Consider the following 69,982-nt stretch of genomic DNA (forward strand, 5'->3'; position numbering starts at 1 on the left):
TTGCTGAAGTCCAGTGTGAATATCTAACCAAGGACAACCTCTTAGATTGTAACGCTCTCCCATTGGGGTCTCTGCATCTGGAATCCCACTCCTCATGGAATCCGGCCCCTGACAGTCCACAGAAGGCACTTCCTAAAACGCGGCTCAATTACACAGCTTCCCCACTAGCTGATGATGTGTTTCTCTATGAAGTCAAGGCCAGAGGATCAGGTTTCCCCTCAATCCAGCCATGCCAACTTCCCTCTGGATACCCGCATGCCTCACGCGTTCTGAGCTCCTATGATAAGATCCTGTGGGGAGCCAGCCCCTCCCCAGGCTGTGTCTCGCTTCCAAGCCTTTGATGCTGCTGGTCCACCTTCCAGGGCTGCCCCTATGTCATCTCATCCTGGGTGGGTTCAGCGCCCTCTCTCACCACCACACCCCCACCCCCACCCCACGGGCATCTCCACTTTGGCCCTTACCCTGCTGTTGTCACACCGTCCGCTTCTGGGTTTGTCTCTCACACACTGAGGCCTCCAGGAGGACAGAGCCTGTGTCTGACCGTCACCGACACTGTCCCTGAGCCTAGGACAGTGCATGGCCCGGGGCAGTCACCTGCAGATGTGGGTCAGGCTGACCTGGCGACGCTTTTTGAAACTCGGTGCTCTGAACTGAATTGTGTCTCCTCTCAAGTTCATACGTTAACCCCCTAACCCCCAATGTGATGGAGTTTGGAGGCGGGGCCTTTGGGAGGCAATGAGGGTTAAATGAGGGCATGAGGGTGGGACCCCATAATGGGATTAGTGCCCCTATAAGAGGAAGAGGACGGAACTCCCTCTCCCTCTGCCATGTGAGGACACAGTGAGAAGTTGGTCATCCATAAGCCAAGTAAGAAAGCTCTCACCAGGAACCAACCTGGCCGGCACCTTGATCTTGGACTTCTAGCCTCCAGACCTGTGAGAAGATAAATATCTGTTGTTTAAGCCACTCAGTCTATGGAATTTTGTTACGATAACCAGAGTAGACTAATACCCCTGGCAGAGTCAACCCAAATATATACATTTCTGAGTGAGTACAAAAGCACCTGCACTGGAATCCAGCATTAAGACCGGCTAGAATTTTTTTTTAATGATAGGAGAAAAAATTAAGGCATTTCTGTCCATTAATTTTATCTGCATATGATGACAATGCTACCACCCATTTGTTTTAGGGTATCTTGGTCCAGGCTTGTCTGAAAATCAGTGGACTAGCTCACCAAGCCCAAAACCTGGCCTCCTGAGTGTCCAGAGCAGAGCTCTGGGCCTCCGTGCAGAATTCTGACACTGTGACTGGTGCAGCCTGCAGCTCTGTCTGGCACCACCCGGTCAGGGAACTAAGGCAGGTCTAAGCCCAGACTCTCCAAATGCTCTCACTCCATGATCCCACCTTATCTATTTTACCCCCCTTTCCTGTTCTACTTTTAAATTTTTTGTATTATTTGCATGTGATATACGAGGTCAGCAGGGAGGCAGGTATCCCCAAAGCCAAACAGTGTGGATCCATCAGAGATGAAGGCAGGGAGGCCAGCCTGGAGGAGGACGCATTCTGACCACTCTCAAGGCGCGTGGACATAAGCTTCACCTTCCTAGGCTCAAAGTCACCTTTTTTCCCCAGTTCTCTGAGGGCCGGCCAGAGGGGTGGTGTGCACTTTCTTACTCTGTCTTGAGTCAGGGGATTGGTTGAGAAGGGGTCTCCCAGACCCTGCCTGCTCCATCTGCACCCCTGGCCACCGGGCAGCCCTTGCCTCCTGGCCTGCGGGACTCCAGGGGTTGCCCCCCTCCTGCAGTGCCAGCATGTTGGCCGGGGCTTTGCTGCCAGCAGCAGTCACTGCCCTTGCCAGGAACTCGTAAGGGTGATCCCACAGCCAAGGCTTTGTAGCCCCTCATGGAGGGCGAGGCTGCGTAGCTTTCCCTTCAGCTGATCCAGGGCCCGTGGGCCTCCCCCCAACCCAAGGCCATCAGCCCTTAAGAAACAAAGCAAGTCCTTCTCCGGTGCCCAAGATCCTTGCAGGGGGCTCCACTAGGGCCCACGGGGGCAGAGACCCAGCCCCAGCCGTGTGGAAACATCTTCAGCCTTCCCCGCAGAAAGCTCTGGGGACGGGGGCAGGGGAAGAGTTAAGTTCTGGGCTGAGGCTTCAGTGTTCAATTTCTTTATTTCCTGTTGATGACATTATTGTCTTCCTACAACCATTGACACATGTTGCTTTCATCTGTTTCATTTCAAGACATGAGTACACTCGCTGGAAACTATGCTTAATAGCTAAACTCGAAACATTTGGATTTCCTTTCCTTCTTGACTCTTGCTGGAATGCCGCATTCTCTGCTGGGTTGGTTTTTTGGGTGGTGGTGGCCTGGGTTTTTTTCAGCCACCATTTTTAAACCAGCAAAGAGTGGCTGCCTGGCCCATTGCCTCGGGCCCATCTGTTACTTAGGGGATGCTTCACTTGGACGGGGGTGGGGAGGCCAGGGTGCATCCACCCCCTCGTCATGGTGGTTGCCCAGCATCTCCTGGCCCCTTCTTTGGCCCAGCTCCCTCCCCTGCCTATGCAGCTAGGGGATGGGCAGGTGGGTTCTCCCTGAGGTGGCTGCGTCCTTGAGCTCCTCGACTCATGGCTTAGCCCTTCTGAACAGAGCCGCCGGAACAGAGAGGCGAGCATGTCAGTCTGGACCCAAGGACTCCGGGGAACAAACAGGCCTGGCTGCCTGGGCATGGCAGCTGGACAGGCCTCCCCCTGGCGTGGCCTCGGATGGCAGGCGCCGTTGGAAGCAGGCCAGCCTCATCTGGTTGGAATTGGGTTTGACATGTGTTTCCAAACCTGGTTGCAGCCCCTCAACCTTCCCTGGGCTGGGGCGGCATCGCCTGTTGACACAGTCTGCAAAGGGAACGAGTCAGCTCGTAGAAGAGCCTGGAAGGGGGCCGCCCACCTGGCCTGGGAGACTGCCCTGAGCCCAGCAGGCCCAGCTGCACCAGGCTCACCAGAGCATCTTAGACATTTTCCTATGGGGAGGCCGGGGCGGGGGGCTGCAGCACAGCCTGGTTCTCTAAGACGGAGGTGAACATCTACAGGGCCCCTACTGTATACACGGACTTTCATGTCCACCTTCTTGTTTCACCCTCCCTGTAACAAGGTGGTTTATTCCCACTTCACAGTTGAGAAAATGGAGGCTCAGAAAGGCCAAAGTCTGTGCCCAAGCTCACACGGCTTTTCAGTGGTGCCACTGGGGCGTGAGCCCAGGCTGCAGTCTTCCTCTGACTGCATCACACCCGTCCTCTTCCCAGCAGCCTGGGGTGCGGGTATGAGTGCGATACCATTCAGCCCACCTGGTTGCCCTAGAAGGGCCCATGGACCCCTCCCTCCTCCTCTTCCCCCACTTCGTCCACCCTGGGCCCTTTCTGCCCAGCAGATCTGCATTTCAACTGGGTAGGAAGCAAGTTCACCAAAGCTAACAGGTAGGCGAGCGCGGTTGTGTGCGTTCTGTCCAGGGGGAGAGGACGTTCGCAGCCACCCTGGGGCCCTTTCAAGTCTGCAGACCTGGCCAAGAGTCTGAGATGGCAGGAAGTGTGGAGAACAAAACTTTCAAGGGAGAAGCCTGTGTGGCGAATAGAGATGCTGAAGGGATCATAGGGCCGGGAAACATTGCACTCTTATCTGTTCAGATTCACCAACACAAGTCCCCTCGCTGAGGAAATGGACTTCAAATTCTATAAAACTAATTACGTATTTTCCTCCATTTTCTCATCTGGTATTTCCAAGCCGTTCGTCCTCTGGTTTGTGTGTGTGTGAGTGTGGGCGTCTGCGTCAGGCAGTACAGAGACCCGTATGCAGTCTGAGCATGCGAGCAGCATAGGACAGAGGATGCTGAGCTGTCTTTCACAGATGACATTTCCGAGAGGGCCTGTTGGCCTGTCAGGTTGTCCCCGACAAATGCAGATCCTGGGTTGCTTGGGCCTCCAAATGGCCTTGAACTGCAGCTCTTCTGAAACCCTGGAAAAATGGGGCAAGACCAAGCTTATTTAAAATATTGTCCGGGTAGAAAAAGGCATTTCAAAATGACAGGGTCGGGACTTCCCTGGCGGTCCAGCGGTTAGGGCTCCACGCTTCCACTGCAGGGGGCGTGGGTTTGATCCCTGGTCTGGGAACTAAGATCCCGCAAGCCACGCAGCATGGCCAAAAATATTTAAAAGAATAAAGTTAGGGAGGGTTAGTGGTGGGCGCCAGGGAATTCCCTCACCCTCCCCAATCGTACGTTCAGTGGGTGAGAACACGTAGCCAACTGGACAAGGAATAAAAGTCCTCTCAGTTTGGTGGATCCCATCCTTAAAACGGCAGCGCAGGGTAGATGCCTTCGGATATTTAGGCCCATGAGCCCTGGCTCCTTTCACTCAGAGGACGGGAAGCTGACGCTGGACCAGGGTTTTTACGAAAACGCCCCTCTGCTCAAGGGGGCCGGCCACAGCTGGCAGGCCCCCACACCATCCTGGAGGGAGGTTCACACAGCGGCTGCTTCCAGCCAGGGCGCTGCCACTGCCCCAGAAGGGCACCTAAACGAGTGGGGCTGCATCTTCCCAGACCGCGGGCCCCCCCGAAGTCCCTGCCTCATCAGCAGAGCCCACCTCTCAGGGAGCTGGGTGACCTTGAACTGTTGACCTAGCCCCTCTGAGCTTTCAGCTTTGCTGGGCTGGCGGCAGCCCTGTGCGCCTTGCAGAAGGGCTGGGGGGATGGAGAGACCGACGCAGAGGCTGGTCTTTCCTATACGCTGTGTTCCCACCCAGGCCCTGCCGCTCACCACTGAACGGGTGACCTTCATTAGGAGTCTGGAGCCCTCTGCACAGGACGGCGTCTCAGTCTGTGATCTGGGCAGCCCCGCGGCCCTGTGATGGGAGGGCCCCTGCTGGGTTTAATGTCTACTGTCGCCATCTTGAAATTCCTAATAAGGGCTGGACAGGGACTGAAGTTGTGTTTTTTACTGTGGCAGGTCCTGCTACATCCTCTTCTGTGAAATAGGCTGATAACGGTGGAGGTCAGGTGAGGGGTGAGTGAGGTGAGCCGCTCGCAGGGGGCCTGGCCGCCAGGAGGTGCCGCTTCACCGCTGCCACCTTTTGCTGGTGTCACCTGCCGCTTGCCCTGGGCGGGATGCTTCCTCCCGTTCTTTCCGGTGCCCTCGGAGGGCGTCCCCTCCTTGATCTCTATCTCGTGGACTCCGAACCAAGGGTTCAAATATCTAGGGCACAGGGACCCAGACGTGGCATTCACAGCCGTCTCCTCGGAGCCCTTGAAGCCCTTATCAGAAAGGAAACTGCTAACGACTCTGTCTCTGGTTTATGGCCGCTGGCTCTCTTTATGGCCCTTTTACTGCCCCAGCCCCAAGGGTTCAGATGGTGCCGCTCTTTGTGGGGGAAGATGGCGCCAAGGAGGGAGCTCCCCACCTTCCCTCAGGGGACAGGGACAGAGACAGCCTTGGATTCCCTGGGGCCGGGCAGGGTCTGGCTGTGGCGACGCCTGGCGAGGCCCCGTGGCAGCACTCGCTGGACTGAGGGTGGTCACCCTGCCCACGTCTCCAGGGCCGGCTTCCTGGGCCTCACGTACCCCCGAGCAGGAAAGTAACATCCCAGCACTAGCGTCACTCTGCCGTCTCCGCGCCTGCGACTGTGGCAGGCACTTTGGGCGTATTCTCTCGATCCTCATAACATCCTGGGTCTATCAGGTGCCAGCACGGAAAAGTGGCAAAGAAACCAAAAAGGACAGCTTGAAAATTAGACCCTTACCAAGTAGTTATTTGTCCTTAGCTCCATTTTATGGATGGGAAAATGAAAGCCTCAAAAAGATATATAAATAGGTAGGTAGGTAGATAGATAGATGATAGATAGATAGATAGATGATAGATGATAGATACGTAGATGATAGATGATAGATAGATAGACGTTAGATGATAGATGATAGATAGATAGATAGATGTTAGATGATAGATAGATGATAGATAGATAGGGCTTATTCAAGGTCACACCTCGATGGGGTGGGGTCAGGATTTGAAACTTGATTTATCTTCCTGACTCCTGAGTCCAAAATGTGCTGTTCCTTAATTCCCCTTGTCCTTCCTTCATTCCACTGTGTTGGACTCGGGAGAAATGGAACGCTTGGTCCTGGCAGCTTCGGGAGCTCCGTGTCGGTCAGGCTGTCCTGACGAGCACCCCGGACAGATCTAGCACTTTGTCTATCTGAGACAACAGCCCAGCACAGGCCGCGTGGTGAAGTGTGGGAAAAAATACTTCTGTGATGGGCTGACCGTGGCTTCTTGCCTCCGTGTGTCCCCCTTTGTCCCCATCTCTTCCCAGCCTTGGGTGCCCCTGGGTAAGGCCCACCTCGAAGAGTATATTTATAGGGGAAACACCTTCTAAACTGGGTGTTGGAATTTTAGGGGGGGCTAAGAAATAGCACCCCTTTCCCCTGCCCCAGGGCACAGCAGAGGGAGAGCAGACACAAGGGTCAGGCGGATGGAGGGGAAGCGTCAGCAAGTGCCCAGCAGGGACCAGCAACAGGGCTCCCCAGGGCCAGGTCCCCATCAGTCATGCTCGCCGCTTGACACTGGGATGGAGAGACAACCTCGAACCTTCCCGTCGGGCCTGTTCTAGGGGAAACGGGGTGACGGGGGCACTCTGCAGGTCCACCCCGAAGAGGGAGGGGCAGAGCCGGAGAGCCCCATCATCTTCTGGGACCAGGGCCCCCCATGTGGAAACTAGAGGAGTAAGCAAGGCAAGCATGCCCCCCTGCAGGGCGTACGGCCAGGACGCAGCCCCCCAGCTGACCAGCAGAGGACGGAGCTCGCCTGTGTCCACAAGGGCGGCTGGAAGACGTGGTCAGTGAGGAGACCTCCCAGCGCCTCCGTCCCGAAGTCTTTGAGCTCTGTTCACAGAAGTGGGCAAGGCCATGCACGGAAAACCCAAAACTGTCCCCCTTGCCCTCCCCCGCCCCTGCACGTCCCTCCAGAGTCAGGAAAACAGGGAATCCCCGCGCTGGGCCCACTGCACCCGGTAAGGCCACCCAGCCCCTCTCCCTAGAGAGGGAACTGAAATCTGACAAGTGCTGGCCGGCGGTCACCGCAGGGCAGCCAGACATCCCTTCAGGGCCGCCCTCCCACCTCCCTTCCCTCCAGGGGATGGCAGTAAACGCCCGCCATGCAGGGCACTGGGCTGGCTTCAAAGACGGAGGGAGATGGCAGGTGGGCTTGCGTACCCGTTTTGGTGTCTGTGGACGAGGCTCTGCCCAGAGGCCTCTGGGAAACCAAGGGCCAGGACGCGTAGACCAGGCATCTGTAGCAGGAGGAGAGCACAGAGGGCCGGAGAGGAGCCCCAGAGGCACTGGAGACCTTGGGTGGGTGAGACCCACCCGCATCCCACCGGCTGCATCAGCAGCAGGATGTGCACCCCGGCAGGAAGACGTGACACGTTGGTGGCCACCGAGACACTCACCCGAGGATTCTCGTGAGACAGGCCTTTTTTCCGGTGCAGAAAATGAAGGAGGCTGGAATCTCCACCGAAAAGGTTCCATGACACACAGCATCCCACAGGATTTTAACCTCGATCATTAAAAAAAATTGTTAAAACGAAGAGAACCAGCAGGCTGAGGTGGGTACCTGCTGCCAATTATGCGAAGCTCTGCGGAAGGCGCTGCTTGAAGACAGTCCCCGGGCTCCCCTGACCTCACCCCTTGGGGCCCATCTTCCTGCTCTTGGGAGGAGCAGCAAGAATCATATACCTCGTCAACATACAGCAGAGCCGTGGGCACTGATGCCGTGCAAGGCTGTACAAAGAATGATGCGCCGTTTTCAAGTGCCAGGAAATCACACGGTTGCCGCAGTAAGAAGTCAGCTGGCTGCAGCCCCGAGCCGCATCCTCCGGAAGAGGGATGTGTCCGCCTTGGGAAACCCTCTGCGCCAGGAAGCGGAGCACATACATCTTTCAGAAGCTACACTAACCAGCTAGAATGTGTCTGCGCAAACGCCACCTTAGCTGTGCCAGGATTTTATTCCCATTTTACAGTTAAGGGAAGAGAATCTCAAACAGCCCCAAAGACTTGTAGGCCGTCTTCGTCGGGGAGCGGGCCCAGCCCAGGCTGCCCTCCCCAGGCCCCCACGGGACGATTCTCAGCCAGGGTTCAGTGTCCCCGCCCGGGGTTCTCACCACTTCCCTGTATCACCTCACTTAATCCTCATGACTGGGACTTCTGTTCCTCTCATTCCACGCTTGGGGACACGGAGGCACAGGGAAGCGACAACTCGCCGGTGGGGTGGCCGGAGCTGAGGGCTTTCAGAGCCTCCGTGTTGACCTGTGAGCCACACTCCCCTGGCCCATAGTGACGCTTCAGGATTAAAGAAAAGCCCCCTCCCCGGGGCCCACGAGGCCAGTCTGCCCACCTTGCTCTTGCTTTCTACGGGTTTCCGGAAAAGGGCAGCATCCTCCTGCCTGGGGTCTGTGCGGGTCCCGCTCCAGCTGTCCCAGCTCCAGCCACCCCTGGGCTGCAGTTCACCGACTCCGGGGAAGATTCTGGGGTCCCCGCTCTTCCTCCACCCCCCCGCCCCCCGGCTTCGCCTCCCAGGGCGATCAGAGCCCCATCTTGTGTCCCTGGTTTCTCCTGCCTGGCGCCTGCACAAAAAATATCGACCCAGCTGTCGGGTTATGAAGTCTCCCTCTAACCTAACGCCCCCAGACAGGCAGCTCAGGGCGGGCACCACGGCCACCCTTCCACTCGGGGGCCTCGGTGCCCAGGGGTGGACGCCCGCCTTCCTCTTCCCGTCCTGGATCCAGAGAGCAGGCCCGGCTTCTGGGGCGGCCCAAGGGCACGCAGGACCTCCATTGTTTTGTAGAGTTTAAGATTGACACCTTTTCACAGGGAAATCCAGAGTCCGGACGCCCTGGGGCGGGCTGGAGCGGGGGAGGGGCGAGGCCCAGGTCGGGCCTCAAGGGTCAGAGCTCAGGGTGGGGGGCTGGGGAGGGCCGGGTCGGTCGCAGAAAAGCCAAGTTTGGGTGAAGCAGCTGCCCGACCTACACGAAGCCGCTGGCTGCCTAGGAAAAGCCCAAGTGCACAAAGCCCTCGCGGCCACCCCTCGCGCTGCCCGCCCTGGTGGCAGAGCCCGCCCTCGTCAGTTTCACGGTCTTGACCTCTGGAAGCCTTCCTGAAGCTGGGGGCTCCCCGGGGGCCGAGCATCCACCAGGAAGGCCCTGACACCCCCCTCCCGTCCCCCCCCCCATCTCCACTCAGCAGGCAGCCGTCTCACACCTGCCCGAACACCTGGCCCACTGTTCTCAGGTCTTCTCTGAGCTTGGAATAGAGATGGGGGGAGGGGACGGAGCCCCTCACTCACTCCCTATCGGTGACCATATTTTCTGGCCCCCAAATCAAGCAACCAGGTCTTGATCGTTTTCTTTTTGGTTGTTTTAGATTCTTGAAACGTTTAATTGATATTTTGGTCTCACAAATGATCATTTTAAATGGACTCTTCTGTAAGAGGTCGTGATCATTTTCTGATTTGTGAATTAATGGATACACGTGAAAAGTTTTGATCTTCTTGAAAAAATAAATTCCGTTCTGACCCAACTCTTCAGACAAGGAAGATTGGGTGCAAGATTCCACCAACTTCAACAGAAGCCTGAGGCCCGGAGACCAGTCTTGTAGCTGATAATATCTAGTCCCCTCCCCCTGGACTGAGTATTTCTTTTTTGCAGAATTGAATTTTTTTTTTCAAGAAGATCGAATATTCCACTTAATTTTTCCCTAACATTTTCTAAGTGTTGGGGTGATTCCTCGAGATTATCAAGACGGATTGCCTAGTTTCAGTCATTACTGTATCTGTTCTGTGCTCAAGTTATTGGCGAAAATGGTTATCAAGAGAACGTTAGTAACAGGAGTGAAGTTCAATTCACACATTTTAATTTATGTTTGGGATACTAATGTTTTTGCTAAGAAGCCATACCTAATATGCAGATGATTTCTCCTTGTCTGTTCAGGGGACCTACTCTTCAGGGTACCCCATCACTAAGATGATCATCAAAGAACAAAAAAAGACTTTTCCAAAGTAGTTCTGGGCCACGCCATTCAGGAATTGCCCCTCACCCCCATCTAAGTTCATCGACAGGAATTCTGAGAATTACTCTGTAAGGATCATCATCATTCAAAGAATTAGCCCCAAGTCCCTGCTACTTTTGGCACCGTTTTTTTTGTTGTTGTTGTTTTGTTTTGTTTAATTTTTTTTTTTTTTGCGGTATGCGGGCCTCTCACTGTTGTGGCCTCTCCCTTTGCGGAGCACAGGCTCCGGACGCGCAGGCTCAGTGGCCATGGCTCACGGGCCCAGCCGCTCCGCGGCATGTGGGATCCTCCTGGACCGGGGCACGAACCCGTGTCCCCTGCATCGGCGGGCGGACTCTCAACCACTGCGCCACCAGGGAAGCCCTGGCACCGTTTTTAATCCCAGAGATATTCTCATTAGCATCTCTTTTCGCGGTTCCCATCACTCCAGAGGGAAGATTCATTTCCCTTTTCTAAATTCGAATGTGATAACTAACCAGTAACGTTCCTATTTACCTTCTAGACCAATAAGTTCTGCATCTCCATTTAGGGGAGAACATTCTTGGGGAAATGTGACAGCAAAGTAAATGTTTCTGAGTGTGATCAAATGTCACTATCCCATAACCCACTAGAATCTCAAAATGATTTTGGTGTTCATTTCATAAACTGCTTGGAGCAATTTGATATATTTCTTATAGAAACTTCCAGTGACCTTTGAAGAACTTCAAACATGTTACAATTATGGCCAATCCATGCTGGTCACCGCCCCCCATCAATGTGCTGTTATGTAATGAGGTGCAAAAAAGCTTCCCGTCACCTGTGTGTCTTGCAGCTTGGCTCTTAGCATCAGCAATGTTGACTGACAGGGCAAAAGTCTTATCAGCGGGTCTGTTTTTGCCATTCCCCTTCGCAAAGGACGCATCTCAGTCTGTGGGTCCAGAATCTGGGCATGGCTTGGCTGGCTGCCTCTGGCTCAAGGTGTCCCATGGAGTTACGGGCCAGCTACCAATTGGGCTTCCAGGCATCTCCAGGCTTGACTGGGTAGGAATCCTCTTCCAAGATCACTAGGTTGGTAGGTAGCAGGCCTCGTCTCTCTCCACATGGGCCTCTCCACTCCACAGGGCTGCCTTATAATCCTAAAAAAATACCCGAGACAGAAGTCCTAGTCTTTTCATGCACCCCTGGACGGGGGTGCATGAGGGACAAGGAGTCTGGATGCAGCCCGGGCTGCTCGCTGAGGCAGCGAGGATGCTGGGGCACTGCCTGTCGGAGGACGCCTGGCTTCCACGAGGCGCAAAGGAATTTCCGTTTGTTTCAAGAGCCTTAGATTCGAGAACCTGTGGCCGGCAGTCCACAGTGGGCAGGATGAAGGAGGCTCATGAAAGAGGTGGGGCTAGAGGGCTGGGAGGTCCGGGTCTCAGGAGAGCGGGCCTGGGAGCCGTGGATGGGGACAGAAGACTGGCCCAGAAAACACCGTAGGTGGCAGGACCCAGAGAGGCAGGAGAGGGAGTCGGTCCTTGGTAGAAGGTCCTGCCGAGAAGCGTGAGGGACTTGCGAAGTAGGGGAGCTGCAGGCAAGCCAAGCCACATACACAGATCCAGATGGGCCCACGTGACTTCACGTGGGACACCTTTTACCTGGCTGCCAAGGGTTTTCGTGGGTGGAGGAGACCGTGAGGGGGAGGAAGTGTAGACGCAAGTGTAGACGCCTCTTGAAAGATGTCCGTCAGCCACCTTCTACTCCCAGTGCTTTAATGCCAGGGGGGCAGGGGATGAGGACCTCGCTAGAGCATCAGCGCAGACCTGATGGAGGGAAGATTCCACAGGGAGCAAAGTCCAGACCCTCGCCAGGTGTTCTGGGGCAGCCTGGGACCCTGCCAAGCGTCCTGGGCCACCTTGGCCCATCCTTTGAGCCGGGGAGGCACTCCGTAGCTGGCAGAGATGCTGAGAGCAAGTCAAGAAACACTGATGTGAAAGAATAAAGGAACTGATTTCAAGCCTGGCACAACTTCACTTTCCAGAAGTTGTTTAAAAGGAGCAGGACGAAACCTCAGGAGCAGAAAACAAAAATGTCTGTGGAGAGAGCTTAAGAACACAGACCTATTTATTTGCAAAGTTTCACATGTTGCCAGTTGGAGTGCTGACTTCAGGGATTTTTTTCCTATCTACCTTTTACTTCCTTTTCTGAAAATAACCTTTGTGTGTGTGTGCATGTGCTTGACACTTTGGAGAAGATAATTTCAAAAATCAGAACCTCTTTCTGGATTTGTTTGAATATGGATGGTCTCTTCTTGTTCCACGTGCAGACCAACCCCTGAAAGTCAAACTCCACAATGAATCCTGGTAGGACACCAGCGATGCCAGCAGTTTGTAGCTCCATTTATAATAAATATTAAAGGCACTTGAAGGTAAATCAGATTAGGAAGTTTTAAATGATCGTTTTGCTTAACTGTGTTTTAAATTGAACAGACCGAAGACGATCATTTCTATTAAAAATATGCTTCCCCCCCACCCAATGCTGCTAGGGATGGGATTTCCTAAGGAAACCTCACTTTTTCGATTGTGGCTTCAAAATCTCCACCTTGACATTCCCACTCCTCCCCCACCCCTCTCCAAATGGGAGGAAGTAGGGAGAGCGTGGCAGGAAGCTGAACCCGTCTTTTCCTGTTCTTTTCCTCCTCCCAGACTCTGTAAAAGCCATTTCTCCCTTAGGTGCACCAACCCCACTGAGATGCACGTGGAAACATCTGTCCCCATTAAAGACTTGGTGGAACCCCCCGGAGCGGGCTGAAGGGAGCCCACTTGCGGGGGTCCAGGCTGTTCATTGGTACGAGCTGAATGACATACGCTTCTGTAGAATTTCCAGCTCAGGCCCTGTGATGATGCTTTTAGAAAAGCATCCCAAGTTATTATTATTATTCTTTAAAGTAGCAACCTTCCTTTATTTAACTCACTTGAGAATATTTGATTACCTTCATCACTGTAATAATTAAGATGGCTGATGACTTTTTTCACCTTTTTTTGTGATCATTTAACTTGGTGATTTATTTTTTAAAATTTTATTGGAGTATAGTTGATTTACAATGTTGTGTTAGCTAAATTCTATTTATCAGCCCTGCCATGGAAGCCCAAGACTCAAGATGCTCAGGACCCCCGCTTAGACAGCCCTGCCTTGGGTCTCCTCACCATAGTATGGGGGGAAAGAGGATGGAGCAGGTGTCCGGACCCTCGGAGCTTCTAGCTCAGCTGGGAAATGGGCCAAGAAATCTTGGGAAAATCTCCTCACCTCCTCTGTGCTTAATTTTCCTTATCTCTTAAATGATGGGTTGGGTTAGATGACATTTTAAGGGCTCCCCTGGCTAGAAGATGCTGATATTTTTGGGGAGTACTGGATAGGATGCCCTTGAGAGCCGGCAGACAGCACAGCCCCCTGTGCCACCCAGTTCTGCTCCTCTCCCCTGGGAGGTCAGCGGGGGGCAGGGGGTGTCACCTCTGCAGGACCTCCCTGCTCAGCTTCCAGGCCTCCAGCCCAGAGTGTGACTCCTAACTGGAGGGCATCTTTGCTGCGGAGATGGGAGTTTCTTCCCAGAACAGCTAACAGGCTATTGAGGAAATGGGGTGACTGCACAGAAATCACTGCCATTTTCTGAGCACCTGCGATGTGTTAAGCATGATGCTGGGTGTTTACCTCACAGCAGCCTTTTGAGGGGTGTTCCCTGCACTTCACAGGTAAACACACGGGGCAGGGCCTCAGAGTGGTTAGGTGACTTGCAGTCTCTAGAAAGGTTACCTGAGTGTCTCTCCACCCCCCCTCCCCAAACAAAGCTACATTGTCTAAGGTGCCACTTTTCCAAAGAAATAAAAGACAAAGTCATGGAGTCTTAAAGAGTGATGTCCTGGGTCCGAGCTCCTCTGAAGTCGCAGCCGGTGTGACTTCCCCTCCAGAGGGGTTTTTGTCAGGCTGACTAAAGATTGGAGATCTGGCCAGATGCCTCTCAGGGAGCCCAGAGTTTTCTGGGATTCTAGGATTTCAGCCCAGTACATAATTGCAGAAAAGAATTACTCTCTGCTTTATTAAACTTGTCTGCACTTAGGCCAAGTGGGCTGTTGATCCTCGGTAGGGTTTGTCTTTAAAGGAGGGGCGAGCGAGCATGTGCAGAAATCCATCACCTTGCTTTCCAGTTTCCAGGCAACCGCGCAGGATTACAACAAGTCACATGACCTTGCGGCTGCCAGGAAGAAGGGGAAAATGGAAAACTGTGCTATCTTGAGAAAGGGGCCGGGTATAAGCAAAGGACTTTGGATTCCCCTTCAGAAATGTTATCAACAAGTAGTCGGAGACCTGGAGGCTTGAGAGGGCTCCCGGCTTCTGGGTCCCCAGCCCAGCCCCACTGCTGGGTGGGAAATGTACCACCAGGGGACAGGCGAGGGGTAAACTGGGGGGAGGAGAGTCACTGGCCCAAGGTGACCGAGCACCTGTTCTGGAAACCAAGCTCCCCGAAGGGTTATTACTGAGAGGACCAAACTGAACTCAGCCTTGCTCCTGTGGCGCTATCTCCATCCGCCCTTCTTGTCGCTACAGCCCTGAGCTAACGAGGGAGCAGAAGGCGAGCCCTTGGGTTAAAGCCGAGCCTGTGATGGTTAGCGCTGGCGGGGAGGCAGTGGAGGGGAGGAAAACCACCCATGAAGACCAGCTTTCCACTTCCTTTTTGAAAGCCTCCTCTTTCTGATCATTGTTTATTTTGATTTTGCATGTTTGGATATTTGGAGTTTGCAACCTCCCCTCCCTCACATTGCGTGCGTGCGTGTGTGCGTTTATGTGTGCGCATGTGTGTGTGTGTGCGCGTGCGCACACACACACACATGCTGTTGTTGTTTATATTGCAGACGCTTTTATGGCAATTCATCCCCTTCTGTATACACTTTTGGCCCTAGGATCACACCCTCTGTGGCTGAAAGACTCCTGGGAACCACAGGGACAGCTTTGCTCCTGGCTCTCCGGGTCACCCAACGGGGTGGGTGTGCAGCACTCTGAAAGGCCGGGCTGGTGGAGGGAGCTGACCTCAAGTGGACTGGCTTCCAGTTTCCTTGCACCCAGCAGCTGTCCCAAGGCAGGGCTGAGTCATCTGGCCACACCCGCTCACTGGCCTTCCTGGTGTGCCCCAAGGTGGCCATGTGTTTCATAGCCTGGACCACTGGCTTAATGCCAGCCTGGCCACCTGGGAAGGTGAGCCAAGGAGCAGAGCATGGACACAGAGAGGCAGGTCTTGGGGAGGGAGATGCCCCCCCCCCCCACGGTGCCCAGGAGCTGACAAGTCTGGCAGCGTGGCTTTCCAGAGCTCTGGTCCTGTGTCATAGCCGGGAGAGCATCTTCCCTGCTGCTTGTCATGTTCCAGCAGGTCACGGGGTGGTGCATCCTCTTCCTCTTTTCCTACGGAAACCTAAACAGACAGAGAAACACACTTCTTACATGTTTTAAAGTCCTAAAGGGGTAATGAAGGTTCGAGGCACCTCTGCATTGAAAAGGGTTTGTCGTCCATTCAGTTCACTAAGGAAGTAAATAAAGAAAAAGTGAATAGAGTTGAAGGCCACAGCTCTGAGGATGCCAAGCTCTTCCTCTCACCTCTGGGACAAATTTGGGCTCCACCTTTATGGGTTTTTTTTTTTTTTTTTTTTTTTTTTTTGCAGTACGTGGGCCTCTCACTGTTGTGGCCTCTCCCGTTGCGGAGCACAGGCTCCAGATGCACGGGCTTAGCGGCCATGGCTCACGGGCCCAGCCGCTCCGCAGCATGTGGGATCTTCCCAGACCGGGGCACGAACCCATGTCCCCTGCATCGGCAGGCGGACTCTCAACCACTGCGCCACCAGGGAAGCCCACCTTTATGTTTTTTAAGAGGAGGAAAAATCAATTATTAGCTCATCATATGAGAGATCATTCTATAGCAACAGACAAGCAAATAATGTTCTGGATTTGTGGTATGTTTTCTTATTACTTTAAGTGAGAAGATTGTACCTCCTAAACGTTATTGGATGGATGCTGCGAAGGATTCAAAGGTGACAATGGGGTGAGTTTTCAATACATGAAAACTGAGAGTCGACGGAGAAAAAAGACATCCCATGTCTGTTTAATATGTAACATATGGGAGGATGGGGGGATGCTTCCAAGACAGTGTTGCCTACGCAGTTGATACAGAAAGACGGTCGATGTACATGCTGGGAGAGTCCTGATGGCCAGGTTGGGAATTTGGGGTTAAATCTTCAAGGACATTGAGGCTTGCTTCCCACCGAGGTGACAGGGCCCCTCTCCAGCACTCAGGCCTCTGCTGGCAGAGTCACACCCCCATCTTCACACATCCACAAACTACGCACCTTGACCCTAACTCACACTAACTCACACTGGGAGGCAGGAGCGCACAAGCACGCCCGCGCCTTCTGCGTCCAGGTCCGCGTCCCTCCTGTGACACTTGGCCATCCCATCCCGGGACTCGCCACTCCTCTGACAAGCTCCTCCAAGCCCAAATTCCCAGGGAAACTTGAACAGAGGTAGAAAAGTGTTCGATGATAGAAAAAAACAAACCAAAAAAACAAACAAAAAAACCCGCCTGCTTGCAGTTCTTGCCATGGCCAGGATGCCACAATAAACTGTTGCTTTCCCGAGCTGGGGAGGACGGAGCAGGCCGGGGGAGGAAGCCAGAGCAAAAAGGCCAGAGCACTTGAAAGGCGGAATCAGAACTCAGGCCGGGAGCGCCCGGGTGGCCTCGGGGGCCTGGCGGGGGGCGGGGGCGGGCTGGGCCGGGCCGGGGCGGGCGCGGGGCGCTGTCCCTTTAAGGCGGGAGGCGCGGGCCGGCCGAGCGCGGCGGTGATTGGCGCGGCAGGATCACTGGCGGCCCGGGCCCGGCCCGGGGGAGTCGGCTGGAGCCGGCTACGCTTTGATAAGGTCCTGGCAACTCGGTAACCAGCCGAGCGCCGGGAAATAAAAATAACCCCTCGCAGTCATGGATCGCCGGGCCGCCGGGCGTCCGAGGCGCCCGTCTCCCCCGGCGAAAGCTGTGCTGTAAAAGGTGGGGGCGGAGGCGCGGCCCCGGCCGAGCCGCTTCTGAGCCGGGCCCCCCCAGGGCCGGGGGCGAGGTCGCGCCCAGCCGCGTCGCGGGCGCAGGGCGCGGGAGGGGGTCCGGCCCGGCCGAGAGGGGGCCGGGAGGGCGTCCGTGAGCCGGACGGCCCCGGAGAGGGGCGGCGGGGGCGCGGGGGGAGGCCCGGAGCGCGGCGGGCGCGTACCTCCCTTTCAGGACCGTGCGCCGGCACGCGCCTTTGAAGTACACAGTGAAATCCACGGCGCAGTTTTTGTTGGAAGCGCCCGGAGGACGTTGGGTGCCCGGAGTGGCTGCTGGAAGCGGGGCCCGTGTCGAAAGCCGGACCGGGCGGGGGCCGGAGGGGCCGAGGGCGGCCGCGGCGGGGGCGAGGCCCACTCGGATCTTCCGCAGAAAGAGGGGCGGCGGGGCGCGCCTCTGCCCCCTCCCTTGCCGCCGGGTTCCCCGCACTCCCTCCCCGGCCGCGCGACTCCCCCATGTTCCCCGACGCCGGGACCGGCCCGGGGGGGCCCGGGGCCGCGGCGGCGAGCCGATCCGGGGGCCGGGGCCGAGGCCCTGCCCGGGGCGCCCGCGAGGTCTGGGCGCGGAGCGCGCGCGCGGACCCCTGGTGAGTGCGAGGCCGAGGCGGCGGGCGGCCCGCGCGCTTTGATGTGCCGGGCGGCCCTTTGAAGTGGGCAGGCCGGCTATTTCGGGGCGCGCTCCGGGCGGGCGCGGAGAGGGGCGGCAGGCGCGGCGCCCGGCGCTCCGGGGGGCTTGGCCGGGGTGGCGGGGGCCCGGCGGAGAGACTTGTGCGAGTGGCGGCCGCGGCGGGGGCGGAGCGGGGGCAGATCCCCTCCCCCGGGGGCGCCGCGCCGGGGCGGTGCTGGATGGGAGTCTGGGTGCGAGTGTGCGCCGGAGTGCCTTTGGGAGGTGGGATGAAAGGGTGGCGGCGCCCCCCGCCCCCTCCCCCCGCCCCCTCCCGCCTCTCTCTCCTCCCCTCCCGTCCTCCCCTCCCAGCCCCGGTCCGCGCAGAGGGGCCCCGAGCGCCGGCCGAGGCTCAGTCTGCGCGCCCGAGCGGCCCGAGCCTGGGGCGCCCGCGTCCCCCGCGTCTCTCCTGCCGCCCGGCCCCGCGCCCCGGGGCCCCGGCCCCTCGTGCGGAGAGGCCGAGCCTCCGCGCGTCGCCATTGCTGGACCGGCTGCCGCTTTCCGCGCTTCTCCTGCGGGCGCCTCCGACCCGGGCTCGGGGGCTGCGAGCGCCCACCGGGGCTCTGGACGCGTCGGGGTGGATTGGGGCCGGGGAGCGGGCAGGGGGGGCTCGGCGGAGATGAGAGCCGGGCCTCGGGCCGCCTTGGTCTTCCAGGTAACGGGGCCGCCCCACCTCCCCTCCGCCCGGGGAACGCGGCGCTACCGGCGGCCTGAGGCCCCGCACGGGGGCCACGCGCGCCCACCCGGAGCCCAGGGTTCCCGCCCCCGGTTCGGGGTCGCGCCCCCCTCCCCTGCCCTCTCCCGAGTTTGATCCTCCCCTTGCTGGGGAAAGCGGCTGGTTTACTGGTTAGATAAGACTTTTTGCTTTGGGGAAAAAGAGGCTTGAGGTCAGCCGAGTCTGGGATTCCTGGCACAGGCAGTGTTAGCGTGAGACGGTTTCTGATCCGGTTTTGTAGGGTTTGCGGCTCCAGGAGGCGGGGGGCGCGGGGGCGACGGGTCGTGAGGCTTCTCTGCTCCCTGGCAAAGTTGGAAGATCAAAGCCTTGTCTGAGTGAGTGGTTTTCTGGTTTGGGGGAGCCCGGAAGACCGAGGTGTAGACTGAGCCGGATTCTTGGCGGGAGGCGGGGGCGCAGCGAACGCTTCCATCTGGGTTGCGGGGCGGGGGCTGCAGCCGGGAGTCCGGGCGCCCGTTCCGCCCTGTGCTGGGCGGGCTTTCCTCCTCGGTCGAGGCTCTTCTGAATTTTTAAGGAGTGGGAAGGGGGGGCGCAGGGGGAAGGGGTGGGTGGGGGGAATGGGAACCAGATGCCGGGGACGGGCGCGTTTGGAGCTCGAGTTATCTGTGCGGAGAGCCGAGTGGGGAAATTTACCGAAATTGGTTTCACCTGCACACAGCCCAGCGGCGCGGGGTGCGCGTCTTTGGAGTGGATGCTGTCGGGGCGAGGGGAGGGCAGGGGAGGGGAGGGCCGTCCTGCGTGCGCCCGGGCCGGTGGGTTTTTGGAAGCTGGTGTCTTCCACCTCCCGAGCCCTCCGCCCCACCTCCCCCCCTCCCCGCGCCCCTTCCCCGCCCCTTCCCCCTCCCCCTCCCCCCCCCAAGCGTGCAGGGAGCTCAGATTTCGCCTTTGAAAAAGCTGCGTCTGATACTTTAGATGAGCACCTCGCAGATAGCTGGGTTGCTTGATTTGAATTTGAGGAGTTGAAAAGCCTGTTTACTTTCTTGCTTTGATGTTGGGTAGATCTGGTTTTGATTATATCAATACCCTTTTCTCTCCCTCTACCTCCCCCCCCCCTTCCTTTTCTTCCCAGAAAGGAGGCTCAGATGAGTCCCTGCTGACTTGAGAGAGAAAGAGAGACCACGCTGATTGCTGAGAGGAACTGCAAGGAGAAAAAAAAATTCCTCAACTCAGCGAGAAGAACTCACTGGCCATGAGCAGCGCTGTGTTGGTGCCTCGCCTCCCAGACCCCAGCAGCAGCTTCCGCGAGGATGCCCCGCGGCCCCCAGTGCCGGGCGAAGAAGGGGAGACCCCACCGTGCCAGCCCGGGGTGGGAAAGGGCCCGGTCGCCAAACCCCTGCCTGTCTCCTCAAATGCCAGGCGGAATGAGGACGGGCTGGGGGAGCCGGAGGGGCGGGCGTCTCCGGATTCCCCTCTGACCAGGTGGACCAAGTCCCTGCACTCCTTGCTGGGTGACCAAGACGGTGCTTATCTCTTCCGGACTTTCCTGGAGAGGGAGAAATGCGTGGATACCTTAGACTTCTGGTTTGCCTGCAATGGATTCAGGCAGATGAACCTGAAGGATGCCAAAACTTTACGAGTAGCCAAAGCGATCTACAAGAGGTACATCGAGAACAACAGCATTGTCTCCAAGCAGCTGAAACCTGCCACCAAGACCTACATCAGAGATGGCATCAAGAAGCAGCAGATCGATTCTGTCATGTTTGACCAGGCGCAGACTGAGATCCAGGCGGTGATGGAGGACAATGCCTACCAGATGTTTCTGACTTCTGATATATACCTCGAATACGTGAGGAGTGGGGGTGAAAACCCAGCCTGCGTGAGCAGCGGGGGGCTGGGGAGCCTGAAGCTCGTGTGTGGCTACCTCCCCACGCTGAATGAGGAAGAGGAGTGGACTTGCGCCGACTTCAAGTGCAAACTCTCCCCCACCGTGGTTGGCTTGTCCAGCAAAACTCTGAGGGCTACAGTCAGTGTGAGGTCCACAGAAACTGTCGAGAATGGATACAGGTGAGCCTTTGGTGGAGGGTGAGGGGCTGGGGGAGGGAGCTTGGAGGATGAGATGGCCTTTGCAGATGTTTTGAGTTAAGTAGGATGCATGGACGGATGCATGTGCTGCTGAGGCTGACAAAGGCCTGTCTTGAGCTCGGACCGCTGGCCATGAACCCTTCGATCTTGCGTTTTGCTGTTGAAAGGGGTGGGAAAGCGATGCACACACAGCTAAATACCTGTAGTCTTCCAGTGCTGAATTCACACAGTGGCAGGCAGTGTGCGTTAATGGGGGTTACTTACTGTCCTGGGCCAGTCTTGGTGGGGGGGGGTTGGAGAGAGGACGGCAGCTTTTCATGCCGATGACTCACCAGCTACCAGGCACCGGTTTGGGAAGGGGTTGTTCACAGCTAAGCAATAGGGAGTAGGATGAACGTGGCCAGGGAGGCACCTGGGTTGTGGCAGAGCCCCAGGAAATAACGTGCGTGCCCACTGACCGTGGGGATAAGTGGGATCTGTTGAGCTTTAAGTTCAGATAAGAGCCAGCAATGGGCTTAACAGCTGAGCTTGCGGGTTCTCTTTGTGGAATGAGATGTTAACCCTGCAAGAAACCCTCCTAAGGAGGGGAGGCCCGGTGACTTTCCCGAATGCAGGACCCTTAGCTTTGGAGTCTGCTGATACATTATTCTGGGTTTTCAATGCTTGCGGCCGAGGATCAGACCCCAGTTGATTATTGCGTTGCTTGGTGCTGAAGGAGAAGAGGTCTTGGCCGCAGAAGACTGGAGAAGGGAAGAGTACCTTCTCTTTCGAGGCTTCAAAGACAAATAGTTCTTTATAGAACGGCCAAGTCTCAAGATTCTTGACCTTTGGAGGCAACTTCAGACCTCCTGTTAGAATGAGTTTTTCTGTCTCTTTCTCTCTCTCCCCTTCCAAATATCCAAAAAGAGAATGAGCCTCTCAATCGCAGGTTGTTGCGGACAGCGTGCAGGGGAGGGGCTGGCCAGGAGCAGCTTATCTCGCTGGCCGTTGTGTCCGGCTCCGTGGGTTCGGAAAGGCAGACGCGATCTGGCGGCTGTCTCTCTTTAGGTTCCCCTCCCTCTGTAGGGTCCGAGGCAGGAGGAGAGGCAGAGGAGCGGGGTCTGAGCCTGGAAGCCTGTGATGTCGGGGTGGCCCTGCAGGGAGGGAAGGATTGTGTTGGGTCCACCAGGGGGCGCGCCTGCAGCCGGTCGTCTGCGCGCAGACATCTGGTCTACACCTTAAGTGGGAACGGATTGGTTTTTGCGAGGGAGCCAAGGATCACGTGATCGGAGTTGTTTCAGGATCTTTAAGCTTATGGCTTCAGGCTGTTTTGGAGGAAGATACTGGCTCTGGCTTCTGTGGCTGGCAGTCACGGGCCACCTGCCACCCCTGCCCTGTTCTGTTGGGTGCACGTTTGGGTAAACCCCGCTGGCCTCCGTGCCCTCCAGGTTGGCAGCGGTCGCCAAGGCTACTTAAGGCCTGTGGTCAGGCAGCTTCTCCGGGAGCCTTCAGACAGCGGGGCTTCTGTGTCCCCCAGTGTCAGGGCCCAGAGCACCACCTTTGTAAACAGCGCCCTGTGTGGTTTTGGAGCGAGACAGGCTCCCCAGGTGGGACCCTGCTGTGACCCCTCCCCTGCGTGGGTGGGCAGGAGGACCCAGCCTTGGCGAGCCCCTCCCCCTTCCACAGCCCCCAGCCGGGCTGTTACTAGGGTCCAGCTTTATGGGGAGGGCCCTCGGGAGCGTCGGAGACCCTGGATGCAGGGCCTGGGGTGCCTTGTGTGTCAGCGCTTGCCTTTTGGTTGGGACCCGTGGGTGTTCATATACAAATGACACCTTTCGCTGGCCTCTGGGGTTTCCGTACCAGATTCGTGTGTGTGTTTTCTCCCACTGCTGGGATGAGATGATGTATCTTACCTGGGCATCATCAGAAATTAAGACACACCCCGGTATTTTTTTTAACATGCAAGGTATTCATGGGTGCCTGAGGTGTGTTATTAGGAGCTGCCCCGAGTTACTCAGAGGCCTGAGTTGCAGCCCGGACGGCCTCTTACGCCCGGGTTGAAGTCTTTCTGAAGCCCGTGTGCTCTCTGTAAAGTGAGTGGACAACCCTCCCTTCAGTTTATGTCACAGGTTGCTATAATGTTAGGACCAAAATAATCAACAGGAAAGCCCGTTGTGAAGGGAAATGTCTGAACAGACGTAAAGCATTATAATTGGCTTGACTTAACAGTGCTCATCACCGGCTGTGTGAGAAGGGCCAGCAGGGTTCGGGTCCCACTTTCAGAGAGTGAGCCTCGGGTTCGAGCACGTGTTCACTGTGAAGTTTCAGCATGTCCCCCCCGCCACGCCTCAGCTTCCTCTGCTTGCTGATCTTGAGCCTGCGTTCGCAGCTGGTTCTGGGATGTGGGATCGTCCCTAAGGCAAGCCTGCCTCCCCGCCACTTGTCAGGCCAGGTGCCTGGCCTGTGGACGGCCTGATAAGTCAGTCCAGTGGATGAACCAGGAACCCGGAGTCCTGCCCAGGGGTCGGTCCCTTTCACCAGCTGTTGAGCAGCAGTCTGGGCAGCTGGATGCCAAGGACATGGCTGGTCTTTAAGCCCTTTGATTTCCTTGAGTGCTTAGAGCAGCCTCGTTTTTAATGACTTGTTTGTGTCCTTACTGACGTGGTGTCAGGTTTCATGTAAAGAGTTGGAGCCTAAGAGCAGGCATGGTCCTCAGAGGGAGGGGCTCTGGTTGGCGAGTGGTCCAGTAGGAGGCCTGGGCTTTTGATGGTCCCTGTAAATAACCCACAGCCAGGGCAAGACACACAGACTACACACACACACACACAGACACACACACACACACAGACTACAGACACAGACTACACACACACAGGGACTACAGACACAGACACACACAGACTACACACACAGACTACACCCAGACACACACAGGCTACACACGGACACACACACAGACCACATACAGGCTACACACGGATACACACAGACTACACACACGCACAGGCCACACACGCACACAGAGACTACATGCAGACTATACACACAGACTACACACAGACACACAAGACAACACACATAGAGACACACAGGCTACACACGGACACACACACAAACTATACACACAGACTACACACAGACACACAGGCTACACACACAGACTACACACAGGCTACACACAGACACAGACTACACACACAGACGACACACAGGCTACACACACACAGAGACTACAGACACACACACAGACTACACACAGACACATACACAGACTACACAGACACAGACTACACACAGGCTACACATACACACACACACACAGACTACAGACACAGACACACAGACAAATTACACACAGACACAGACTACACAGGCACACACAGACACACACACAGACTACACACAGGCACACATACAGGCATAGACACACAGACTACACACGTACATACAAAATATACACACAGAGGCTATAGACACAGACCTCACACACACAGACTACACACACATATACAGACGACACAGACAGATTACACACACAGACACACAGACACAGGCTACACACACACAGAGGCTATACACAGACACAGACTACACAAGACACAGGCACACACACACACAGGCATAGACACACATACACAGACTACACACACACACGTACATACAAACTACACACACACACAGAGACTACAGACACAGACTGCACACACATACACAGACTACACACAGACACACACAACACCTGGAGCGTGGAGGCGTGTGCAGAGGGGCTGTGGAGTTCGGAGCTGGGGTCGGGATGCTCTCCTTGTCCTGCCCTGGGCGGTCTCACCTGGCTCTCACTGGACCCTCCGCTCTGGCCTCACGTAAAGTCAGGGGGCCCAGCAGGTGGCCCTCTGCCGGCTCCCAGCGCTTCCTGTCCCCCCAGAGCGCTCGCTGATGGGGCTGGTTTATGTGAAGCCACTGGAATCGAGCTTGGCCTCCATCATCAAAGAAAATGACGCAAGAGGAAAGCTGTGCTGGAAGCAGCGGGCCACAGCGAGCGGATGCAGGCTCTGAGGAGGGCGCTTTGCTAGGACACGCTTGTCGCTTGTCGAAGTTTGCCTGCTCTCAGAAGGGTGTTGCCTGATGCCATCTGCGTGCCTGGCCTCTCTCGCTCCAGGCAGAGGGCTTTTTTTTTTTTTTTTTTTTGTGGTACATGGGCCTCTCGCTGCTGTGGCCTCTCCCGTTGCGGAGCACAGGCTCCGGATGCGCAGGCTCAGCAGCCATGGCTCACGGGCCCAGCCACTCTGCGGCATGTGGGATCTTCCCGGACCGGGGCACGAACCCGTGTCCCCTGCATCGGCAGGCGGACTCTCAACCACTGCGCCACCAGGGAAGCCCCTGTCAGAGGGCTTTTGAAAAGAAGAGCACACAGCCTTAGAAGCCAATGCTTTTTAAGTTGCATTGTTGTGAGAGGGGACCCAGAAAGGGGTCCCAAAGGTCACGTCTGTTGTGCTCTCTGTATGGGCTTTGCCCTGGTGTCTGGGGAGCAGGCGGGAGTCTGCAGCATCTCACTGAGATAAGAGATAAGAATGGTGGTGGGGGGCAGAGGAGGAGCCCACATTTCCCTTCCCTTAAGGTCCCAGGAGCCTCTGCTACCTGACAGCTGAAAGCCCTTTGCATATTGAAATTGCAAACCAGGTCTGTGGATGGATGCCCGGTGCAAAATCTGTACATAGGCCTTTACTCTCCCGAGGAATTTAAAACCCTTGCAGCAACTGGGAGCACAACAGTCCTGAAGAAATACTCAAAGCATCTGGGTACAATTACTGTAGTGTGGTTGAGTTTCTTCCCTTCTTTTTTTTTTTTAAAGCGATCACAAGAAAGCAGCCCTAATTCATTTTCTTGAAATTACGTGATGATTTTGACAAAGTTCTTAAAAAATTGAGTCTCTATCTCTCCCCACAGGCCTGCCACCTTCCTCTGCCTTGTCTTGTTATGATGGTAGGAAAATCCCAATACTTTATTGCAGGCAACTGAGCTAAGAGCAATATATTCCATTTTTAATTACCGGTCACACAGTAGCCCTCTATTTTGGAAGGGAGGGAGACGAGTTTATTTTGGGACCCGTGTGTCTGACTGGGAGCACAGAACTCTGTCCACACTCGGGATTTGAGCGAGGTGCCTTTTTCTGTTGGGGAGGGAGGGGTTTCTGTTGAGTCATTTTCTCCCTGTAGAGGCTGAGTTACAACCCTCACACTTGGGGCACTGTTAATGTGTTAATACCACGAAGATAGCAACACTGAAGGGATGGAAAGAGTGTGTGAAGGCTGTTTAAGGCCATTTTGGCTCTTTTGATCTCCATGCCACGCCTCTTAGGCGAAAACACCCCTCAGCAACCCGCTTGGTCCTAGGTCCTTAAAGAAGGAGAGTGGACAAAGCTTTGAGCTTCTGCCACGAGCTCCACGCTACCTGCAGCTGGGGAGACCCAGATGGGGAAGACAGACCTGTCCCTGCCCTCGTGGAGCTTGTCGTCTCGTACTCGGGACAGGCCTTCACCATGGAAACGCACTGACGATATGTAATTGTCATGATCAATGCCGCCCAAGAAGTCTTGTTTTTGTTGGCAGGTGGTTTTTTGGAGCGTTCCTATGCACCCCCATAAACAGGGCCCTTGTTGGGCCTCTCGGAGAACATACGGACCCCGTGCAGGTGGCCGTGTTTGAACTGCACGTTGTTTTAGTGGAGCCCTGTGTCCACGGAGTCTGTGACACCTGGGGTCACCCAGCTGGCCAGGAGCCAAGCCGGCACCAGCCCTCGGCCTCTTGATTTCCGTGTTACTTGATTCCTGAAGTCCATCAGCTTCTCCGTCCTGCTTTGAGGCAGCTGCCCATTTAGGCAGCTGTGGGCTTTGGGCCATTTTAAAGCCTTGGGCGACCCCGTGACCTGCCCTCGCCTGCTCCTTGGGTCTGCCCTGGCCATGGAGAAGTGATGTCTTCTTTCTGGCTTGTACGCCGTTTCCTCTTGTTCCATCTTCCGTGGCAGTACCACCCAGAGCCACACCCCTCCTGATCGGCTAGGAGACCGTTTTCACTGAATCGTCCCTCATCTCGTCTCTTCTCCAGAAAGACCAACTGCCTCTCCTTGGTTCTCACCACCGTCCTCTCTCTCTTGCCCTGGTGTCTGGAAATGCCACACTGAGGACGTGGGGACCAGTTCTACGTCATGGAAGATCTCACCAGCCTCATTGCATCATCGTAGAAAATCCTGGGGGTGGAGCAGGGGGGCCAGAGTGTCCAGGTGACAGGTCAAGGTCGCTGGGCCATGGTATTCAATGGCCAGAGTGTCCAGGTGACAGGTCAAGGTCGCTGGGCCGTGATATTCAATGGCCAGAGTGTCCAGGCGACAGATCAACGTTGCTGGGCCATGGTATTCAATGGCCAGAATGTCCAGGTGACAGGTCAAGGTCACTGTGCCGTGGTGGTCAATGGCCAGTGTGTCCAGGTGACAGATCAAGGTCGCTGGGCTGTGGTATTCAATGGCTAGAGTGTCCAGGTGACAAGGTCAAGGTCGCTGGCCCATGGTATTCAATGGCCAGAGTGTCCAGGTGACAGGTCAAGGTCGCTCGGCCTTGGTGGTCAGTTGCCAGAGTGTCCAGGTGACAGATCAAGGTCGCTGGGCCATCGTGGTCAATTGCCAGAGTGTCCAGGTGACAAGGGTCAAGGTCGCTGGGCCATGTTATTCAATGGCCAGAGTGTCCAGGTGACAAGGTCAAGGTCGCTGGGCCGTGGTGGTCAATGGGTTCAAGCGCCATGTTCCTCGTTTGCACTTTCTGGTCACTTCTCCACCACGCCACATTCCTGGGATCTGGCTTGACGTTCCAGCCTAGTCAGACCAACAGACGGGGTCCCCGCTGCCGTCGCCTCCTCCAGGTGACCGGAGGTGGGTTCCACGCGCCGGGCCTCCAGTGAGTGGCCTCCGACAAGGCTTTTGGCCCCCTGCTGTGGGCCGGGCGAGGGTGCAGCAGGGAGCAAACCAGGCCCCGCCCCCAGGGCCTCGGGCTGCGGCTGCAGCTCCACCTCTGAGTGTCACTCTTGTTTGTTTTGTCACTGCAGCTAGAGGGCAGGCCCCCTGAGGACAGCAACCGAGCCGTTCTCCCGCCTTTTCCAGCCCTGCTGCCCTCCCTCCTGCCAAACTGTGCAGCGGCTCCCTGCCCACCTCATGGCCACTTCAGTGCAGCCTGGTGTCCCCCCCGGACCCCTCGTGCTGCTGGGGAAGCCTCAGGCCCCCCCTCACCCAGCCAGCTTGACGCCCTCCTGCCCCAGGCTGGAGAGGACTGTTCACCGCTTCTCCCATCCCCGGTCCTCACATCTGCTCCCACCTGTCCCGGGGAGCCACGCGGCCACCCGGCCCGCCCCCTCCGACACTGCAGGGCCAGGACTTCCTCTTCCACGTCACTCATGCTGCCTCTTATGCGAGAGCGTTTTGAAACGTTGAGGCTGGTCTCTGAACAGGGGCAGAGAGAGAGGCTGAATGGGAACCGCACGAATCCATCCCACGCCCGCCGCTTCCAGCTCTCACATCCAGGGATGCTGTGCTTGCGGGGCCACCCAGGGCACATCTGTCAAATGGGCACATGCGCTCTTCCCCAGGGGGCTGCGAGCACTGGATGAGATGACGTGTGTAAGGGGCACCTCTTCGCGGGCCTGTGCTCCGCGTCTGCCTGGTACCCCTGCCCAGCCCCCGTTACGGGGACCTGCCTGCCAAGCCACGGGTGCCAGGAGACCGGAGACCGGGGCTGGGCACCTCACGAGAGGGTTGGGGCTCGGTGAGCGCGGGCAGGAGGTGCCGGCACCTTTCAGGGGCCCCTTTCCTCTGCCAACCCCAAGGCCATCTTTACAGACCATCGGGCGGCTGCGGGGCCTCGTCTTTGCAGACGAGGGCCCTTCCTGCATCCCACCGACCATGGCGGGTGCTCCCTCTCCCTTCTCTCCCGCACTGAGGCCCTCGCGGTGACACAGCAGGTGACACGAGGAACACAGCCCAGCTGGGCCGGCACACTGGAGTTTCTGGGAGGAGGTCGGGGGGTAGGACGGGGCAGAGGTACCGGAGCAGGGCCTGGACCTTCCTTGGAAACAGCTGTGCTGCTCCTCTCCCTCCGGAGGCCCTCGGCGGCCCTGCTGGGGGGCAGCCTGGCTGTGGGCCGAGGCCCAGCTCGGGGCAGGACGGAAGCCCCGGACCTCGTCCTGAACTTTCCTGTCTGTCCGTCTGTCCACTCGCCAGGCCCAGCTGCTAGTTGTTCGCCTCTCAGATCTCCGCTCCCAGAGCCCGGGATGGGAGTGTGGACGTTTCGATGTCCTCTTGTCTTCTTCCCCGTACAGGCCTGGGGGTGGGTGCAGGGGGGGAGGACACTCCATCCCGTCAGTCCTTCCCTAGCCTCCCCTCCAAGAGCAGGGTCCTCCCTCCAGGTGTCTCTCGAGAACTCTGTAAGATCCCTTGGGGTCCCCGTCCCCTGGCAGAGCTGCAGCTCAGCAGGCCCCTTTGTGGCCCCTGCTTTCTGCCCAGAGGAGCACCCAGCCCTGGGCAGCAGGCTGGCCTGGAGCACATTGTGGGATTGTCCTGGGGTCCCCCGGTTCCCTGGGTTTGGGGTGGGAGTCGGTGACGCAGTTCTGTGGTCCTCCAGGAGGAGCGATCCGGTGAATCCGTACCACGTGGGGTCCGGCTGCGTCTTCGCGCCAGCCACCAGCGCCAACGACAGCGAGATATCCAGTGATGCGCTGACCGACGATTCCATGTCCATGACAGACAGTAGCGTGTAAGTATATTCTGGTTTCCCCACCACATACGCGGCTGGCGGTGTGACCCGCCAGGCCGTGGGGCAGGGTCCTCATCCGGCTCTGCCAGTCCCAGCTGTGTCCGCGTGGATGTTTGTTGGATGGGAGGGGAGTAGGCCCCAGGGGTGGGCCTGGTCTGGCTCAGGAGGCTCCCGTGGTCGCCTGGGTGGAGTGAAGCTTAGAGCCTTGGAAGGGGGTTGAATGGTACCTTCACAGAAGAAAGCCAAACTAAGGAGGTTAAGGTGAATATCCACAGATTCCCTGAGTTTAAAATCCCCTCTTCCGGTTATCATTTCGCCTGCCTTCCCGGTGGGCAGAAGAGGGTCTTGAATCCAGGTGTCCCTCTGCAGAGCCAGCAGGTGGGGAGGTGGGGTGACCTGGGAAGGGTATGTGTCTGGGGGCTCAGTGAAGGTGGGGTCAGAAAGCCAGGGTTCCGTCCAGGACACCGCATGCCAGGCTTGCTCACGGATGTGCTCAAGCGGCCGTCACTCAGCTCATCAGGTGTCGGCGGGCGTCTTCCATCTGCAGCCGGGGCTCTGCCCCTAACTGGGGGTTTTCTCCAAAGCAGTTTCTGACCTCAGCTCTTTTGCAGATGGACGGCTGGCATTTCTGGATGCAGTCCAAGCCATCAGGGTGGTCTGATGCGGTCAGCAGGCCATGGGGCAGGGTCATGCTTTGAGTTGGAGGTCATTTGAGGTCATGCAGTGGTGACCTCTGTAGATGGAGAACAGTGATCCTCTGTGAGTCTCAGGTGGGTGGGAGTGGAGTGGGGAGGTGGACCAGGCGTCCCCGTCTCCTGCCAACTTTGGAGATTCTGATTCAGGAGGCTCGGAGGAGGTGGGGCCTGGGCTTGGGCGCGACTCCCCAGGGCACGTCTCCCAGCACCCAGTTGAGAACCACCGTTCTAAAAGTGGTCTTTGGAGGCTTTTCTACAAACATTTTGGAGGAGGATCTTCTGCTAAGGGAACCGTTTTGCAAGGCAGGCCCGTCGAGCCATTTTAAGTTCTGGCACACTTGAGTCGAGTTTGTTCCTTCTAGCTTGCTTCCCAAAACGGGACCGGCTCTTCTTCCAGTTTGTTTGAAATGATCTGGTTTCCATTGGCCAGTGATCTGTTGCTTGGCCTGCGGTGTGGAACCAGTTGAAAGGAAAGTTGACGGGTTGGTTTGGGACTCGACTGTTGATTTTCCTGGTGGCTTTTATTGTGTTACCTCAGATTCCCCTGTTAGTAAAAGGAGGGAGATGTTTAAGGTGAAAAGTTCCAGTTTAATAAAAGAATAGCACTTTGGCATGAGTGAAAATGGAGGGAGGGAACACATCATTCATCCAAAGTGAAGAAGTGAGGGCTTCCACAGAGGTAAGTTTTCCATATCGACTGAACTCTTTAAGTTACTGTACTTGAAAAATATTATCCTTTGGTGGACGTATTCCTTAAAACAATGTGTTTTTGCTCTGTGTTTATTCAGTAGTATCAGGCAAGGCATAATTTGTTTCTTGATTCAAATAATTAATCCCAAGGTCTGTTTTCCTTCTACATTGTAATATCATCTCACAGAATTCAAGATTGTATAAGGCTTTCTGCCCCTAGAGATACGGGTGTCTCACCCCCCTTCTTAACACCCCCTTCTTAAGATAGTTTTTCTTTCTTCTCTCTGTCATTCTGCCTACTGTCGTTTTTTTGCTCGTGTGCACTTGTTTCCAGGAGCAGCATTCCTCTAGCTTTTAACTAGTGTTTGGATGATGTGGTGGTCAGCGTTATGTGTAAAATAAGAGTGAGTTGGACTTGAATGAGGGCATCGAGCGACTCTCCTTAGCCAAATGTAGTTTCCTTTAGACTAGGAGGCTTCTGTTTAGTTTTCTGCGAGGTTGTTTTTGGCTGGCCTCCGACTCCTCGTCACGGACGTGTGATTCTGGGTTCAGGATGAGATAACTTGGGTGTAGTCCCCATACCCGGTTGAGCCTCACAGGACCCAGTCAGAAAGGTTGGCCGACGCTTGTGACTTTTCAGATGAGGGAGGAATGCCCAGTGCTCCCATAACTACTCCTGTCACAGACAGAACTCAGATCCGGGCCAGACAGGCCCCTGCCCTTGGCCTGCTCCCACCGGCCCCGCGTGAATGTGAGGCCCCATAGTTGATAATGAGACCTTTGAGCTACCTTGAGTCTCTTTTATTTTTATTTATTAGTGACCACACAGCTTTCTTTTTTAAGGGGGAGGGGAAGGGAGGAGTAAGTTCTGCCTTCTCCCCTCTTTTTTTTTTTACCCCCTTTTATGCCCAGAAGAAAAACCCCCAGTTCTATTGAGCGATGACTTTAGAGCCCTTGCCCGCCCTTCCCGCCTTTAGCTACAGCGTTCGTGGGCTTAAGGCCCTCACTGCCCGGGGAGGCCGCGTTCCGGGATCAGAGAAGTCAGCTGTCCTGGGCGGCAAGGGTCAGCGTGTGGGCCAGGAAGGTCCGTATTGGTAATCGAGACAGAGGGCAAATCCCTCATTTGGCAGCTTTTTCTCTGGGGCACCTGGGTCCCACGTGGCAGAACCTCAGGGCGTGGCCAGCCCTTCCCTGGGCGCAGCTGCCTCGGGCTGGGGATGAGGAAACCAGGACCCCAAGGGGCGGGGTGGGTCCCTGGGGACCTGGGGCTCGTGTGCTGGAGCCCGTCTTCTGACGTCAGCGCTGGGGGGCCTCTGGTCCTCCTCCCAACCTCTAGGGCAGCTTATTGGATGCAGGCAGCATAGCCAGACCCCACGTGGGCATGTTGGTGCCGCCGGGCCCACATTTACCATCAGCGTGGAAAGGGGCACAAGTGGCACAAGAGCCACTCCGACGGGGCGCAGGCGGGCCCGCGGGCTTGGCAGGCACTGAAAGCCCAGGCCGGGCGAGGTGCTTTCTGGCTGGCTGGCCCGTCGGGCAGGTCCCCCGGGGTCCTGGGCCGGGATTAGGGCCCTCTTCGGCTCGGCCAGTTGGGGCCCGGCACAGAGCAGAGCCCGAGCGAGCGACAGAGTGCGAGGGGGATGCGAAGCGGAACCGAGTCGCGTCCGTCGGGGAAGCTTAGCGGGATGAGGGGGCAGCGGCCCCTTTGAAACCTCCTCACGCTAGTGAGTAGGAGCGCCCCGTGAGGCATGAAAGGAGCCCTGGCCATTTCTCATGGGCACGGAGGCCGGGGGGTGGGGCTGGCTGCCCTGCTGGGGGCTGGGGAAGGGGCACAGCTGGGCAGGGGGCGGGAGGCGCAGGGGTCACGGGCCACCTTCAGTAGACTCCAGAAGGTGGAGTTCATCGGACACAAGCAGTCGTCTCACTTGCCAGGGAAGCAGTTAAGTCCCAGGGCCTTTGCCCGAGGCCCGGGAGAAGCTGGGCCGGGGGGCCTTGCCCTTGGCGAGTCCAGGGCTCGCTGCCAACTTCTGGTTCCCCGCTACACAGGAAGCCCCGTCTCAGATGGCTGGGGAGTTGAGTCTTCGTACAAGGCCTCTGAGCAGGCCCTCTTATGAGCCCGTTGCTCTGAAACCTACATTCTCAGAAGAAATGGCTTTTTTAGTTTTTTGTTTGTTTGTTTGTTTTGGAAAGTTAGACTCCCAGCCAAGTCCTCAACCCCAGCCCTTGGGCAGAAGGACTGCGGGGGGCTGTAGGAGGATTGCAGTGGCAGGAGCGGGGGGCACGCTAGAAGCAGCAGGTTCCTGGCGCCCAGGTGTGGCCTCTGTTAGGAAGTGAAAGCTAGGAGGACAGCATGGAGGTGGCTCCCTGACATCTCTCTCTGCGCAGAGCTGCTTCTGAAGTCAGCATCTGCGCGATCGGAGGGTGCTTCTGCTCAGGGTGTCCCAAAATCAGCCTGAGACCTTCTTGTCGTCGCCTTTCACACAGAGGGTGGCCCAGGTTATTTTATAATATTTATTTTTATTTCCTTATATCTTATTTATGAGTTTACTTTGGACCCCAGGGAAAGCATCTGAGTGAACTTCAAATAGTGCCTTATCTTACAAACTGGCCCTTTAGTGTTGGCTGTGATCAGAGGCCGCCTTCGGAGTGGTGGCCAAATGAAAATGCGAGTGGACGTGTGTGTACGTGAGCCCGCTATTTCAAAGCCACCGGAAAGCAACATTCAGGTTAGGCCGGGCACGGCCGAGTCCAAAGGCTAAACTAATTGGCTCGGCTTAAATGGCAACTAAGTGGATGGAGTCCACACTTCGAAACCAGCGCTCCCCAGAAACAGCTGGGCCCGGCAGCGGGCGCGTTAGCTAAAATGTTTATAATTAAAGGAGGCCGTCCAGGGACCGAGACGCAGGCACGGGTCAGCTCATGGTCCTGAGAAGCCAGGAAACTGATCACAGGCTTTCAGAGCCTGGATAAAAAGAAGAGAGGCCCCTTTCTGGAATTAGGGGCTGTTTTGGAAGAAGATTCTTGGCTGGGGGGTCGGGGTGGGGGTGGGATTAAAGGCACATTTCCTTGAAGGTGCCTGTTGAGCCTCTGAGCCTTTGCGAGTTGGTCTCCCTTTTCTGCGCTGGTCTCGCGTTTCCTTGTCTATAGCTGGACCCTTCACCTTCCCTGGCTGTGGTGGGCATGTCTTGGTTGGAGGAGTGGCTTAAAAACGCATTTGTTCCTCTTGCTTCAAGTGGCCAGGGACCTGCTCCCTCTGCCTCCCCCAGTTCACTTTTCTTTCTCCTGCTTTATACAGAGAAAGAGAGAGAGGTGTGAAATGAAAGCCTTACCGCTCGTTTCAGCTTGGGAGGCGAGGGGCAGGAGCAAAGGCTTCTGGGGGACACTCAAGGTCAGAGTCTTGGAGGGGACGGGCGGGGGCCTCCTGGGACTCGAGCAGCCCCGGGTGTGTCACGGTGGCATCCACGGGGTGCTTGCCTCCCACCCCCAGGATTGCCTGGAAGAGGCTTGGAGCAGAGCCGTCCTCTCATTACGGCCCCGGAAGAGTCGTTGGTTGGGACATGGACCTTGTCTTGGAGCCCTGGGGCAGCAGAAGTTGTTGCTCAGACCATCGTGAGACCCAGTCTGTTGGTCCCCTGCCGTTACCCACACCCCACAAGGGATTTTAGGCGAGAGATGGGGGGCCAGCATGCCCCATAGCCAGCGAGCACTGAGTGGTCAGGAGGACTTTCCAGGATGTTCCCCAAACCCCCCATTCACCCCTTCAAAATGCCAGGTGACCCCGTGGGGCGTAGGAAATGGTGCCCCCCCGGCATTCAGACCATTGTGAAGCTTGGCTTCTCCAGCTGGGCCTGGACTGTACGTGTTTGAGTTAAGGATGCCTGTTCTGGAGTCCATCAGTGGCTTGGATTAGAAGCTTGGATCTGACCTACTGACTGATTCCAGGAGAGCTTTGGAGCATCTCTGGTCATCTATAAAATGTGGTGATTTAGGGGTTTTGTGAGGGTGCAGTTGGATTATACATCACTCAGTCCATGGGTGGGGCCGGCAGCCTTGGGTTGGAGTCGGCGGGCATGGCCCTTAGTTGCTGGTCAAGCCAGTCCTGCTTGCGACTGGCCCACGTCTTGTGAGTAATCCTGGGGTGAAAAGTTGTAACGAAGCTCCACGTGGTTCAGGAAGTTTCTGGACTCAGAACCTTTTCTCCTACTTGGCCTTCATGGGCCCAATCCCGTCCCAGGCCTTAGTGAGTAGGAGGCTGCCTAGGAGACTTGACCTCACTGGTCAACAGGCTGACCATTTCCACGGTGCTTGCTGTCTGACCCCCTTCAGCTTTTCCCTGGGACAGGACTCACACGCGTGAGTAAGCCCTTGATTTATGTTGATCTGTCTTCTCCGCCTGTACCCTCAGTACGATCGGACTTTATAAAGTGCTTCTTTTCCAAGGTTTGGTTCACAGGTCAGTTCATCTGTATCTGTATTGCATCCCTGAGGCGGCAGCCCTTTTCTCCCGCCCAGGTCAGCAGCCTTCCAGAATCCGCAGCCATACAGAGGAGCTGGAGGTCGACCAGTTGGCCCAGGCTGCTCCTGTCATTTTTAGGCACAGCTGATTGTCACCCACTGCTGATGAGCCAGCCACCCGTTGATGAACAAAACACCAGGGAAAGGGAAATAGCCAAACAGCTGATTTCAACATTTATAGCCCCAAAGGATGATTCAGTATGGAAATGTTTGAACCCTGCGGCTTTTGTAAATAAGTGGCTTCTGGAAGGAACAGCAATGGGAAAATAATCACACCTTGACCGTCTGACTGCTTTCAAGAACAAAAGTTTAAAAAAAAATCATAGCAACTCCAGGTCCTGTTTTTAGTGCAAACTAGCTGGAGTGGAGGTGGTGGTGGTAGAGTTGTTTTTAAACTTCTTCCATTTGCTTTTTAAAAATACAGTGATGAAGAAGAACGTATGGGGCCCTTCTGCCCTCTGGTCTTTGCTCAGAAATCACCTTCATGGAGAGGATTTCAGTGACCACCGCCTCCTGTTTAAAACGCAGCTCCACGCCCCAGCCGTCCTCACTCCCCGTTTCCTGCCGTGTGTTTCATCACAGCGCTTACCACCTTCTAACTTACCATAGATCTTGCTTTTTAATTTTTGCCTATCACCTGTTCCACTCCGTTAGAACACAAGCTTCCTCAGGGCAGTCGTCTGCATTTTTATCCCCTTCCTTCGCTGCTCTCTTGCCCGGAGCCTAGAGCAAGGTCTGGCACATAGTAGGTACTCAAATATTTGGATGAATTGCACAGAATACCGCGGAGTAGGGGCTTTCTCTTTATGCCCACATTGGTTACGGATCTGAGAATCCATTGGTTGGGGTAGTAGGGTTTGGAGCTGAGGGAAGGAAGGAGCCCAAAGATGCCCGCCGGTGACTGATAAAAAGGAGACATTTGGGAACGGCTGGGAGGTTGACTGTTGGAGGGTAACGCACGCCTCCACCAGCGCCTGGCTTAAGTCTTCTGTGCGTCTGGTCCCTGATTGCCGTGGTAACAGCCCGTGGGAGGGACCGAAGGGGTCTTAGTCTCCTGCTTGGGGCACCTGTAACATAGGGGGACCTTCACACTGCAGTGGGCCCAGTTCTAAGACAAGAGCTGAGACACGAGCTCTTCCCAGGTTGATACTCCTGCAACCGAGCGGGAGCCATTTCCAGAGAGGCTTGAGGGGCAGGACATGTGGCGGTTGGGCCTTGGGCTGACTTTCCCTGCAAGGACGGCCACGGCGCCTGGGGACTTGGGGCGCTCCCAGCTCCAGGAGGTGCGTGGTCCCATCTGTCTCGGGGTCTCGGGCGGGCGCGCGTGAGTCGGCCCGTGCGCTAAGGCCTCCTCGTGAGCCGGTGGGTTCTGCCCTTTCCTTTCCCCTAGAGATGGAATTCCTCCTTACCTCGGGGGGAGTAAGAAACAGCTCCAGAGAGAAATGCATCGCAGCGTGAAGGCCAACGGCCAGGTGTGCCTACCTCATTTCCCGGTGAGTACGGTCGGTCGGCAGCTCTTTTCTGGGAGGAAGAGTGGGGGGCTGGGGGTCTGTGCGCCTGGGGCCTGGGGGGTAGGGAGGGCAGGGGAGGGCCACGCAAGGGGCGATCTGCAGTTCACTGGGGTGTAACCCGGAGCAGGGGCGCCCACAATGCCCTAGTCAGCCTTTTCTGTTTCCTCGATTCAAAAAAGAAAACTCCATGAGAAAGAAGCAAAGCAGCGAAGGGTGGGAGGGTGGGAGGGGACCGGCGCTTTGCGTTGGGCTATCCCGTTAAGTCCATCCCACCACGGAGGTGAGAACAGTGCCTGGCACGTCGTGGGTGCTCACTGAACACTTGCTGGTCGACTGAATGAAGGAAAGAGAGAGAGGATGAGGCTGGAGGGGTCTGCCTCCTGAGTGAGGGTCGCGTCCTGGGACGTTCTCCTTGCGTTGCCCACGTGGCTGCGTCGTTTCAGTCACCGTTCATCTCTGTGCTCGGCCATGTCTCCTCCGAAACCCTGGAGGTCGGCTGTCCCTCCTCTTGTCTGTTTCCAACCCCAGCACGTGGCTTAGTGCCTGCTTGTTGAATCTACCCCCAATAAGTGTCTGAGCATCCCATGAGCAGCTCCTTCCTGCGACTGAGATGAGAGGCCAGCGTGGTGTGGAGGGCATTTCCGGGTTCTCCCCTACGATTTCCAGGTCCCGGGGGGCAGCCAGCCCGTGGCCGCAGCACATAGAGAGCTGCCCCATCTGCGTCTCAGGAGCTGTGCTTCTTGCGGTACCCGGAGGTCCAGCTGCTCCTTAGGGAGGGGAAGAGAGTGCCCAGCTTAGAGCAGCATCTCTGCTTAGAGTCCTTCCTGCCAGCTTCAGAGAATCTGATTTGTCCGTCAGTGATGTCACATGTCGGAAGTGGACACATCGAGTTGCTAATCCCACGTTGCATTAGTGTGCGGACTGTTGGACTTCTCTCTGAAGCCCCTCGGACAGTCCAGGGCAGACTTAAATTTGTAAAATTAGCCTACTAAGTTTGCTTTTCTGGGGACCTCCAGCATCCCCTCCTCAGTAACATCCCCCCCACCCGTACAGCAGTATCGATGATGTATACATATATGTGTGTGTATATATATATATATATATATATATATTTTTTTTTTTTTTGACTTGGTGGGGGCACTGGGGAGAGGTATGTGTGTTTAAGCAAAGCTGTACGGCCCTCCAGGATTGTGAATAGGTGATTCTGTCCTGGGGTGTGCGATCGTTTTCTCATCTGCGGCTCGGGTGGGGAGATGCTGGCCTCTGCAGGTTGGCTCTCTGCTGCCCCCATCCCGCCCCCTCCCAAAGAAAAGGGCCAAAGCAGGAGGCAAACGAGGAGTAGGGGGCAGAGGGGCGGGGGCTACGGGTACCAGACGACGGGAGGGGGACAGAAAGCCGGCCGCGGGGGTCCTCTCTGTTGGCGCTGTTGGCTGGTGTGCTCGTGCCTGTTTATATTCCATACCCGGTTTGGAGATGTGCCCTTTTCCCTTGGTAGATCTGCTTCAGGCAGCTGAGCGCAGCAGTGTTCTGCTATTAGCCAGCAGCAGCTTGCTTCATTTTTTGTACAAAGAGACGGGAGGAGGGGCGGGGAACACGAGGGGGTCCGGGGCAGCGGTAGACAACGCCGCCTCAAAGGTGCGCAGTGTGCGGCCAGGAGAGACATTACCGCTGCTTCTGATCTGGGCCCTGTGACTCCTCTTTTTTCCCTCCCTCCCCCTTTTTTCCTTTTTTCCTCCCCCCGCCCACTTCCATTCCAATCTTATTTTTTACATTTCCAGCTCCCTTTCTGTTTAGGCTCTACTTTTTATTCCTTGAGGTGGGTTTTCTCCCCTCCCCATCGCAGAGAGCTGCCTTTTATTTTTGATGTTTGACAACAGTCTTTGAAGATTTTCTAGTTCAGAGTAGCGTCTGATGGGCTGGTTGTACTCCAGAGGGAGAGCAAGCGGGGCTCCTCGCAGTGCGACCAACTGCTCCTGCCCGCGGCGCGCGCTGCCGGGACCATGGCTCTCCGCTGCCAGGACCATGGCTCTCCGTGAGGCTGCGGCCCCGGCGCATAAAGCGCCCGAGCAGCCCGGGCCCCGCGCCGCCCGCTCTCCGCGCGGCCGTGGACGCACCGCGGTGCCCGTCCCCAGGCCCTGGCAGCCCCCTGACTGCGTCCGCCCCGTGTCCTCCCCGCGCCCCGCAGAGAACCCACCGCCTGCCCAAGGAGATGACCCCCGTGGAGCCCGCCGCCTTCGCGGCCGAGCTCATCTCCCGGCTGGAGAAGCTGAAGCTGGAGCTGGAGACGCGACACAGCCTGGAGGAGCGCCTGCAGCAGATCCGAGAGGTGGGCGCCGCCCCGCCCCCGGCCCGGGGTGGGGGTGGGGGCCCTTCTGCTGACCCCGGCGCCCCCCGACTGCTGCCTTGCCTTCCAGGACGAGGAGAAGGAGGCCTCCGAGCTGGCGCTGAGCGCCCGGGAGGCGGGGCCCGCCCAGCACCCCCTCTCCCTCCTGCCATCGGGCAGCTACGAGGAGGACCCGCAGACCATCCTGGACGACCACCTGTCCAGGGTCCTCAAGACCCCCGGCTGCCAGTCCCCGGGCGTGGGCCGCTACAGCCCCCGCGCACGCTCCCCGGACCAACATCGCCGCCACCACCTCCTGCAGCACCGCGCGCCCCCGCCCCCCGGGGGCCCGCTGCTTACCCCCGCCGCCGCCCCGGCCGGCTGCCCCCTCCTCGGGGCCCGGGGCTTCGTGAGCAGGCAGACGACGAAGCACGTCCACCACCACTACATCCACCACCACGCCGGCCCCCGGACCCGGGAGGAGGTGGAGGCTGAGGCCGCCCAGCGCGCGCGCTGTCCCTGCCCCGTCCCCATCCCCGGGGGCGCCGACTACCCCTGCTGCGCCAAGTGCAAGAGCCACCCTGGGGCGCCGGAGCCCGCGGCGGCCGCGCAGGCTGGGTAGGTGTCCCGTGGTAGTAGGGTCAGGGTCGCAGGCGCTGGGCCGCAGGGAGGGCGGCGGGGCGGGCGGGGGCATGGGGCTGGGCAGCAGGTCCCCCTCGCCCGCCGGCTTGGAGGGGCCCCGGAGTGGGAGGCAGAGGCGGCCGGGGTCCTCGGGATGGATGCGCTCCTCGTTCCCCGCAGCGGCAGCGGCCGCGGCCGCGGCGCCGTCCCACCCCGACGGAGCGGGAGAGGCTCGGAGCCGGGCCCGGCTGGGCCAGCCCGGGAAGGAGGGGCCCCCGGCGGAGCTGGGCCGCTGCAGCCGCCCGGGGAGGAGGGAGACCGGGCGCAGGACGTATGGCAGTGGGTGCTGGAGAGCGAGCGGCCGGGAAAGCCCAAGCCGCACAGGTGAACACGGCCGGCTTGCCGCCCCGGGAGGGGCGGGGTGGGGGTGGGAGGGCCTCTGCGCCGAGCGCGACCTCGGCCTCGGCCGGCGGCTCCTGCCCCGCTAGTCGTGAGCGTTCGACTGGGCGGCCCGCAGGAGTGCCGCGCCGGGGCCACGCGCCCAGCCGCGTTACCGTCGCGTTTTCTTTTCTCCCGTTGCCTCTGATTTCTCTTGAAGTCGCGCTTTCTGGCCCCCTAATCCCGTGTCTCCCCTCGACTCTCTCTCGCCCTTGCCCGTTCAGTGCCCAAAGCACCAAGCGGGCCTACCCCGTGGAGGGCGCCCGAGCATCCCCAGCCGGCCGTCACCACCTGTGGGCGGGCAGCAGCGGGCACCCCCGCGCCGCCCCCCGCGCCCACCCGTTCACCCAGGACCCTGCGGTGCCTCCCCTGACCCCACCCAACACCCTGGCGCAGCTGGAGGAGGCCTGCCGCCGGCTGGCGGAAGTGTCAAAGCCCCCGAAGCAGCGGTGAGTGGCTGGGGCGGCCGATGGCGGGTCTCCTTTCCGGCCTCTAGGAACGGCTCCCCTGAGCTAGCCGAAGGGCTAACTGGGACCTGGCGAGGCATGGGAGGAGGAAGCCCTCACAGCTCCCGTTCCCTTAGGAAGGCCCTGACGGTGAGGTGAGCTTACGAGGAGCCGTGACCGATGGGGCTTCTAGAGCCTTCAGCCCTCTGCATGGGCTGCAGCGTCCAGTGCTGGGCTCCTGGGGGGCTTAGCACAGTACTGCCAGGTCTCCAGGGGCTGCTGTCAACACAAGGCCTTGGTTGGGTCTCCACGGGGATGGAAGTCGGAGGCGGGGGAGAGCGCTTCTCTGACTGCTTCCCATTGGCCCCGGGGACGGCAGGCTTCCGTCTAAGTCCTTGGTGTCCTCAGGTGCTGCACGGCCAGTCAGCAGAGGGACAGGCACCACTCGGCCACTGGTCAGCCAGGAGCCACACCCTTCTCCAGCCCAAGCCTGGCTTCGGAAGAGTGAGTGTCTTTACCTGGTGTTGCTGAGATCCGCCCAGAGGGTTTGGTTTTCAGGGTATTCTCTATCGGGGGCTGTGGTTTTTGAAAACTTTCTTTTCGTCTGTAAAATCACCTTCGTTTTTATATTAGCAACAAGGAACAGTAAACCCAGATGTTGCCGTAAATTAGGATCTCAAAAAACCCCACCTGCACCAAGAAACGCATCGTGACTTGTACACAAGTGTTCCCTCCTGAAGTGGTGGATGGCTCAGGGTTCCTGGACTCAAGCTCAGACGGGAAGCCTTTAGCTGATGGGTAGAGGGACCCCAAACCCAGATGGAAAAGTTGTCCCCATTAGCCCAGAAAGTTAGCGAGTTGGAAAACCATCTTTGTGCCACACTGAGCGGGAGGGTGCTTCTCCACCGTTGCAGGGACAGAGAGGGGACCATCTTTGCTGTTTTGCAGGGGGAGCAGCACATCTTCCCCACTGGTCCCACGATTCCTGTCCTAAACATACACTCTTGTAAACTGGGCAGGGAAGCCAGGCTTCGTTTCACTCCAGGGTGGTGCATTGAAAAAGCGTTAGGTTGCAGAGATCTAAAGTGGCGTAAATCATTAAAGTTTTTTTTTTGTTAGCTTCTTCATTGTGAGCAATGAACAGTGTTCGAACTGAGAAGACCTCCACCCTGTTAACAATTGGTGGACCTTAAGTTGACCAGCTGTCCGGGCATGCATCTTTTTTTTTTTTAAGCCACTCCACAAAAACTCAGAAGTTGAGATGACTGAGGGCTGACCCCATCCCCCGCCAGTGGGCTCTGGCTTTCCGGGCTCATGCCACTCCTGGGTTTGTCCCTACAGCAGACACTGGTCGCAGCGAGTGTCCCTGTGGCTCTGGGTGGGTTTCTTCTTTCTCACCTTCCTTGGCAAGCACCCCATTGGTGCCCCCCCTGATGGCCACTACTCTGTCCTCCCATTGGGTGGAAGGAGATGGTCCCTTCCTGGTTGCCCCACACAGATGACCCGAGGGAGGACCGTGTGTCCACCAGAGATGGCTGCCTCTGTGATACGGGACCCGCACCCTCGTGGTGTACAGTTGCAGCTGGACTTTATCTCTGAAGACAGCACCCCTGGATGTGTATGTGCACACGTGCTTGTTGCCTTCAAATGCGGGACTTGTTGCTTTTCCATCTTATTTTCAGTCACAGAGAGGCAAAGAAGCTGGCAGGGGTGCACGCTCTCCAGGCCAGCGAGCTGGTGGTCACCTACTTTTTCTGCGGGGAGGAAATCCCGTACCGGAGGATGCTGAAGGCTCAGAGCCTGACCCTGGGCCACTTTAAAGAGCAGCTCAGCAAAAAGGGAAATTATAGGTAAGCGTCCCACGGCTTCTTTCTGCTTCGGACTTGGTCTGCTCAGAGCCAAGAGCCAGGGTCGCTCCCTGGCTGGGCCAGGCCTGGAGTGGCCGCTGGAGGGGCTGCACGGTGCGTTGCTCTGACTCACTGGCGCTGTCCCCTCCCCCCTCCCGAGAGGACACGGCAGCAGCGGTGGCAGGGAGGGCTCTGTGGGCACCTGGGTGGGCTTTTTTTTTTTTTTACTAGGTGGACGAGACTGAGGGTTAGGGTTAGGAGCAAGGGGTCGGCTGGCTTTGCCAGGAGAGCTGGGCTGGGGCTGCCTCGTGGATGCTCTGCCTGAAAGGGGCGAGGGGTGCGGGGGGAAGCTAGGGAGAGAACAGACGGACGAAGAGACTGCCTGAGGAGGAGGCTGAAAGGCTGCCCTCCTGGCACGTCTGGGAGAGGCCGTCCTCACCGAAGGCTCAGGGACAGGCAGAGACCACTACCTGCACTGTGGCAGCGTCCTCTTCCCTCAGCCTCCGTGTTCCAAGTCATGTGGGACAGGGTTGCCTGTAACAGAGGAAGGGCAGGACCTGTGGGTGGGCACGGGAGGTGGGGTCAGGGCTGGCCACTCCTCCTGCTGGGGCCTCGGGACGGGAACCCACCCTTCCTCCGGGCTTCCTGTCCCCTCAACACAGTCCAGAAGCCCACCCTGGCCTGCCGGACCCTGGATGGGATTCAAGAGCCGGGGGCTGGCCCTGGGCGTCTCTCGGTCACTTTCCCCTCGACATGGGGCAGGTGATGACCAGAGTCCTACCTGCCCCTTCTCGGCGGCCTTCATCCCAAGGGAACCCGTGGGTTCCATCCCACTGTGTCCCGGGTGCTTTGTGCAGGGTTGGGACAGGAGAGGCGGGAGATTAGAGAGGAGACAGCCCGGGCCCGGCAGGTGCCCCCCTGCTGCTTCCCCGAGCAGGGATGGCACGGAGAGCTCTAACACACTTCAGCACCTGCTGGGCGTGCGCCGGCTCTGGACCCCTGGCAAGCCCACCCCCGGGGCCCGTGACCCCAGCCCTTCCAGAGCAGCCACTTCGACTGGGGCCGGTGGGGGGTGGGGGGAGAGGGGCTGATTTGGGCAGCGGCCCAGAGTGACTCTGTTTGCAGGGAAGGGACGTGGCTCAGGGCTGGGACCCTGCAGGTGCCCGACAGTGGGGCCTGGAGCTGGGCTGAGATCTTTCCCTTTTACACCCGGGCAGAGACAGTTCTGGAAATGAACCAGAGGACTGGGGAACGGGCCTGGCTCCTTCTTCTTCTTTTTTTAATCTTGAACAGACACAAGGTGAAACTAATTACACAAGTGTGCCCCTCCAGGGATTCATTTTGATCTCAGCTTTGGCTCGGCTGGACTTTGAGTGGAACCGCAGGTGACCTTGAGGGGAGCAGGGCCGAGGGGCGCTGAGCAGAGGCTGCAGGGACGGCCCCACACGCAGCCACTCGAGCCCCATCTGGCTCGGAGTTTTTTCTAAGGCGCACTCAGCAAGCCTGGCTTTGAAGCCCTGGCCTCCCCTTTAATGCACACAGACTGAAACAAATGGGTGACTGGCAGATTCTTTGCTGATTGGATCAGGCTGCGGCCCTTCCCAGCCGCCTTAGGTGGCTCCACCGGCTCCCCGGGCCGGAGCTGGACCCTTTGCCCGCTGGGTCGGGAGGGCACCGGGCGCCACGCCTCGTCCTCCCGGCGGGGTGGCACTGCAACCCTCACCTCGCACCCCTCACTGCCGCCCGCCATCCGAAGCCCAGTGAGGATGGGGCGGGGAGCGGGGACCTGGGCTGCGCTCAGCAATCTCAACGTGGCAGAGCTTCAGAGCAGCCCCTGCAGACGTGCCAGATGGCAGAAGGAAGCAGGTTTGCCACACAAAGCAGGTCGCAGTGGAAGAGAAGCTGAGGGCAGCGCAGTGCCTTTGAAGTCTCGGGGAGCGGGGGAGGGCCGGGGAGGAGGTCACAGTCAGGGACAAGGTCACTCGCTGCGTGTCTCTGCTCAGAGGGCCCCGAGGCCTGCCCAGGGTGGCGTAGGCATTGGAGCCTCTCATTTAGAAAGAACTGCTCCCCCTGCCCAGGGTCTCCTGTGCACAGCGCCCCTCCCCCAGCTTTCATCGGGCCCCCTGGGACTCTGCCCCCCTCGAGCCAGAGTGTCTTCGCCGCTGACCCCCTCGAGCTGGGCGGTCACCCCGATGCCTTAGCCCAGCCGGGAACGCCAGAAACCCAGACCCTTGACTAAATGCAGCTGTTTCACTGGGTTTAGCCTTATCTCCTATGAAAGTACTTGGCTGGCCTTCATTAAAGAGGAAAGAAATTTAGCTCTAACCAAGGGGAATTTTAAAAAACTTTTTAAGGAGAAAAGACAAAAACAGAAAACCACTGTAACCCTGAGACGCAATTACCTTTTTTTTTTTTTTGAGACGCTATTACCCTCCCCCCAGGGGACCGTGACCCTCCCTCCACGAGTGGCCTTTATTGGCTGAAGATGACAGCTTGCAGGGGCGAGTTTAAAGCGGCTGAGGGGTCTCCCTGGCCTGGGACGGGGAGGGATAGGCCTTGGCTTCATGTCCTGGGAAGGGGCTTGGGTGGGCCTGGCCAAGCGGGACAGCAGTTTTCAGACATGACTCTCCTGGGACAGGCTGGTCATTTGTGTCCTTACAGCTAAACAGGCTTCAAGCAAGAAGCCGGGGTGGGATCGAAGGAAGGAGCTTTTTTAATCAGCGGGCAGAATGGGGGCCTTTAGCGTTTGCCCTGGAGGAGGGGAGGGAAGGAGCCGGGCAGAGGGGAGAGTAGCAGGGGTCTCAGTGGCTGCAACCCCAGGAGGCAGTGGGCTGCCCACCTCCTGCGGTGACCATAGGGGTAGCAGCCTGTCCTGGCCCCCCCAACCCAAGCTGTGGCTGACACCAGCCGGGAGGGCTGGCCCTTGGGCGCTGGAGGGCAGGGAGCCTGAGAGGTGCCAATCTTCCGCAGACTCCTACTGAGTCGGGGGTCTCTTTGAGGAACCCACCCCTCCAGGCATGCCTTGCGCTCCCCCGCCCCTCTCCCCCAAAAAATAAAGTGGGGAGAAAGAAGCAGCTGTCTCTGCAAAGGGTACCTCTCACAGTGTGTATTGGGTGACAGTGCTGGGCCTCAGCATTGCTGGCAGCTGGGGGTGACCAGCCACTGCCGCCTCCGGGGTCCCTGCCTGGCTTTGCCCTCCGACCAGCCGCACGAAGCAGACCCGGGCGGAGACTTCCCTGCCACCCGCGGTAGCGGCATTCTCAGACCCCTTCGCCCCCAGCGCCAACAGTCTCTCCTCTCAAACTGAGTAGAAAATGCAGCTTTACCAAGCCACGTGTTGGGTTTTCCTTTTAAGGTATTACTTCAAAAAAGCGAGCAACGAGTTCGCGTGTGGAGCCGTGTTTGAGGAGGTCTGGGACGACGAGGTGGTGCTGCCCACGTACGAGGGCCGGATCCTGGGGAAAGTGGAGAGGATCGACTGAGCCTCGGCGTCTGGCTCAGGCCACCGGCCTCGGACAGGACGGCTCTTGGCTCTTGTAGACGCTGACGGTATTGGAGAGACCGCCGTGCATAACCTATGACTTCCTAGGGCTCCACGTCCATCAGCTAGGAGAAACTGTGTAGCTCATCTGGACAGGAATCCTTCCTGCTATTTATAGGACAGTCGACTCCCCCGCCCCCAGTTTGTGGATATGCTGCTTTAAACACGGAAGGGGGAGAGAGGAAGTTTTCGTGGTTCTGTTTCACGGAAAGAGGATTTAAGCTGTGCTGTGCGTTTCTCCAAGTGAACGTAGACTTTTTAAAAAATGGTGTCCTACCGTTGACACACGCAGAAATTGGTGCATCTTTTTTCCCCAGGGCTGCTCTATTTTGTCATAAAGGTCTTGAGGTTTGATTTTGGGGCCCTCCTGTCGGACAGGATGGTTCATTGTGGAGGAGAGGGGGAGCCTCCCCAGGGCCCCAGGTTCACCCTGTGACTTCGGGAGCTCCCCACCAGGGCCCAGCACCCGACGGCTGAGGCCTTCTGGAACCATGTGGTTCGACTTGTGCTTTTCTTGAGATGACAACTCCTTGGGAGTCTTTTAAAATTAGTCTTTGGACCCCAGCCATTCTGGAAACTACCCCCTCCCCTTGCGCCCCACCCGGCAAAGAAGCGAACAGTTGTGGGAAGACCTAGCAGCACCTTTCCTCCAGACACCTGCATCGTGACGTTCGGGTTTTTACATTAACTTAATCTGTGCGTTCTGTTTGCCAGCGTTCCTTGTACCATAGGTCTGTATATATTGTACGGAAAAGAGTATTAATCCACTATCTCTAGTGCTTGACCTTGAATCAGTACAGTACCTGTACCTGCACGGTGTCCACGCCGTGTGTCGCCCTATATTGAGGGCTCCAGCTTTCCCTTGTTTTTTGAAAGGGGTTTATGTATAAATATATTTTATGCCTTTTTATTACAAGTCTTGTACTCAATGACTTTTGCCATGGCATTTTGTTCTACTTATACTGTAAATTATGCATTATAAAGAGTTCATTTAAGGAAAATTACTTGGTACAATAATTATTGTAATTAAGAGATGTAGCCTTTATTAAAATTTTATATTTTTCAAAATACCGGCCTCGTCTTTGAATCCCCTGGGGTGGAAGTGGGTTAGAGGCACCCTTTTGTAGGTGAACATTCTTCGCTTGATTTTTCCCACTTTGCTCGAGCCCATTTCTATCTGACCTGGAGCTCTTCTTACCCTACTGGCATTTAGAAAAACAATTTTTTCAAAATCACCTGGTTGCTGACTGGCTGAGGATTTTCTCATCGTGGAGCAGGTGTGGACAGCATCTCCTCTGATGTCCTCCGCCCATCTGCCACCTGGATTCAGCCTCTTCCTCCCAGGCAGATGCCTGCCATCCGGCCAGGTAGGTACAGGTGATGAGCTGGGATGGGGTCCTCCCAGGAGTACTTGTGTTTTAATAGGTGTCTCGGGGGTGAAAAGCCACTGAAAATGGTGTGCAGGTCGTGAATACCCAGTGGGGTCAGTGAACCTTGATCTCGGTGGTACTCGGCCATCCTCCCAATGGCTGGGTAGACCAGACGGTTCAGTGAGAAGAGTGCACTGTTCACCGACAGTTTGCTTTGTGTGACCATTGTTCATCCAACAAACACGTGTCCCGTGCCCGTGCTCAGAGCACTCAGGGCTGCGCTGCATTCCAGATCCCAGAGAGCAAGTCCATGTAAAGGAGGCCTATGATGAGCCCGTTTTGAAATAAATGTCCAAAGAGGAAAAGGTGTGGGAGGGAGGGATAAATTAGGAGTTTGGGGTTAGCAGATACACACGACTATATATAAGATAGATAAACAACAAGGACCTACTGTATGGCACAGGGAACTCTGCTCACTATCTTGTAATAACCTGTAATGTAAAAGAATCTGGAAAAGTATATATGATAATCACTGCTGTACATCTGAAATGCAACATTGTAAATCAATGATACTTCAAAATAAAAAAAATTTTCTAATCTTTAAAAAAGTCTACAAATAATAAATGCTGGAGATGGTGTGGAGAAAAGGGAACCCTCCTACACTGTTGGTGGGAATGTAAATTGGTGCAACCATTACGGAGAACAGTATGGAGGTTCCTCAGAAAAGTTGCCATATGATCCAGCAATCCCACTCCTGGGCATATACCTGGACAAAACTATAATTCAAAAAGATACATGCACCCCTATGTTCAGAGCAGCATGACTCACAATAGCCAAAACATGGAAACAACCTAAGTGTCCGTCAACAGATGAATGGATAAAGAAGATGTGGTATAGATCTATACAATGGAATACTACTCAGCCATAAAAAAAGAATGAAATAATGCCATTTGCAGCAACATGGATGGACCTAGAGATTGTCATAAGTGAAGTAACTCAGAAAGGCAAATACCATATGATATCACTTACATGTGGAATCTAAAATACGACACAACTCATCTACGAAACAGAAACAGACTCACAGAGGACAGACTTGCGGTTGCCAAGGGGGAGGGGGTGGGGGAGGGATGGAGTGGGAGGTTTGGGGTTAGCAGATGCAAACTATCATATACAAGATGGATGAACACCAAGGTCCTACCGTAGAGCACAGGGAACTATATTCAGTATCCTCTGATAAACCACAGTGGAAAATAATATATTAAAAGAATGTATATATGTGTATAACTGAATCACTTTGCTGTACAGCAGAAATGAACACAACATTGAAAATCAACTACAATAAAATTTAAGAAAAAGTGTCTGTGATGGCAGTTGGACTTGACTTCTCAGGAGTGGGGTCTGCGGCGGATCTGGTTGACTTTTTGCTCCTCTGTAGGCTGGTTCAGGGCCGACGAGGCAGAGGAAGGCAGGGGATGGGGGCTGCGCGGGGATGGGGGCGGGGCTGGCTTGCACTGCGCAGCCTCGCGTGGCCGTGTGATGAGGCGGCTGCCAGGGGAGCTGGCGAGAGTCCGGGCTGCAGGATTCGGTGATCTTGGTCCTCAGGATGCAGGTAGCTGCACCCTTCCCCTCCTGCTGGAATGGGGGCTCATACCAGGGTATCCCAGACCCACTCCCAGAATCGTAAGGCTCTTTCCAATCCGGAAGGATGAAGAGGCTCAAGCTCTTGTGCCTGGGGGGCGTGGGGGGGTTAGGGCTTTTCGTGTTCAGGCCTTTGGGTTCATCCCATGAGAATAATGAAGTCTAACACGGACTTGGGTTTCAGACAAACCTGAACCCAAGTCCTGGTGCCACCACCTCCTGGGGGACCGTGGGCACCTTCCCAGCAGCATCTGTGGGACAGAAACCAGATGAGGTGACCACTCGTGCTTGTACCTCTTCGCAGGGGGCCCGTATCTCTGCTTCTTGTTTTCACCGTCTGGGGCTCCTCACCTGGCGGGGATGGGCTTCTGGGATCCCCAAACGCTTGACATTGTTTGCAGAATCACCTGTGCCTTCCTCTGACGAGAAGGTCTATGGCTTTACTAGAATATTCGAAAGAAAAAGCTAAAACGAAAGCCCTCCCTCTTCCAGGCCCTCGGGTCTCAGCGGGGAGCTGGTGAGACACAGCTGCCCCCCGACCCAGATCCGCCCCCAGCCCCCGTCCACGCCCCGGGGAGGCCTGGCTGCGATGGAGCCTCACGGCTCCGGTCCTCTTCCACCTTCCCTCTAGAAACCCCAGCTGTAAATCGGGCTCACCAACCTCATCTTCATTTCCTAGGCGCTCCGGCCTCATTTTCTTGATTAATTGCCTACCAGCTCGTCAGAGGAGCAGCACAGACCAGGGGGCTGAGTCCACTCTGGGCTGCGCTTGTTGGAGCTTTTACAGCTCCATCCTCGCTCCCTGGGTGATCATTAGCTCCTCGCGTGGAAATTCCAGCCCTGCCCCTCTTCCTGCTGGAACATCTGGGCGCGGGCGTCCGGCTTCTCCTGCCCTGGCATAGAACCTAGAAGTGGGGGGCAAGGCACTGGTAGGCTGCTGGAGTCGGAAACTGAGACTTTTCAGCCGGAGCCTCGCTTTGGCCCCAGCGCATCTTTAAATTTTTCTTTATCAAGTCTGACCTTACACGGTACCTGGAAAATCTGTGTGGACCCTCACCTAGGGGACAGTTCATGTGGAGATGTGGGGTTTGGGGAAAAGGATCCTGTCTTCTTCTCCCCCAACCTCAGGGACTGTAATCGTATTGTCAAAAGGAAGGAAATTGGAAATCACCCCAAAGAAAGTAGTCCAATGTATCTGAATAATCAAGTAAAACTGGGTTTTTTTGTGGTTGTTGGTTTGTGTGGTTTCTTTCTTTTGTGAAAAAAAAAAAAGTTCCTCTTTTTTTACCTTTAATAAATAATTTGGTTGTACAGAAACTGCCAAAATTACATAGAAGCTTCAAAAGAGTGGTTTACATCTTTCTTAGCAATTGTCTCACTTTATCAACCAGATTTTCTAAAACTCTGATATGAGAGTGAGCCTCTGCTGTATTTGTCCCAGGAAGTGGGTAGTAGTGATATGGTTTACAACATATATACACACACCACCACCACCACCACCAAAACCAAAACAAACAAAAAATGCGTTTAGGTCAATGCTGGCTGTTACCAGAATCATCCCAGCATAGAGCTTAGCACCTAGCGGGCCCTCAATATTTGAGGCAACGAAGGAAAAGGAGACAATAAAAATTATCTATAGTAGGACTACCTAAGATTCAGATAACCACTATTACACTTTGCAGTATCCTTCCAGGTTAGAATACACACACACACACACACACACACACAAAAGCATAGGACATTATAGTATATACAATTTTGTAATCTGCATTTTTCACTCAATAACATCTTTGGCATATGTCCATATCAATAAATATTTTTCTCTATTCTTCTACAACATGACATAAATGTATGGCTGAACTATACCTTATTTAACTCATCACTTATGGTTGGACATTTATCTAGTTTCCAAATGATGCAATTAGAAGCCACATTGTAATGAAATCTTCATAGTGGATTGGTAGTCTGAGCTAAACAGTCTTTAATTATTAGGATGAAGGTTTTTCGTGGAGAATCACTCGATGAAAGGTCCTTTTTAGGACTTTGGCCACATCCTGTCTGTGAATCCTTGACTGTGACCCCCCAGTGACTGGCTCACGGGCGACACTCAAGCCGGGTTTGTGGCTTCAATTTCCCTCTCAAGCCTGGATAGTCGAGGCTCACCTTAATCTGAGCCCAGCCTGTCTCTCTGCTGTGATTTCCGCTTGCGAGCTGGCTAGTCTTGAGCAATGAATTTCCCTCTACTTGGGTTTGCCTCTTTGTAAAACGAGCGTCATGAACATCCTTCAGGGTGCTGATGACAGTTGCTAAGGTGTGCACGGTTTTCAGAAGAGAGTCTGGCCCATGATAAGGGTCTCGTACACGTCAGCCGCTATTGTCCCCTGCCGTCTGGGTTCAGGCCTGACTCTGCTCAGCCCTCTTCCTTCTTCCTCTTTTACCTGTAATGAAGCCCTGTCCCCCTGTCGTTGCTCCCCGCTTCCCCAGCCTTCCCTCTCAGAACCCCAGAACTCGCTCAGCCTGTGCTCACATTGGCTATTTTTTCCTTTTTCCTCCCCTGAGCTATAAGCCACTTGGAGAGCAAGGCCTGTGGCTCAGAACTCAACGTGCAAGAACTTTACAGATAGAAGGTCACCCGGAGTGATAGAGAAAGTGCGAGGTCAAGTTCATCCAGACATCCCATGACCACACCACCCTCCTGAACCCCATATCCGACTTCGCTCCGTTTTCCCAAACTCGGCTTTGGCCCAAATTATGTCATCGGGCGCCCCAGACGTGTCAGACGTGGTGCACGGAGAGGATCAGAGGACAGTCCGATGGTCTGGAGGTTGAGGGTTGGCTTTCTCTCCTACCCTCTCCAAGCGATCCTACCAAAAAGAGGAAGCCGGGGGCCAGCTCCCTACGGTGTTGTGTTCGGGGTTGCCAGATTTAGCAAATAAAAGTAGAGGATGCCAGTTAAATCTCAGATAAACAATGAATAATTTTTTGGTGTAAGTATATCTCACACAACAGTCGGGATATGCTTATACTAAAAACTTATCTGAAATTCAAAGGTAACGGGGCGTCGGGCATTTAACCTGGAAAGTCCAGTTGTGATGGGTGCTGTGAATTTCTCACCTGGCCTTCCTCCCATTTTGCTGCTAACGTGCTCTCTTGTACGGCAGAGGCTGGAAAGCTGAGCACCGCATTCTCCCAACCCCTCTGTGTCTGGATGTGAAGTGGGCTCCACCACTTCGTTTCTCTCAGTAGGAGGCAGAGGTATCTTCCCTCTGGCTCGTCGACTGACTTCCAAGTGGTGGAGACACAGGGCTTGTTGCAGCCTCGTGGGTGCCCGTTCTCGGCTCTCTGGTCCCTGAGGGGCTTGGAGCTGGGAGAGATGCCTGACTCCCCTTGGTGGCACCCGGCCACCAGCTCACGGGTGTGTGGTACGTGTAGGACGTGTAGGATCGTAGCAGTGGACCCAGGAACGCTGCCTGGGCAGGTGAGCTCTGCGGAGTTTTGGAAGTCATGACCACAGGCTCAGCCTGGCCTGTTGCTGACTTCTTCACCAAATTTCTAAGTATCTCCTACCCTGTATCAGTTTACTTTATGTTAAAGCACTACATTAGTCTGGGGTGCGGTAACAAAATACCACAAACTGGGTGGTGGAGAACAACAGAATGTATCCTCTCACAGTTCTGGAGGCTGGAAGCCCCAAATCAAGGTCGCAGCAGCACCAGACTCCCCTTGAAACCTGGAGGGAAGTGGACTTCATTGCCTCTCCCAGCTTCTGGTGGCCCCAGGTGCTCCTGACCGGTGGTTGCATGACCCCAGTCTTCACATGGCGATCTCCCTGTGTCTTTTCACACAGCCCTTCCTCTGTATTTGTCTGTGACTAAGCCCAAATGTCCCCTTTTTATAAGGACACCAGTCATTTTAGGTTAGGGCCCACCTTCATCACTGAATCTTAACCTGACTGCATTTGCAAAGACCCTATTTCCAAATGAGGTGCCAGCCTGAGGTACCGCATATTAGGACTTCCCTGTAACTTTTGTAGGGGGGACACACTTCAACCCATAACAAGTACCTAGAGTGATGGCTGTCCCCTGACTGATAGAATGGGGACACCTACCATTTTCTCCTAACAGAAAAAGGAAAGCACATATCTTTCAAAGAGAAAAACTTGAAGCATCATCTTAAGGAGAAACTTCCTCTGACCGCGTGAAAGACCTCCACACTCACCCCGCCCGCCCATCTACTCGGTAACTGCATCTTCCCAGCCTGCCTGCTCTCACAGACCCCAGTAGACTCTGCCGGCTTTTCTTCCACACGCTCTATCCCAACTACTACACACACCTCTGATTTTCATCTCCACTCAGCCTGGGTCAAGCTGGAAAATCCAGGTTGTCTGAATCTTTGACCGTCTGAAAATGAAGCCAGGATCTGGGCGTTTTCCCTCTGTTCTCCTGGAAGGCACAACAGGATGAAAAGCAGGATGCCACCATCTTTCCAAAAAAACATCTTGGCTACCAGGATATAAAACCCTTGGGAGAAATTACGGAATTTCTGTCTCCACAGATTGCCAGGTTGAGAAGACAGTCAATGGTCATCTTTAGGCCCAAAGGCTGCGCCCTAGACTAGATGGAATTTCCAAGTCTCTTCCTCCCTGGGATTCTGAGTTTGGCACAGGCCTGGGTGACTGTATTTTTCCCAAGGGAAACGGTCGGCTCCCTGGTTGCTGGGGGGCAGCTGGGAGGGATGGGGGTAGGTAGAGCTGTTGGCAGGGGAGTCTTACTGACTTTTAGGGGAAGGTTTCTGTCCTGGCAGGGACCTGCATCGGTAAAACGAGCCTCAGCTCCCATCCTCAACCAGGCAGTGGGTGCTCGGGCATCTGTTTCCACGGAGGTGAAGTCTTTTGCGATCTTCAGTTGTGTAGATGGTTTGTGAATCATCGTGGAGCACTTGGCCGGGCTGGAGACAGCAAGGAGCAATTAGTCCTCTGATGGACACGGTTTGTCAACATAAAAGGTTTGGGTGGAAGGGCCGCCAGATGACACCCACTGCTTGGCAGACATGAGACGGCTGCAGGCCTTAGCTGTCCATTCCTACCGCCTGAAAACGCCCAGGGGGTGAGAGAATGGGGAGGGACGTGAGCTGGGGGAGGGGCACAGCTGCTGTGCATCTGAGCCCTGTCCCCTCGGCAGCGCCAGGCCACCTGGAGAAGCAGAGACGCCTCCCAGCCTTGCTTTAGGGGGCAAGGCTGCTTGGGCCACCTGCTTCCCTGTCAGCCAGAGGCTAATTATCCAGACTGAGGGATAGCTGGTCCCAGGGCAAGGGACAGAGAGATGGTGAGAAAATTCATTAAATGGGAGAGTAGATTATGATAGTAAAAGTCTGGCTTATAGAATATTTGATATGAGTTACTTAGAGATTTTTCCTTTAATTTTTTTTTTTTTTGCTAACCACAGAAATAAATAGTCAAGGTAGAAATTTTGAAAAATACATAGAATGACAAAAAAAGACCCTCCAAATCCATCTATAATCCCAATACCCATAGATATCAATTGATAATATTTTGGTGCATTTCCTTCCAATATATGGCATACTCTCTTACTCAGTATTCTGAGCATCTCCCAGTTTTTGAGGATAAATGCCTACATGTGTGAAGTCTTGTATCGTTGCAAGCAAACTTTGTGGCCATGCTGCGGACCGCCCTGGTCACTCTGAAGACCAGCCTCCTGTACCTCCTCTTCCAACGAGAGCCCATCGCACAGCCTCTCCTGCTCAGAGGCAGGCGGCAGGCTAAGCCCAGCAGAGGCTCCTGACTCCCCAGGAATTGTGGAATTCACTTTTGGATGGGGAAGGAATGGCTTGCGGTTCCTGCCTGCCTCGCCTCACCCCTTACCTGTTGGGAGGTCCTTCTTCTGGATCACACCTGCTTGATTCGTTGGCCGCTTGCCTGGTTCCACTGCTCTGCATCTCCCACTTTGTACCACATCTGATGACGTCTGTTTCTGATGCCGGCTGATTTCCACCCTTTGGGCCCCACTTCCTTGTGAGAATCTCCATAAATGACACCGGTGAGATGTTTATCTTGCATTTGTCCCCGCTGTTATTTTAGCTGGCTCTGCGTCCATGTTTTTGTCTCCTGATAATAGTACCTTGGTTTTTCCTTTGGGGAACACCCCTCAGCTATATAAACGGCACAGGATCTGGCCAATTAATACATTCTGTCCCTCTGGCTATCATGACGGGTTCGAGGACGGACACGTGACTAATGTGGATCCAGTGAGAGTCAGCCACGGGGCTCGTGCCAGGAATTCAGAGAATGCTCTCCTTCTGCTGGGGCTTCTGCAATGGGTGCAGAATCCTTGAGCTCCTGGAGACCACAGTGTGCAGAGTGACCCAACCCCAACCCCAGGGTTGAAACCAACAAAGAAGAACTCAGAGCCACAGAGGAAGGGATGGGGGGCAGAGAGAAAGACTGACCAACTTCCATGACATCACTTGGATCCTCAGATTCAACGGCCCCAAAACTTGGCCTTGTGAACCAATAAATCCTGTCATCCCTTTTCTGTCTTAACTCAATTTGACTTGGGTTTTGTTTTACTCAACCAGAAGACTTCTGACTAATAGTACAGCTCCTGTCCCTGGAGTGGGCGGATGTGTTCTCAAGACCGAGAACACACACCACATGGTCTGAAATGGGGAGAGAGAGGTTGGAGGGGGGGACACTTGCCACTTTGAGAAACAGGATGGAGTGATGAAGAGATATCTCAAGTTCAAGTTCTAGAGGATGCCACGTTTAGATGCTTGCAACCAGAGGCTTAGGGTATGTAATGGCCTTTTTTTAAAGTGACTCTTGGGACCTAAGCCCACTCTGGCTCTTCTCTGCTGGACCTCCTCATCGCCAGCATCACCAGCACCTAATGAGAACCACTCTGTGCATGTACTGGGGTGGGGGAACACAGACAGTGAAGACATGGTCCCTGCCCTAGAGGAGGGCCTGGTTCTGATGTAATTCAGGGTGAGGTGTCGCCTGAACGAAGCTTGTCTGGAGACGCAGTGGAGGGCACCTTGGCTTGGCCTCTCCAGAGGAAGGTCACTTTGGGGCTGAGACTTACTGGGGCTTAAGAATTGATCAGGAAAAGAGTGGGAGGGTGGGGCTTCCCTGGTGGCACAGTGGTTGAGAGTCCGCCTGCCGATGCAGGGGACACGGGTTTGTGCCCCGGTCCAGGAAGATCCCACATGCCGTTGGGCGGCTGGGCCCGTGAGCCATGGCCGCTGAGCCTGCGCGTCCGGAGCCTGTGCTCCGCAACGGGAGAGGCCACAACAGTGAGAGGCCCACATACAGCAAAAAAAAAAAAAAAAAAAAAAAGAGTGGAAGGGTGGTCATGGGAGAGGGGACCACTTTGGCCAAGGCCAGGTGGGACAGAAGTGAGAATGGAGGGTCTAGAGGTGGAGCAGGTGATGAAGGGGACCTTGGGGTCTTCCAGGTTGGGGCTCTACCGCCATCAAAGGTGGGGGGTCGATGAGAGAAGCTAACCCTGGTGGAGGCTGGAAGACAGGTGATGGAGACAGAAGATGGAGACACGGAAGATGGAAACACAGAACCAGTGGCAGCAGCTTTCTTCTGCCCCCCCACCCCCGTGCCCTGCTTCCCCTCCCCCTTCTCTCCCCTCCCCTCCCCCACCCCTCCCCTCTCCTGCCTCCCCTCTCCCTCCCCTCTCCCCTCCCCCTCCCCCATCCCCTCTCCCCTTCCTCTTTCTGTCTCCCCCTCCCAGTACTCACAGGGGGTTTGGGGCAGCCCCGTCCCTGCCCTCCTGCACCTACCATCTCTCACAGGCCCATTTTGGCCTCTAGATGCCCCTCCCACAACCCCGGCCATCCCCCACCCCCAAAGGGACCCTCCCGGCAGGGGTCCCCTCGCCCCCAACCCTGGAAGGGAGGTCCTGAGACCGAGAGCCCGGAGCCCAGGGAAGCTGCTTGTGCAGAAGGGAAGTGAGAACCGAGCTGAGTGCTTGTGATTATTTTTCTCCCCAGGGACCACGAGAAAAGACTGCTGGGCTCCGAGTCTTTACAGAGCCTCGCTTCCTTGGCAAGCCGGCACTCCTGTCCAACCCGGAGTGTTTAATTACCAAGGAAAAGAATGATTTTTTTTTTCCCTGAGAATCCATTTAATTATTTGATTGCACAGTAACCAAAGAGTGTGAGAGGCCTGTAGCCAGAAGGGACTTCAAAGCAATACCTTGATGTTGCTGAGTGGAGCGTTAATGGGTTCTGAAAGCAGGCGATTGCTAAAGAGAGAGAAAGTATTCAAAGCGCCCGAGATCCTGCCAGCAATCTCGAAAAATGCATAAACACTGGAATGCTTGCCGGAGAGGGGAGGCCAGTTCAAAGGGACTGCGAGAGTTTTCATGTAAAGTTTAGAGTTTAAGACGTGACTGTTGGTGATGGAGCCTCAGCGTTTGAACTCTTGTTTATTAAAAACAGTTTCCCAGCCGTTCCGCGGCTTCCCAAAGACAACAGAGAAGTGCAGGCTTTTTCAGTGCAGAAGATTTCAGGGCTTCATTGATTTCTACCTAGGGTCTCCCCACTCCTCAAACTGCCTCCCCTGGCCCCCTGCAATCCTTTATGCTTGCTTTCTTTTCTTTTCTTTTTTTTTTATCAAGTTTTTAAGATCCCAGTATCAGAGGCAGACAGGGGCAGAGAGGTTGGGGGGTCTCCTCCCACAGTTTCACCCAGGAGAGCAAGTTGCCCTGCCGTCCTGTTCTGCTGGGAGGGTGGGGACGGAGCTGAAGACTCCCCACCCCCCATCCCAGGTCCCACGGGAGCCCAAGTAGCCGAGGGTCCTTTAGGAGGCCGGGGAGCAGCCTAGACTCTGTGCCCAGCTCTGGTGGCCCAGCGGGGCTGCTGGTGGTGGGCGTCTCCGCCCCCCTCCGCTCCTCCTTGTGTCGCAGCATGACGGAGGGGACCTGGCACTGGCATCTGCCCTCAGAAGGGCAGGAAGGTCTTCAGCTTTCCAGGTCTGATTTCCGGGCCCAGGGACATGGGCCAGTATCTTGCCGGGACCTCAAACTGCTCCTTGATGAGAAAAAAATAGAGGTCACGTTTTCGAGGTGATTTAAATACATGCTAGGAGGGCCCTCAAGCCACAGGACTGCATGGATCCCGCCCCCAAGGCCTCCATTCTGCTGCCACTGACTGCACGGACTTGGGATCTCGTCTGGTCATCTCGCTGCTCCCCGCACCAGGAAGAAATGAACTTCTCCGCGTGGGCCAGGCTGGCACCCAGAAAGCCAGAGGCAGCACGGGGCAGAGCCACAGCTCCCCAGAAGCTGCTCCCTGGGGATGCCCTCTCCTTCCGGGCCTTACTCGCGTGGAAAAGCGGACAGTGAGTCAGGCCCCAGAAGCCCCGCAGGATGCCTCAGCTCTGCCTGGGGCTCACCGTGCGGCCCCTCGAGCAGTCCTGTCTCCTTGGGCTCATTGCAGGATCGTGAACCATCGGAAAACACAGTGAGCAGAGCCTGCGGTGGGACCCTCCCTAAATGAGGGCTTCTCTGCCCTCGCGTTGAGGTCACGGCCAAGATCCCACCCCACTCTGTGCTGCATCCAGCTTTAGTGCAGTACAAAAAACAGGTTTTTAAAATGAACACGGTGTTCTGCTTAACCCGAAGCCCCCCATGCTACCAAATACAATTTTCACTTAAACCTCTGCGTGGAATGTGGTCCAGGCTCCTCCCTACCTCCCACTCCCACCCTCTGTCTTACAGGAAGATGTATCTTCAGCGCAGTTGCAACTGTCTTTATGACCTAAGAGGCAAAAAATCCCAAACCGCAATGTCCACGTTCACACCCCGTGGGCCTCCTCTTTTTGGTATGAATTTCATTTCTTTCTGAGTGAGAGGCAGTGGCGTGCTGGCAGACGCGTAACAACCAGCTCTCCGGGGAGTAAACCCTGATTTGTAGCATCTACCGGTTTCCATGGTGTAAATGCTCCCACCACGGTTGCTTTGAGACTGAAACCTGAGGTCAGCTTTCACAAGCCTGTGTGAGCTGGTCCCAGGGCACCACGGAAAAGGGCTCCAAAACGATCGTTTCTGAGATGATCATCACAGAACTGCTTTCTCCTCACCTGCCTCCGTTCCCAAAGCCTGCACCCTCACCAGAAGGTTAAAGCGTCTTTTGGCTTTATGAAAACATCCATGGATGGAGAGATCAAAGCATCAACAATGTGGGGGTGCAGCAAAGGTTATTAACACATTATATGTTTTCCTGATGTCAGGCACCCTGCAAACGGCACTTGTGGAAATGGATGTGTGTATGTGTCCATATCCACATTTATATAAGTGTGTGTGTAATACTCAAATATTATAATACTATCGATTGACTGCAGACTTCTTTGTTCTTTTTTTTTTTTTAATGCGGACCTCTCACTGTTGTGGCCTCTCCCATTGCGGAGCACAGGCTCCGGACGCGCAGGCTCAGAGGCCATGGCTCACGGGCCCAGCTGCTCCGCGGCATGTGGGATCCTCCTGGACCGGGGCACGAACCTGTGTCCCCTGCATTGGCAGGCGGACTCCCAACCACTGCGCCACCAGGGAAGCCCCGACTTCTTTGTTCTTGCTCTCCTCCCGGTTTCACCCTCCTCAAATTCTAGTTAGGAAACATAGGTTCGGTTTTGTAGGATGGGAGGGGTATCTTCAGAACTAAGAGATTGCTCAGGGTACTTTACACTTAGAACCATGCATTTTTAGTGACCTGGTGCATGAGAACAACAGAAAAGTATTTCAAGGTAGTGTTCAGGGTCGTTTTTTTTTTTTTTTTTTTTTTGCTGTACGTGGGCCTCTCACTGTTGTGGCCTCTCCCGTTGCGGAGCACAGGCTCCGGACGCGCAGGCTCAACGGCCATGGCTCACGGGCCCAACCGCTCCGCGGCATGTGGGATCTTCCCAGACCGGGGCACGAACCCGTGTCCCCTGCATCGGCAGGCGGACTCTCAACCACTGCGCCACCAGGGAAGCCCCCAGGGTCGTTTTTTTAAATCAGTTTTATTGAGGTATAATTTGCATAAAATGAAATGCTTCTGTTTACTGCAGTCAAGATGTAAAACATTCTCTTTACTCTTTGCAGTCAATCTTCACTCTCCCACTGCCCAGCCAGGAGCAATCAGCAATCCACTTTCTGTCACTATAGGTTGGTTTTGCCCGGGTATCTTTTTTTTTTTTTTTTTTTTTTTTTTTTTTTTGCGGTACGCGGGCCTCTCACTGCTGTGGCCTCTCCCGTTGCGGAGCACAGGCTCCGGACGCGCAGGCTCAGCGGCCATGGCTCAGGGGCCCAGCCGCTCCACGGCATGTGGGATCCTCCCGGACCTGGGCACGAACCCGTGTCCGCTGCATCGGCAGGCGGACTCTCAACCACTGCGCCACCAGGGAAGCCCAAATTTGTCTTTCTTTAATGCCAGTCCCACACTGTCTTGGTTACTGTAGCTTTATAATGTCTTGGAATCAGATGGTATGTCTTCCCAATTTATTCTTCTTTCAAATATTTTTGACTAGTTTAGGTCCTTTACATTTCTATACACATTTTATAATCAGCTTGTCAATTTCTGACCAGACTCTGGGACTTTGATTGGGACTGAGTTGAATCCATAGATCAGTTTGGGTAAAACTAACATCTTAACAACTCTGAGTCTTCCAACCCATGAACACAGCATAATTTACCATTTGTTTACATCTTTAATTTTTCTCAGTAATGTTTTGTTGTTTTCAAAACATTCATATTTCATATTTTGGATATATGTTGTTAAATATACTCCTAGGTATTTCTTGGTTTTTTTTTTAATGCTACTATAAATGGCTCTTTTTTTTTTTTTTTTGCGGTACGCGGGCCTCTCACTGTTGTGGCCTCTCCCGTTGTGGAGCACAGGTTCCGGACGCACAGGCTCAGCGGCCATGGCTCACGGGCCCAGCTGCTCCACGGCGTGTGGAATCCTCCCGGACCGGTGCACGAACCCGTGTCCCCTGCTTCGGCAGGCGGACTCTCAACCACTGCGCCACCAGGGAAGCCCTATAAATGGCATTTTAAAATGTTACTTTCCAATTGTTCTTTGATAGTCTATAGATAATAACTGAGTTTTTTTTTTAAGATTTTTTTGATGTGGACCATTTTTAAAGCCTTTATTGAATTTGTTACAATACTGCTTCGTTTTATGTTTTAGTTTTTTGGCTGCGAGGCATGTGGGATCTTAGCTCCCCTACCAAGGATCAAACCCTCACGCCTTGCATTGGAAGGTGAAGTCTTAACCACTGGAACACCAGGGAAGTCAATGTAGCCTGCCTTTTTAAAAATTTAATATTATATTGTGAGCATTTTTGTGTATCCCTAAATATTCTTTGAAAATAGGGTTTTGTTGGCTGTATTGTATTTTATCCAATATATTTATGCTAAACTGTATTAAATCAATTTCCTATTTTCAGACATTTAGGTTGTTCTTAATTTTAAGATCTTCATGGACCTACCGTACAGCACAGGAAACTCTACTCAATACTCTGTAATGACCTATGTGGGAAAAGAATCTAAAAAAGAGTGGATACATGTATATGTACAACTGATTGACTTTGCTGCACACCTGAAACCAACACAACGTTGTAAATCAACTCTACTCCAATATAAATTTTTAAAAAATAAATAAAATCATCATGAAGAACTCGGTGATTAACATCTTCATATGCAAATCTTCATATTTATTTTCTTAAGAAACACTCCTAAAAGTGAGAGTGACTAAGCAAAGGGATGTGAAGAGTTTAATTCATATTAGCAAACTGCCCCCAGAAATATATTTATATTTTTGGTAACTTTGAATCAGAATTCCTGTTTCCCATACTCTTAGCAACACTGAGTATTTATTTAAGTGAAAAAAATAGAATTTCACTGTTATTTTAGTTTGTATTTATTTTATTACTAGACAGGATATACTTTGTATTCTTGTATGTCTTCATTTGTAAATTACATGTTCATTGAACTTTTCTTTAACTGGAATTTTCCATTTTTTTCTTATTCACTTTTAAGAGCTCTTTATATATGAAGGGCATTTACTTTGTCATATATGTTCTAATATTTTGTTTGTTAACCTATATAATTTATAATTGTACACATTTTTTTATTTATAGAAATTGTTCTGTTTCACATAGAGAAATTGTACATTTAAAAAAAGTATTCAAATCTTTCACTCCTTCCATTATATGTTCTTTTTTTTAATATGTATATTTATTTATTTATTTATTTATTTATTTTATTTTCGGCTGCGTTGGGTCTTCGTTGCTGCGCACAGGCTTTCTCTAGCTGCGGCGAGTGGGGGCTACTCTTCGTTGTGGTGCATGGGCTTCTCATTGTGGTGGCTTCTCTTGTTGCGGAGCACGGGCTCTAGGCATGCGGGCCTCAGTAGTTGTGGCTCACGGGCTCAGTAGTTGTGGCTCGTGGGCTCTAGGTACGTGGGCTCAGTAGTTGTGGCTCATGGGCTCTAGAGTGCAGGCTCAGTAGTTGGGGCACACGGGCTTAGCTGCTCCGTGGCATGTGGGATCTTCCTGGACCAGGGCTCAAACCTGTGCCCCTGCATTGGCAGACGGATTCTTAACCACTGTGCCACCAGGGAAGTCCTATATGTTCTTAATATGTGTGTGCTTAGAAATGCTTTCCTACCTGACCTCATAACTATTCACTAGTATTTTTCCTGTTTCTCTTACCAAATTTTAAAAAATTATAAATTTCGCTATTTCTTCTCTTTCCTTTGTCTGCCTCTTTAAGAGAATCAGTTTTCTTAGTTGGTGTTTTCCTCCAGGGATACACGTCCTTAAAATGGAACAATCAGGCTAGCAGCTCCCTTGCAAATTAGACCCAAATCTTCAAAGGACAGAGGAAAAGAAAGATTGCCTCCTTATTTATACAGCCAGGGGAGAAGCCGGGGCTGTAGCCACTTCCATCGCAAGAGCGTCCCACCTCCTGGTCGTGCTGCTTCTATGGGAAGGTGAGGCAGGGACCATCTCGCTAACTCTCTCCACCCTAGGGATGGCGGCCCCAGAAGGCTGGGGATGGTCACTTCCATGGGGCCTCAGACCAGTGATTTGTCGTCTCTGGACACCTTCCTCCCTGTAGCCCCCTCCAGCCACTGCTGACCCACACAACACCAGCCCCCTAGGTAAACTCAGCACCATAAACCCTCAAGAGGGGAGGCAGAAATAGCAGAAAAAGAGCAAACATGCTTTAAGCACTAGGTGATATCTATATCTATCTATATCTATCTATCTATCTATCTATATCTATCATCTATCTTTCTATCTACCTATACCTATTTATCCATCCATCTATTATCTATCTACCTATATCTATCTCTATCATCTATCTTTCTATCTACCTATATCTATCTATCCATCATCTATCTTTCAACCAATCATTTATTTATCATCTATCTATCATTTATCGTCTATCTATCTACCTATATCTATCTATCCATCCATCTATTATCTGTCAATCAAGCATTTATTTATCATCTATCTACCATCTATCTTTCTATCTACCTATATCTATCCATCTATTATCTATCTATCAATCATTTATTTATCGTCTATCTATCATCTATCTACCATCTATCTATTATCTAGCTAGCTAGCTAGCTAGCTGTCTTTCTATCTACCTATATCTATCTATCCATCCATCCATCTATTATCTATCAATCATTTATTTATCATCTATCATCTATCTACTGTCTATTATCTATCTATCTAGCTAGCTATCTTTCTATCTACCTATATCTATCTATCCATCCATCTATTATCTATCATTTATTTATCATCTTTCTACCATCTATCGATTATCTATCTATCCATCTATTATCTATCTACCATCTCTCTCTCCATCCATCTATCAATTATCTATCTGCCTATTTATCACCTGTCTATCCATCTATTATCTATTTACCTATCTACCATCTATTTATCTATCAATTATCTATCTATCTGTCTATCTGTCCACCCATCTATCAAGGTCGTCATTTTCACCCTACCACCACAGCTGCATTGTGAGGTCATCAATACCCAAGGCCATGACACATTGGGCAAAAGGAGTGGACTAGGTCTGGGAAGTCGTCCGACAGGACAGTCCAGCGGAAGGACTGGGCAGGAGCCGGAGGTGAAGACCCCGAAAGAGCAAGGGAGGTGGGAGGAGACGTGGGTTCCGGCAGGATGACCCTGGAGAGACACAAACGTGCACAAAGGTAAATGCAGAGGACCCAGGTAAGAGTGAACTGTGGAAACCGCAGGGGTGAGAAGGAGTGACTGGCAGGTCCCACACTGGGGCTCAGAGAGGTCCACTTTGTCCTGACTGCCACGCAGCATCTCCTGGAGAGAGTGAAAAGGTGGGCGCAAGGTCCCCTCCACCCCTCGCCTCCTTCACGTGACCCAAGTCCTTTTCAGTGCTCACTGCCTATCCTCCCACCCCCAGCACGAGTGGGGTCAGGACCACTTCAGATGAGCTTGAAGTCACGTCCCCAGGGAACAAAGCTTGGGGAGCAGGGGGCTTGGGAGATAGTCCGTTGACAGAGATTCCCACCAACCAGTCGAATTCAAGTGAGTTTCCTTCAAGAGGAGGAAGGGATGGGGTTTGGGGTGTGGCCCGCTGCCTGAGGGCCTAACACCGCGCACCCCTCCCTCAGGCGTGAGCTGCAGGCTGTTGTGTCCTGCAGCTCCGTGTTTTGCTGAGGCTTCCCTTGCAGGTTGGGACAGGTGGGCAGCAGGTAGTGGCAGAGATGCTGCCGCCTTCGCAGTCCTCCAGCTCTGTCCTGAGGCTTGCTCTGTCCTAGAAGGGGCCACCCGGATTCTCACTCTAGATCTTACTAGCCCAGGGGCCAGAGTGCTGAGCAGCCTCTGATTAAACCTCTAAGGGTTCTTCGTGCTATAGCTGAGGACCGAAAACACAGGGCAGCATCTCTCGGCCGGTTGCTTGGAGGTTGCTGGGAAGAATCCCTCAGCAAGAGAAAAAGAGGTTTGGACCCAGGTCACAAGGAGAAGCCAGTTCTTCCCTGCTTTCTGTTCTTCGCCTGGAAAGAGGCTCTGGCCACTTCCATTAAAAATAATAATTAATAATAATAATAAGCCGAAGAAACAGAGCTGCAAACTTGCTTTTGGAGCAGCCATGGGGAGCTTTAAAACCTGCTGATACCTGGGCACCACCCCCGGGGATTCAGACTTAATTGAGGTGGGAGGTGGGACTCCCCCAGGGGATTCTAATGTGCCCCCAAGGTTGAAGGGCTTTACCTTTAATGGTGAGGATGGAGGGTGGATACTTTTTTCCACCCTGGTGGAGTGAGGTGTGGTACGCATCCTCACTTGGAGATCAGAAGTCTACTTTGAGGCCCATGATAAATGGGTCCTTTGACCTGCTCTTACCCAGAGCAATTTTATTTTCTGTAATCAGCACCTTCTCCTGCAGGGCTGGAGGGTGGAGGAGGTAAATCCAACTAAAGCATCTCCCCGCCTCTGAGCTGTTGATGGTTTTTTCTCTCCACCTAATCACACATCCTGATTAGAACTTTCCAGGTGTGGTTCCTCCTGCCAAGCTCTCCCTGACAGCCACAAGCCCCTTCCTCCCGCAAGGTTTTCTCTGCCCTTCAGGGCAGGGAGGACCTTTAGCTTCCTGGATCTCTCCCAGGGCCCTTCAGGTGAGAGATGCTCACGAAATACTCTTCACTGAGCTGATTCTGTGATGTATTTCTCCTTGAGCTGATTCTCCTGGAGACCTTCCCTGCCTTAGTTTCCTTCTCTATAAACTGGGGATAATAATATTCACTTTGAAGGTTGATGTGATGATGAAATACAATGAACGGAACACTTTTTCCATGCTAGGCCATTTTCTAAGGGCTTTATTTCTATTAACGCGTGGGTCCTCACAAAACCCTGTGAGACGGGTCCTATTATTATCATCATGTGCCAGTGGGGAAGGTCTCCCTTCCATCTCCCTTCTGTCCCCTGAAGGACCACTGACACTAAGGGCTGGGGCTGTCGGCGGGGTGGGCATGGGGGAGGGGCTCTAAGTTCCAGGTCAGGCATCCCTGCTCTAGAAATGGGGCCCCCTCTCTCCTCTCTCCCACTCCCCCCTGACCCCAAACCTCCCTATCTCTACCTCATTCCTGCCTTTCTGGATTAAGTCAAGGGGTTGTGCTTTTCTCTTCTAAGAAGGTTTGTCAGAGCATCTCTAAGGGTTTTCTTAAACATTTCACCTGCAGGATGACTCATGCCCTCACCTGGAGGCAGAGGTGGGTGCCGTCCGTGACACAGAGATGAAACCCATAAATGCTGGTCTCCTTCCTTAGGAGCTGGACCTGCCATTGGAGGAGGTCCGAATCCTACCCCTCTGGCCCTCCCTCTCCAGCCCGCTGCTCTCTCTCATTCACAAATGTTAATGGAGAAACTTTGATTTGTGGGACGCTGGCCAGGCAGGAGGAACAGGTCCCAGAGGGCCCACACCTGGTCCCCATAGGATGACCACACCTTGTGTGGTCAGTGGAGAACAGAAGCGCTTGCACACGGCCCGTGGCACAAATGAGGACTTCAGGAAAGGCTTCTTCAAGGTGGTCGCAACTGTAGGACACATCAGCAGACAGAAGGACGGGCATCCAGGCTCAGCAACGAGCATGGGCAAAGGCCCGGACGTGTGGAAGGATTGGAGACATTCAGGAACCGCCAGGGTTTGCAGGAACACGGGGCCCCCGGAATGGAGTGGTGAGGCTGGGGACCGGACCAGGCCTCCTTGAAAGGACTGGGCACCTCCTATATGTGGAACCTAAAATATGGCACAAGTGAACCTGTCTAGGAAGCAGAAACAGACTTACAGACACAGAGAACAGACTGGTGGTTGCCAAGGGGGAGGGGGTGGGGGAGGGATGGAGTGGGAGGGTGGGATGAGCAGATGCAAACTATTAGATACAGGATGGAGAAACAGCAAGTCCTACTGTAGAGCACAGGGAACTATATTCAATATCCTGGGATGAACCATAACGGAAAAGGATGCATAAAAAAGAATGTAAGGCTTCCCTGGTGGCGCAGTGGTTCAGAGTCCGCCTGCTGATGCAGGGGACACGGGTGTGTGGTCCGGGAAGATCCCACATGCCACGGAGCGGCTGGGCCCGTGAGCCATGGCCGCTGAGCCTGCGCGTCCGGAGCCTGTGCTCCGCAACGGGAGAGGCCACAACAGTGAGAGGCCCGCGTACCGCAAAAAAAAAAAAAAAAAAAAAAAAAAGAATATATACATAAGTTTTAAAAAAAAGTTACAGATTGACTTGTTAAAAGGAAGTACACATAACTGAAACTTTTTTTTTTTTTTTTTTGCGGTACGCGGGCCTCTCACTGTTGTGGCCTCTCCCGTTGCGGAGCACAGGCTCCGGACGCGCAGGCTCAGCGGCCATGGCTCACGGGCCCAGCCGCTCCGCGGCATGTGGGATCTTCCCGCACCGGGGCACGAACCCGTGTCCCCTGCATTGGCAGGCGGACTCTCAACCACTGCGCCACCAGGGAAGCCCTGAAACATTTTTTTAGAATCAAACTTAGGTGCAATTTTAAAATAAATATAGCTGTTGAATTTTTTAAAAATAAAAATAAAAATTATATTTAACCAAAAAAAAAAAAAGAAAAGAAAGAAAGGACTTGGTGCCTCCATCCAGTGGGCTGGGTTTTCAAAAATGAGACTCAAGGGGCTTCCCTGGTGGTGCAGTGGTTAAGAATCCGCCTGCCAATGCAGGGGACACGGGTTCGAGCCCTGGTCTGGGAAGATCCCACATGTCTCAGAGCAACTAAGCCCATGCACCACAACTACTGAAGCCCACGTGCCTAGAGCCCATGCTCCGCAACAAGAGAAGCCACCGCAGTGAGAAGCCTGCACACCACATCGAAGAGTAGCCCCCGCTCACCTCAACTAGAGAAAGCCCGTGTGCTGCAAGGAAGACCCAATGCAGCCAAAAAAAGAAACTCAAAAGCCATCCATGAGCAGTAAAATGAATGTCGAAGGCTGCCACCGGCATTAAAAAAAGAGGGTAGGGCTTCCCTGGTGGCGCAGTGGTTGGGAGTCTGCCTGCCGATGCAGGGGCCATGGGTTCGTGCCCCGGTCCGGGAAGATCCCATGTGCCGTGGAGCGGCTGGGCCCGTGAGCCATGGCTGCTGAGCCTGCGTGTCCGGACCCTGTGCTCCACAACGGGAAAGGCCACAACAGTGAGAGGCCCGCGTACCGCCAAAAAAAAAAAAAAAAAAAGAGGGTAGAAAACACGCGTGCGTTGCACATCATGGTGCTAAGTATAGGAGGTTTTGTTTGAGTTTTACCCATGTGGGTGCTCGCAGGTGTAGGCTGGGCTTCCCTGGAAAATGCATTTCCCCCTGGGGGTGGTCACCGTCGGTGGGATGCTGTTGGGGGTCCCAGCCCGTGGGGGAAGGTCTGGGGAATGTTCTCGCAGCTTCTCGGGCCACCACGCGGCTGTTCTGCCTGGTGCAGGAGGGTGGGAAGGGCCCCCCTGCCCACACCTGTGGGCTGCTGGCATTTCCTGAGGCAGTTGGACTTTGAAGGCTTAGCTGGAGCCTGCTGGGCAGCGGCTCGTGCTGAGTGCAAAGCAGTTTTGAGGGTAGGGTGTGTGCACTGGCTGCTTAATTAAGACGGGGAGAGGTTGACAGGAGGGACCTTTCAGTGGTTTTCGAGTTCTGACTCTGTCTCCCCAATTTCTAACTTGAGGGGGGAAGAAACCTCTTTCCTACTCTTTCTTCTTACACCTCTCTGTCTTTCACTGGCCTGGCAGGCGCCACTGGGTGTCTGTCCGTCCCCCCCGAGGCCCCTCCTCCTCCACCTGGAAAGGCCTGGATTGTAGATGCAGTTTATGCACAGGGTGTTGTTTGTCGGGGGGGATTCACCCTTCACCCTGTTATATGACCATAGTCTTGACCCTCTCAAGTGTTTTGAAAATATATCTGGTTTCCCTACAAAACAACATGAAAATATCTCATGGCAAGTTTGGAAAGTGGGAGTCACATAGGTGTCAGAGCAAGTAGGCCCAAGTTCAAGTCCTGGCCCAGTGGTCTATGACCCGCAGCCTTGGGAACATTAACTCCTCTGAGCCTCTCATTCCTCACCTGTGAAATGGGTTGTTGTGAGGACACTGGAGTTGAAGCAGGTAAAGGGCAGAGCGTAGTGCTCGCCAGGGACAATTCAGTGGTGCTCAGACAGATGGGGTTGTGAGTGTAGACGTCATGGTTTGTGTCTCTCAGTACTCACAGAAGCCAGAGCCGAGAAGTACATCAACCAACGAACGCCTTTATTTGTCACGTGGGGAAACTGAGTCTGGAGACAGGAAACGATTTGCCAGCGTCATGTAGATCAAATAGATTACACCTGCATTATGGCCTCTTTGTTGAGTTTATACCTAGGATCTCTAGAGGGTGGCTTTTAACATCAGAGGGAAGTAGCTGCCCCTGCGCTCAGTCCCCAGGGACATGCTTGTAAACACACCAGCTGCGTGGGACCAGCAGAGCATCGGGTACGGATGGCCTATTTTGCAGCAGAGCCTGCCTGTTCACAAAACCCTTTCATTTCTGCACCTCTGATCTCATTCCCGTAAGCCATCAGTAGGCAGGGCAGCCAGCATCAGCACCATATACCTATTTCCAGAAAGGGAAACGGGGGCTCAGAGGATTAAGCGTCCAGTGCCAGTTCACATGGCTCACATGACTACGACATTCACACGTGGAAGTATATTCAGAGGGCCGTTATTCAGCTTACCACACTAACCAGTCCAGGACACCCTGCCTTAGGGCCTCTCTGTAGATGCTGATAAGTGTCCTTTCATGTCTAAGATAGTTCTGGCCAGGTATTGTCAGTGGGGTGCTGGTGAATATTTAACAACTGGCTTTCTGCATTGAAAGCAAAACAAACCTGATTTGTAGTGTTTGCCAATTTCTGTGGTGTAAAT

General features: G+C 54.7%; 1 protein-coding gene across 6 annotated transcripts; it reads left to right on the forward strand.

Moving 5' to 3' along the window:
- The first annotated feature begins 16,114 nt into the window (after positions 1–16,114).
- Positions 16,115–47,069, forward strand: AXIN2 (axin 2). 6 transcript variants are annotated; one of them, XM_081218018.1, is made up of 11 exons: positions 16,115–16,142; positions 19,652–20,586; positions 29,243–29,374; positions 36,665–36,767; positions 38,971–39,111; positions 39,200–39,726; positions 39,910–40,113; positions 40,392–40,616; positions 41,022–41,117; positions 42,296–42,463; positions 45,816–47,069. In XM_081218018.1, exons 2-11 carry the CDS (start codon positions 19,772–19,774, stop codon positions 45,940–45,942), a joined length of 2,538 nt encoding a protein of 845 aa, XP_081074144.1. In that variant the 5' UTR covers positions 16,115–16,142; positions 19,652–19,771; the 3' UTR covers positions 45,943–47,069. The 6 variants fall into 6 exon arrangements, with proteins under 6 accessions (XP_081074144.1, XP_081074140.1, XP_081074145.1 ...); XM_081218014.1 differs by lacking the exon at positions 16,115–16,142 and adding an exon at positions 16,821–17,138; XM_081218019.1 differs by lacking the exon at positions 16,115–16,142 and adding an exon at positions 16,821–17,138 and having other exon boundaries at positions 19,656–20,586.
- The last annotated feature ends 22,913 nt before the right edge of the window (positions 47,070–69,982 follow it).

The sequence above is a fragment of the Mesoplodon bidens genome (assembly GCF_964165515.1).
Source record: "Mesoplodon bidens genome assembly, chromosome: 19".
NCBI lineage: Eukaryota > Metazoa > Chordata > Mammalia > Artiodactyla > Ziphiidae > Mesoplodon > Mesoplodon bidens.

Excerpts from the sequence above, each read along its gene's own strand:
- AXIN2 (XM_081218018.1), top strand. The coding sequence starts at position 19,772 with ATGAGCAGCGCTGTGTTGGTGCCTCGCCTCCCAGACCCCAGCAGCAGC. Across the intron at positions 20,587-29,242 it reads ACTGTCGAGAATGGATACAG|GAGGAGCGATCCGGTGAATC; the intron begins GTGAGCCTTTGG and ends GTGGTCCTCCAG. Across the intron at positions 40,617-41,021 it reads TCAAAGCCCCCGAAGCAGCG|GTGCTGCACGGCCAGTCAGC; the intron begins GTGAGTGGCTGG and ends TGGTGTCCTCAG.